The sequence below is a fragment of the Lactuca sativa genome, chromosome 9, assembly GCF_002870075.4.
Source record: "Lactuca sativa cultivar Salinas chromosome 9, Lsat_Salinas_v11, whole genome shotgun sequence".
Lineage (NCBI taxonomy): Eukaryota > Viridiplantae > Streptophyta > Magnoliopsida > Asterales > Asteraceae > Lactuca > Lactuca sativa.
The window spans coordinates 140,717,894-140,789,982 of NC_056631.2; the positions used below are offsets into that span (position 1 = coordinate 140,717,894).

At 38.5% G+C, this 72,089-nt stretch overlaps 1 protein-coding gene and 1 pseudogene across 1 annotated transcript; both read right to left on the reverse strand.

Moving 5' to 3' along the window:
* Positions 1-38,476: 38,476 nt before the first annotated feature.
* Positions 38,477-41,248, reverse strand: LOC128129124 (uncharacterized; annotated as a pseudogene).
* A 25,217-nt stretch (positions 41,249-66,465) lies between these two features.
* On the reverse strand, positions 66,466-68,933 carry LOC111902147 (FRIGIDA-like protein 4a). Its single transcript, XM_052767918.1, has 3 exons — positions 67,897-68,933; positions 67,317-67,492; positions 66,466-67,210 (listed from the first exon to the last, which is right to left on the reverse strand). Exons 1-3 carry the CDS (start codon positions 68,792-68,794, stop codon positions 66,713-66,715), a joined length of 1,572 nt encoding a protein of 523 aa, XP_052623878.1. The 5' UTR covers positions 68,795-68,933; the 3' UTR covers positions 66,466-66,712.
* Positions 68,934-72,089: the final 3,156 nt, after the last annotated feature.

The following is a 72,089-nucleotide window of genomic DNA, read 5'->3' on the forward strand; positions in this document are numbered from 1 at the left end:
CTTAGTCGTAAGGAGTACTCTGGCTGAAGAGTGAAGTCATTAGCCATGTCGATCCATTCGCACCTGTCAGCACAAGTCAAGGAAGCTCAAATAGAGGCCTTGAAACCCGAAAACGTGACAGGTGAGACCCTTAGGGGAATGGACAAGAACTTAGAAATTAAGAGTAACGAAGCACGCTACCTCATGAACCGAATCTGGACACCCAAGTTTGGTGGATTCAGAGAGGTAGTTATGAGCGAGCCACACAAGACTCCATACTCCATACACCCAAGGTCAGACAAGATGTATCTAGATCTCAAGCAAATCTACTGGTGGCGAAACATGAAAGCGGAGATTGCTACCTATGTGAGTAAGTGTTTGACTTGCGCCAAGATAAAAATAGAACACCAGAAACCCTCAGGTCTACTGCAACAACCTGAAATACCTGAGTGGAAATGGGAGCAGATTTCCATGGACTTTATAACGAAATTGCCCAAAACTCAGGGTGGCCAAGATACTATTTGGGTGATCGTCGACAGACTAACCAAGTCCGCTCATTTCTTACCGATCAAGGAAACTGATAAGATGGAAAGACTATCAAGAACCTACATCCAGGAGATCGTACGACTTCATGGAGTGTTGATGTCCATCATCTCAGATAGAGACAGCAGATTCACTTCCAGATTCTGGCAATCATTGCAAAAATCCATGGGAACAAGGTTGGATATGAGTACAGCATACCACCCACAAACTGATGGACAGAGTGAGAGAACAATCCAAACCTTGGAAGACATGTTGCGAGCATGTGTAATCGACTTTGGTAAAGCATGGGATGTTCACTTACCTTTGGTCGAGTTCTCTTATAACAATAATTATCATACTAGTATCAAGACCGCTCCATTTGAAGCCCTTTACGGTCGTAAGTGCAGATCACCTCTGTACTGGACAGAAGTGGGCGACACGCAATTGGCAAAAGGTCTAGTCCCTGATAGCACCCTCACTGGTCCAGAGATCATCAGAGAAACGACTGAAATGATCGTGCAAATACGAGAACGACTGAAATCCTCAAGGGATAGGCAAAAGAGCTATGCCGACAAAAGACGTAAACCCTTGGAATTTCAGATTGGCGACCGTGTACTACTGAAGGTCTCACCCTGGAAGGACATGATACGCTTTGGAAAACGTGGGAAGCTAAATCCTAGGTATATTGGACCCTTCGAAATCATTTCAAGAGTTGGTCCAGTGGACTACAAACTCCGACTTCCAATCGAGCTTAACAAAGTACATCCAGTATTCCACGTATCGAACCTGAAAAAGTGTTTGTCCGACGAAACACTTGTAATTCCACTTGATGAAATCGAACTAAACGAAAATCTTAACTTTGTGGAAGAACCCGTCGAGATCATGGATAGGGAAATTAAACGAACTAAGCAGAGTCGAATACCAATAGTAAAGGTTCGCTGGAACGCTAAGCGAGGACCTGAATTCACATGGGAACGAGAAGATCAGATGCAACAGAAGTATCCGCATCTTTTCCTCAGCCCCTAAAACTTTTCTTTTGTATTTAATTTCAGGACGAAATTCCCTCTAACGGGGGGATGATGTGACAACCCGATATTTCAACTCTATGTAATGACCTAAAAAGTCAATTATTGTAACCGCTTTTGTGATAATGAAATTAACTTCGAAAATAAAACGTCCAAAAAGTTTCTATTTAATTACCTATTGTGATAAATGTCTTTAAACCGTGATCGTACGTAAAAAGAACGCCCAAATCCGACTTCGTATATTGAAGTTATGATTTTTCCAAGTTCGGCTAAGCAGCAGGCAGCTAAAAACTCGAATCGGAGATCGAGCGACTTTTGGCCGGAATGACCTAAACGAAAATTGAAGGTCTCGACAATGGTAATTCAGCGGTAAAATGTCTGGCAAAAACCGACATCAGATAAAGAAGTTATGAATTTCTAAAGAAATTCCTTAAACACGACCTTTTAAAAATAAATAATAAAAATAATTTCAAAATTTGCCGACGGAATCTAAACGAAAGTTGTAGAGCGTAGTTTCACCTACGCGTGGATATAAAGACCATCGAAAACGGAATTCGTATGAAGAAGATATGAATTTTAGAAGTTTATTAATTAAAATAAATATAAATTTAATTATAAACTCTTGGTAATATCCGAAGAGGATTCAGCAGATAGGGCCGAAGTACGCCCTGCGTACCCTCGTACGCCCCGCGTACTCAAATCCAAGGCCCCGGTTCGTCCACGTCGCCCCCTATGCGAGCTACGCCCCGTCCCATCCGAACTCTGGGGCAGTCGAGGACTCGGTCATGCATGATGCATGGGTACACCCCGCGTACTTCCGTACGCCCCGTGTACCGAGGCCTCTCAGCCCCTATAAAAGGGATGCGAGGGTTCCGGGAAAACTTGCTCATTTCCTCTTGTTTTTCTTGCGTTTTGCCTCGTTTTCCGTGCCCGTGCTAACCCGAAGCCCTGGTCATTTTGCCCAAGTCCCGAAGATCGTTTTTACTCCCGAGATTCCCGAGAATCCCGAGGAAAATCCGTTTCCCGAGACGAAATTCTGCCCGGTTTCCATCTCGCTTTCTTCAAACCTTCAGGTGAGTTCATACCCCTACAAACACACTGTAAATACGTTTTAAATGCTTTTTATACTCTTTTAGGGGGGGGGGGGGGGGAATACAAGTAAACATACGGTTATTATCGTGTATTTCATAAAGTTTCACTGTGCTCGTTTTTATCAGATGAATCACTTGTGATTCACTACTACTATGTGAAAACTCTTGTCATACTTTGCATGCACTAGATTTATACAAAGTATTTAGTAATTCCAAAGTATCCTTCGTTGCTAAACCGTTTTAATACATTTTAAAAACTTATGATTTATGCATTGTCAAAACTTTGTGAAAAAGGATAATCTTTGCATACAAAACTATTACTTTAATACAGACTTAGTTGAGAATCCGTGAGACAAGTACATCTTCAAATACTGCATTTTGCTAGAAGGTATCACTACAAGTCCTGTCTATAACCAGAGTCTCCCGTTCGGAGAACGTGTCAAATGTGTATAGATCTATACGGGAAGTCATGATCCCGCGCCCTGACTGTTAGCTACAGTCCGTCCTTTGGGGTGACAGTTTGTCATAACGCTACGACGCCTGAAGAACGTCGCTACAGGCATATTATGTTTAGTATGGTTATAAAACTCATCGGATATACAATTATTATAGTATTTGTGATTGATGAATGAGTAGTTATTAAAACTATTCTTCATCTAACAAACTGAAATCTTCTAATAGGTTTTATTATATAAATCTATGCTTCAACCTTCTAAAGCAAGTCTTTTGCTTTCGGTTTTTAGTCTGGGACATTAGGCTAACTATTACTTCAGGAAAATATGGGATTTTCCATGTATACAAAACAAACAACTAATAGGAAAATAAGGGATTTTCTTGATTCAACTATCTATATTATTCAATACATATATTCTCATGCATTTCACACTTTTATAAGAAAATAAGAGATTTTCTTGGAAAACATACACTCAATTTGGAATGGCATACAAACTTTCTAAACCACTTATGAACTCACCAACTTAATTGTTGATACTTTCTCTTTGAAATAACTTGTATTCTCAGGGAACCGCTAAGTAGGTTTGGAAATCAACTTTTGGGGATTAACGCGCTGGCATTAATTACTTCTTTTGAAAGACGTTTATGCATTTATCTTTTGAGCACGTAATGAATACAATGATGTAAACATTTTTAAAACCTTTATATATGTATGGTGGTGTGTACTTTCCTTTCTATGAACTGTTATGATACTAAATATGACGTCCTGCGCCCCCGAACGTTTCCGCCGTTCTGGTTTGGGGGTGTGACATAATCTCTTTTTCGTTTTTCATGGTGGAGAATTAGTGAATCCTCATTCACTTACCTTCAAATTATTTCCATATTAGATTACGGCATCCCTTTTCTAACATGTAAATAATGTTGTTGGATCCTAGCCCTAATTTCTCATTTGGGTGTTTAATTAGGGATTCACTTCTAATCAAACTTTGTTCTTTTCCTTTTCAGATGTCGAACATGAACAACAACAACAACAACGCTTCGGGATCGAATTCCTCCGGCTCATTCTCAGTCATGAACTTGTGTGGGAGGGTGATATTTGACGGAAACAATTTCAATGATTGGATCTGTAACATAAGAATGGTCACCCGTTACGAGGAAAAAGGGTATGTACTTGACAAGGAGCCGAAGGAGATCGACATGAACACTACCACTCCCGAAGAGATCGTTGCCTTTGAGGCCCACGAGCATGATGCCACGAAAGTCCATTGCATCATGCTAGCGACAATGGTTTCCTAACTCCAAAAGTCCTATAAGGACATGTATCCCTATGAGATGCATCAAGAGTTGTTGGACCGGTACCACCAAAGTGAGAGGCAAGAAAGGTACGAGATCATCACTTCGATGATCACTACCCGAATGGGTAATGGAGAGTCCCTTACCACCCATCTGCAAAAGATGCAGAGATGTGTTGATCGCCTGTTAAGGTTGAATGTTAACTTTGATGAAGAGCTGGTGACTGATATCATCCTTCACTCCTTGCCTCCCTGCTACAACCAGTTTTGCATGACCTACCACATGAATAAGGAAGAGGTCACTTTGAGTAAGATTCAAGGCTTGCTAAGGACTGCTCTGAGCAATCTCAAAGATAAGTCTGTTGCATCAATTCCCGCTCCAACTACTGCCCCTGTTTTGGCTATTGGGCAAGAGAAGGGTAAGAAGAGGAAGGCTCCCTCAAAGAGCCACCACAAGGGAAAGTCCCAAGATGGTACCTCTTATAGTGGAACCAAATTTGGTGATGCTAAGCCCAACTCAAACCCCAAGGAATCAGAGTGCCACCACTGCCACAAGATAGGGCATTAGAAGAGAAGCTGCCTAGAATATCTGCAAGCAATCAAGGATGGGAAGATCAAGCCATCCTACGCAGGTATTTACACAACTAAATCTAATGACTCATCACATTCCATTTCTTGGGTACTTGTTACATGATGTGGTTTTCACATTTGTTTTGATTTGCAGGGCCTAAGAAGAGATAGGAATGTGGAGCATGGTAAGATAAATTTGATCATGGGGAACAGAAGATCGTCGCGTGTCACCAAGATCGGAGTTTACTGTTTAATGCTCAGTAGTGGATTAGGATTAGATTTAAACAATTATAACTATTCGCCAAATATGGCAAGAAACATCATTTCATTTCATGGTTTATATAGACAAGGTATTAGATATTCATTTGATAATAAAAAGGGTTCTCTTAATGCTTATCTTAGTGGTGTCTTTTATTTTGAAGCATTGCCTTGTAATTGAATATATGAAACTGTGATGGTTGTAGATAACTTAGGAAATGATGTGTTCTATATTGATTCATCAAATGGTTTGGATAAAGCATGCTTGTGGCATTGTCGTCTTGGACATGTCAACAAGAAACGCATAGCCCAACTACAAAAGGATGGAGTGTTGGAATCATTCGACCTTAGGGATGATGACGTGTGTGAATTTTGTTTACTTGGAAAGATGACCAAGTCACCCTTTACTGGCACTTGTGAAAGGGGTGAAGATTTATTGGATATCATACACACCGATGTGTGTGGGCCCTTTAGATCTATCGCAAAGGATGCAAGCCGCTTCTACGTGGATTTTACCGATGATTATAGCAGATATGGGTATATATACTTAATCAAGCACAAGTGAGAAACCTTTGAAAAGTTCAAAGAGTTTAAACAAGAAGTGGAGAATCAGTTGGGTAGGAAAATCAAGATGCTTCGATCCGATCAAGGAGGAGAGTACCTAAGTCTTGAATTCCACGACTACCTCAAGGAATGCGGAATCGTTTCGCAATTGATGCCACCTAGGACACCGTAGTTGAACAGTGTGGTTGAGAGGCGTAATCAAACCTTGTTGGACATGGTTCCTTCCATGATGAGCCGTGATTCGCTACCTATCTTATTCTGGGGGTATGCGTTAGAAACTGCCGCCCATATCCTTAACTTAGTCCCTATGAATAAGGTTGCCAAAACACCTCACAAGATGTGGAAAGAGAAAGCTCCCTCGTTGGCACATATCAAGGTTTGGGGTTGCGAGGCTACCGTAAGACCACAGACTCACGACCAGCTCGAACCTTGTAGTGAGCGGTGTATTTTCATTGGCTACCTGTAGAAGTCCTTTGGATATCTCTTTAATAGACCGAGTGACAATGTTGTCTTCGTTGCGAGGAGATGGGTTTTCCGAGAGCGAGAACTCGTAAGCCAAGGGGACAGTGGGAGGCAAATCGATCTTGAAGAGCTTCAAGAGTCGAGCGATGAAGGAACCTCTAACGCTGGCACTCAACCCAAGGAGGAAGCTCCGGTTGAAACGATTGATGAGTCCTTACCTCTTAGATGTTCCGAAAGAGTTAGGGTTGAACCCCAATTTTATGGTTTTCATATCACTACCGAAGGGTATACGTTCATTAGTGATAGTGCACTAGTGAATTTGGATGAACCTAACAGCTATAAGGAAGCCATGGTAGGCCCAAAGTCTACCAAGTGGAAAGAGGCGATGGACAGCGAGATTCAGTCCATGTATGACAATCAAGTTTGGAATTTTGTTGACCATGTACTAGGACGTAAGATGGTCGGGTGCAAGTGGATCGTCAAGAAGAAGACCGACATGGATGGGAATGTGCACACATATAAGGCACGATTGGTTGCGAAGGGTTTCACTCAAACTCCCGGAGTTGACTATGATGAAACCTTCTTACCGGTTACTAAGATAAAATCTATTAGGGTGATGCTAGCCATTGCTGCATTTCATGATTATGAAATATGGCAGATGGATGTCAAAACCGCTTTCCTTAATGGGAAGTTGGCTGAGGATGTTTACATGGCTTAGCCAGAGGGTTTTGTCAATGTGAAGCATCCGAATAGAGTGTGTAAGCTTAAGAATTCCATTTATGGACTGAAACAAGCGTCTTGCAGATGGAATCTTTGTTTCGATGAGAAAGTCAAAGAGTTTGGTTTTCTACGAAGTGAGGATGAACTATGTGTATATGTCAAAGCCAGTGGGAGTATACTTAGCTTCCTCGTATTGTATGTCGATGACATATTACTCATAGGAAACGGCATCCCAACATTGCAAGAGGTTAAGTCCTGGCTCGGGAAGTTCTTTGCTATGAAGGACCTCGGAAAGGCTTCCTATATTTTGGGAATAAGGATAGTAAGAGACATATGTAAGAGAATAATAGGACTTATTCAGAATACTTATTTGGACAAGGTACTAAAACGTTTTAGTATGGAGAATTCAAAGAAGGGGGAGTTACCGATCCAAAGTAAAGCCAAGTTGAGTAAGACTCAAAGCCCGAGTACCGAAGTCGAGATAGCAGAAATGAGTCGAGTACCATACGCTTCCGCAATTGGCTCGATTATGTACGCTATGACTTGTACTCACCCTGATGTGGCCTTCGCTCTGAGCATGGTTAGCAGATATCAAGGGAACCCTGGCAAAGCACATTGGATCGCAGTCAAGAACATTCTTAAGTACCTTCGGAGGACCAAGGAATGGTTTCTAGTCCTCGGTGGGAGTGATGACTTAAAGGTGCGAGGGTACAATGACGCCAGTTTTCAAACCGACAGGGACAACTACCGTTCGCAGTCGGGCTGGGTCTTTACCCTTAATGGAGGAGCAGTGACATGGAAAAGTTCCAAGCAGGAAACCGTAGCTGATTCAACGTGCGAATTGGAGTACATTACAACGAGCGAAGCATCAAAGGAGGCAATATGGTTGCAGAACTTGGAGTTGCAGATCTGCCATGATCCCTCGGTTCCTTGGAGTTGTGCCACGGTCAGGACTGAATTGATGTGTTCAATTAAGTTCTATGTCAAACGAATCAGAGATTGGGAAACAAACTGTTGGACAACAAGTATGACTACGTTCCATGTAATTTTCCGCACGATATCTAGAAGGGAGGACTATACGATCCCTTATCTAAAGGACAGGTTACTGATAAGATTAGAGTTTGACAGCAACTTTGAGAGCTATGATTGCTAATCGGTTTATGCTTACATTTGTAGTTACTAGAATAATCCAAGTGGGAGACTGTTGGATTAGTGTCTACGCCTGTAACTATATTTGGTAAGTACTTGACCCGGTTGTACATGGTCCTTTTGGGTTGCCTTCACCGAAACAACATGATAGGATGATTTATTAAGAAATAGGTTATTATGATTTATTAATATGTTATATGAATAATATATTAATGGAAAAATCATATAATTAAATTAATATTAGACAATAATTAATTAAGAAATTAATTTTGTGGCTAAAAGACATTAATTTAATAAGAGGGACTTAAACTGTCAAATGTGTGATAGTTGAGTATTGGGCTGAGGAGCCTCTTGGACTAGGCATGGACGAAATTAGGATGTGTCCATCCATAATTTTGGCCATAAGGCCCTATTCTAGAATCTTCCTTGTATAGCTTAAGGCCTAAGCTGTCCATTATGGTTTAGACTGAAACCCTAGCAGCTCCAGTATAAATAGGATCCTAAGGCTTACAATTTGCGGCCACTGGAAACCGTAGAAAGATCATAGCCAAAATTGTGCCTCTTGCAACCTCTCTCCAAGATCATTCTTTTGCTATTGGTGTTTCTAAGCCATTAGAGGAGTGACACTTGTGACCCTATGCTTCAAAGACAAGAAGATTCAAGCAAGCAACAAGAGGTAATCATCTAGATCTGATTTGTCACATTAATTTTGAATTATACTTACTAGATCTAGGATTTGAAAGTCTTGGATGAATGCATGTACAATTAGAGAAACCTAGATCCAAGCATTAGGGTTTGTATGAGCACATAAGATGTTCTTTTGGCTCAAACCCATCAGTAGTATAGTTGTCATAGAGAGTGTCAAGTAATCAATGAATATAACTGACTTAGGAACTTGATTCCAACCATATTAAAGGATTTAGTTAATCCAAGCTAAAGGATTATAGCATTAGGATAAATGTAAAGGATAAAGTATTTTCATAAGTATGTTTAGAGACAAATAAGAGGAAACCATTTAAAAAGGACTATGCCCACTAAGGATATGGTAATACCTTAATGTAACTTTAGGCATCATGATAGACTACGTGTTTAATTTTGTTATCCCTTTAGTCAATAAACGTAAGAATTAATAGAGACTTCGGATTGAATCTGAACTTTCATAGGTTGCCATAGGATGAGAGATAGACTCTAGCACCCATACAGTGTAGATTAAGAACCCCTAAATTAGTTATAGTCTCAAAATTTAGAAAACAGAGGTCATTGGTGATAAGTAGATATCAAGTAAGGATGACGACTAGGAGAGTCAGGAAATAGTTGTGAGTCCTTAGGACCACCGAAGGGTTGGTTGTGAGTCTCTAGGTCTGGGGGATGATGACAAGAGCGATCTGGCATCAAAATCTCAGTAGTTGCATAAGCGTCACAACGTATCATGAACGAATTGCTCTAACATTAGTTATACCCCGATGTAGGTAATGTAGTTAGAACCTTGTGAGAGGGCTATTAGGCAACCTAGCATTCATTATAATCTAGTAGATATGAAAGCATTATTATGAGTCTGTCGCTGATATTAGAGTATTGGATCCAGTGTTTTCAAGCCAGTAAACCCGTTATCATAATTATGGTTAAAATCCGGGATGTCAGAACACCTGAACTAGGCAAAAATAAAGTTTGTAGTCTAGATTCGTGTATATTTTAAGGATATTTAGTAATCCTATTAAAGGCATGTTCCTAAAAGTGAATCCCATTAGGATGTCGAAGATAATTTTCCGTAGTTAAGCACTTTATATCGGGTTGACTGTGTCAGCATTTCACGTCTGAAGGAGATCCTTAATCGTAGCATGTAAATTCTGGAAGTCAAAGACGATGAATTCCCAGTTTTGGAAGACTTCGCAAGGATTTTGGCATCTACAATAGAAAATGAATTTCTATGGTCAAATAAGTATAGAGGGACAAAGTTGGTATGGCAATGTTAGTTCTACGGTCAAACACCCCATTTTTTGTCTTACAGTATAATCGACCAGTCATGGAAATAGATGTTTTTTATAGAAGACTATCTAAATAGTCTTGATGAAAGTCATAGTAATAGAAAAATCGACATTGTACATATAGAGAGCGTCCAAATCTAACATAATAAGAGGAAGTGATGATTTTTAGAAGTTTCAGCGCAGTAGTGTACAACACAGAAATCGAAATAGAAATCGGTCGATTGTTATGAAAAACAATCTAAACAAGAGTCAAAGATCTCGTCCATATGATTTCTTCGATATAAAGATAGTCGAGAACAGAGTTCATATGAAAGAGTTATGATTTTTATATGGGCTTTAATAGTTTAATCCTATTAAAAATATAGCTTTAAAATTAAAGTAAGATTTATCCAACGGAGTCTAAACGAAAGTTGTATATCTCGTCGATAGCTACCTGTGGATATAAAGAACATAAAAAATGGGGCTTATATGAGGAAGATATAGAATTTACAAAATTCATGTTTTGCACGGCGCATAAGCACACGGCGTGCACCTTCTAGAAGGTGCAACATGGACCACAGGGATTTTGACATGTGGCAGGCAGCGGATGAACCAATGTTACCCTAGTGTGTGGTATTCACCTATGATGCACGACGCACATCCTTATTATGAATAAATAACTATGACTTCCTTCATGTCTCACCTCCATTATCACATCTCTCTCTCTCTCTCTCTAGAAACCCCCTCCCCGTCGAGTCCGACATTTCTAGGCATTTGGACTGATTTTGCGAAGCCTTGAGGCTGTTAGCCGGGGAAATAGAATTGTTGTAAGTCGGGGAAATAGAATTGCTCAGTATCGAGGTCCTACCGGCGACTTCGGCTTTTCACCTAGGAATCTCTGTAAGCGAAGCTACGTTTACTAGACTTTTAGGGTAACTCATATTCGTAATTATAGTCGTTATTAGGAATCTATAAACACTAGATTCATTAATAATTCCAGTTGTAATGTTGATTGATCCACATATGGGAGAGAATTCTAGAATAGTCATGTTGGTTTAGTTGTTAGATTTCATAAAGGCTATATGTTGAAATGGTCCTGCCTCCCAACTATCTTGCTTGGCTAATCCTTATTTGATAGAACTATTGGTATTCATTGGGATTAGTGAAGGATCTAGTTTTCATTACCAGATCGTCATCAAAATTAATAGATTAAAGTATTATCGGTTAATACTTGTTTGGTGCGTTGTCCGTCAGTTGGATCGTCTGTAGAATCACTCAAATAGTTGTCAATCTTCTGAGTCATTGTCAAGGTGAGTTAATCTCACTATATTATGTATTCTAGTATTTATCCATGTATGTTAGGATATATGAGCCCGTAGAGTAGAGTCCATAGTTTAGATTCTATATGCCTGTATTGGTAGACTTGTTAGGTTGTTTCTTTTAATGTTAATTGTGTATATGATTGGTTAAGGGCTGAGGCATTCCCGCTTCATGAGGAAGGCCAAGATACGGGAGGACTAACTTTATGCTAAAGGCCAAAGGCGAAGTGACGGCAATAGCAACTTAAGCAATTGTGAGCCGGATAAATGCAATAGCAACTTAAGTGATTGTGAGCTGGATAAAGGCAATAGCAACTTAAACAATTGTGGGCCTAGAAACTCGATGTATGCATGTATATGTATTGTGATATATGATATATTGGGGAACTCACTTAGGCCCTGTTTGATATATGTTTGACCGAGTCAGGTCAGACATTTTTGGCCGACTCGGTCAGCTGAAGTTGTTTGATAAACAAAATTTACATAGCTGACTCGGTCAGCAAGATCTGAGTGAGAAAGAGGTCCGAAGTTAGCTGACTGAGAAATAAAGAAAGGCTTTCCAAACTTACCCATGGGCTTTAAAAATCCAACAGTGTAAAAGAGGGTGATGGGAATCGAACCCATCACCTTGCACTCACAAACCAACATATTTACCACCAAACTAGAAGCTTTATTTTGTTATAGTTGCTCAAACATTTTATATATTGTATAACACTGATTATTATTATTATTATTATTATTATTATTATTATTATTATTATTATTATATTAAAGTTATAAAGAAAAGGAATAGTAAACTTGCAATTTTTTTGGCAAAATTGGTCCTTGTACTATTTTACCCATTTTGACGCTTTTAGTCATTGCAATCAATATTTTTACACTTTTTAGGAACCTTTTAATATTTAAAGTTTGGCCACAAAACTTTAACGGTTTGACAACTTTGATCCTTTTTCTAAAAAGTTGCTAATTCATACCCCTTTAATTATTTATCCATTTTGACACTTCTGGTCCTTGCAGTCCAAACTTTTACATTTTTCACTTTTGTTCCTTGCAATCAATATTTTACACTTTTTAGGAACCTTTTAATATTTAAAGTTTGGCCACAAAACTTTACCAGTTTGACAACTTTGATCCCTTTTCTAAAAAGTTGCTAATTCCTACCCCTTTAATTCTTTAGCCATTTTGACACTTTTGCTCCTTGCAGTCAAAACTTTTACAATTTTTTCATGAAAATGAAAAAATGGTCTGGGGCAAAGCCCGGGCTTTTCATTCTTGCACTTTCTACGTCTGTCATTTTATCGATTCGGAAACAACATTGAAATCTTCTGGCCCCCGCGTAGCAGGGGTAACCTTTCTAGTTATTATTATTATTATTATTATTATTATTATTATTATTATTATTATTATTATTATTATTATTATTATTGCATAGAAAGGTATAGAGCATCGTATATAGCATCGGGGTAAAATGGTCATTTTGCATCAGTCAGCATATTCAGTCAGATGTACAATCAAACAACATGGTTTCTTACTCAGTCAGAATTTCTTACTGAGACAGACATTTCTCAGTCAGCACTTTCTCAGTCAGCAACTATCAAACAGGGCCTTAGCCTAGCGCTTATCCAGTTGTTACAAATGTTTTTTAGGCACTCCATTGGTTCATGAGAAGGGCAAGGTTTGACTATACACACACATTGGCAATCATGTTTTCACAAATGTAAATGTACTCTGATATAATTCAATAAATAAAAATGAACAATTTTGGGTTGAAAATCGGGAAATTATAAACATTTGACGAGGATTCAACTTCATTCGGTATAAATTTGTAGATGGTGAAATGAGTATTCACAAAGTTCACACTGATCAAAATTTGGTGGACCCTTTACAAAGCCCTTTCCTCAAGCAAAGTTTGTTGGTCATGCTCGAGGAATTGGAATTTGCTAGTCTAGTGATTGGCTTTGATCTATGTATTAGTATTGAGTATTGGAACGTTATGTAGCATCATCTATTTTAATGACTATGATATATATGGCATATGATATTTTCATTAAATATTTGTTGAGTTCTTTATTAACATGCTTCACCCTTCAGTAAATTTATTCACTCTAAATTCCATAGTCAGTTATTATTATGGGAGCAATAATGAAATAAGACTAATATGAATTGGAATGTTTGACAAAGTGTGGTAACTAGTTTCAATGGTACATGATAGAGAACAAGTATTGGATTGACCCATTCAATATCACTTCATGGATGAATGATACTTGATAAAAAGGTAATATTTGTATATCCTTAATACTTTAAATACATATTGATGGATTTTATATGTTACAAAACTAATTTTTTTGGCGGAAAAACGTAAACCCTAAGTTCACATGCACCCTAAAGAATTTATGTTCTTACTATGATTCCTTCTTGGTCTAGCTTTAAAAAGCAAGCACCAGAAGTCTCGTGCCTCTAATGGCTCACACCAAAACCCTAGAAAATTGGAGGCTAAATAGGAGAGATGAGGAGGAAGGGAATTTTCAAAATTCATAACACAAGGGGATTTATATAGGTGATGAGGAGGCTAAGGATAAGGCATGTTTCCTTAGATAAGCCCTTATCTATTTTCTTGCTCCCTAAGGCATTCCAGGCTTCCTTGGAGCCCAAGAATACCTATAGAAACCCTATAACCATCTAGAATATCTCCCCTCCCCCCTTGGAGGTTCTAGAATTTGTCATTGTTCAACTTTTAAACATTTTCGCCTTTAGTCCTTCCACTTTTACTTAATCCATTTAATCCCAAAATTATTTCCAATTAATTTCTGATTAATTCTTAATTAAATAATACTATTTATAATTAATATATTATTCTCATAATATAATAATACACAATTTATTATGATTTCTAATTAACTTATTAGCTATATAATAAATTAATAAACCAGTCTTTCTCTCCAAAATGCATTCGGGATAATTACTAGGTTTGAGGGCAACCAAAAAGGACTTTGCTAATAATTCAAGATAATACTAATTTAGTTCTTGGCTTAGACACCTAATCCAACAGTCTCCAACTTGGATAAGTCTAAAGTACAAATTTATGCTATGCAATGCTTCGATAAGTCTTCAACTAGACTTCTTAAGCTTATACACCTTTATTGGATAGTATATGTATGAGTTTAAATCCTTACAGAACTTGTAGATATATATCATGAAAGTTCAAACATTTCCTTGCCATTTCTCACAATTCGAAATATGAAGACGAATATCGTAATCATATTATGAATTTGGGAATGAAATAGCCAATATCCATATTGATCTTTATCAGATCTTTAAAATCTACTAGCAAAAGTGATTCCTAATAATCATTTTCATGAATTAGAGCGAATCTTTACCACATAGATTTCAAGGTGCATATGTCCCCATCCATGTGAATCTATCATCTGCAATCTACAATCATAAGATAAGGTTTTGGACAAACCAAATTCAAATTTAGCTTTCCTTCATGGACTAAAGTTTGCAATTCTAAATTTCTTGCCCTCTAGTATCTCAAGGGCCTACCAATACTTCCATGTTGTTAGCAGCTCACCCATATTGATCAATGTACATTCACTGACCAACATGGTTTTTGCTTTAGTAGTTAAATGAAAAAAACATAGAACTCATAAGCATTGCCAATTGAACTAGACGTGCATAGAAATAAGAATGTGTCAACTAAACACAGTAGGTTATCAACCTCAGGTCACCTGCTAGTGATAACTAAAAGGTTTATTGTCGATTGAATCTTGAAACTCTCAAGATCAATATGACTCTCACTGACTTCCTGACATGTGATTTTTTTGTCAAGTAACATTCCTTGACGGGCTAAAACAAATATTCAAAAGTTTGTGTGGATTCCCGACAAGAAAACACTTTATAAAATAGGTCTCAGCTTATCCATTATTTCTCGATTAACGAATAACATCAGAACTCAAATTCTATATGTGCTAGAGTAAAAAAGACATTTTTACTCCACATATTTCAAGGTGTTTTCAACCTTATTAGTTATAAATGAGTTTCAAGATATGATTTGTAGTTGCTAGAGTATGATTCTAAAACATGAATGAAACAAAGTATGACTCATTTATGATCGAACCATTTCCTACAATGTTCGATTCCTCTTCTTAGTCATACAATTATACTAAGATGTTTTTGGAGGATTCAATTGTAGTATAATTTCACAGTTACTAAGATGATCATAAAACATGATACTAAAGCATTCTCCTTTCTTAACAGATTGGAGAATCTTTTATCTTTCTACCGAATAGATTCTTCTTATTCATTTTGCTAATCTTTGAATCTTTTCAAAGTATCAAAATTACGATTCATCTTATAAACACAACCATATTTACTAAAACATCAATAAATCATGACGAATAGAGTTATCGTCCTTTGTGGTGGATCAGAATAGTCCATTTCAACATGTATTAGATCCATTAGTCCTTCACTTGAATCACATAAATGTGTGGTCAATGAATTAGTCATAATTTTCCAATGAATAATATTCACATATACTATACAATACGACTTGTACAAACACCAAGTATCTGTCCAGTTGGTGATCAGATGTCTTTTTCACTTGGTTATTATGTCAATACCACAAGTGATATCATAAGAATTAAATCCACAATTAATATTGCTAATTTCAGAAATGTAACCAACACTTTCATAATTTCATTGCACGGAAATATAAATAAGGCAACTAGATAAATCAAAATTTCACTTTTATTGAAAATAAACGAAAAACTGGAACTTGTCCTTACAATGCATAAAATGAGAAACTATGTTTTTAGACATCTCCTAAGAGTAATAGCAATCTATTAAATTATCCCAACTCCTTAGTAGTAGCTCCAATCTTTTATCTTCGAACCATGTGACTGAAGTCCATTTTCGAAATTCTCTTTGGAATGAGGTGAATTTCGAAATTCATAACCCAAGGGGGGTTTATATAGGTGATGGGGAGGCTAACGATAAGGCATATTTCCTTAGATAAGCCCTTATCCCTTTTGCATTCCAAGCTTCCTTAGACGCCCAAAAATACCTCTAGAAACCTTACAACCATCTAGAATTTTCCCCCCTCCTAGGGAGGTTCTAGAATTGGTCAATGTTCAACTTTTGAACATTGTCACCTTTAGTCCTTCCACTTTTAATTAATCCAATTAATTCCAATTAATTGCAGATTAATTCTTAATTAAACAATACTATTTCTAATTAATATATTATTCTCTTAATATAATAATAAATCATTTATATTGTTTTCTATTTAATTTATTAACCATATAATAACTTAATAAATCAGTCTCTTTCTCTCCAAAAAGCATTCCAATCAATTACTAGGTTTGAGGGCAACCCAAAAGGACTTTGCTAATAATTCAAGATTATACTAATTTAGTTATTGGCTTAGACACCTAATCTAGCAGTCTCCCACTTGGATATGTCTAAAACTAAATTATAGGTATAACTTCTAAATTAAACAGCAAAGGGTGCTTTCCAAAGAAACTGCCAAACACTAATTTGATCAGATATTTTCCCTTTAGATAAGTGATCAAATATTCCTCCTTTCTTCTAGATATCATATGGATATGAGACATGGATTGAAATCAATCTCATTGTCCAAAATTTTGTTTCTTTATTTCCCGATTTATGATGATTGGATTCAGACTACTAATTGAACATATCAATTCAGTCCAGGCTCAGCCAAGCACTTCAGATGTCGACATCAATACATCGAGGGGCCCAGAGATATCGTTTTTCCTGTTAGGGCAAAAGGAATGAATAAATTTTGATTCATATGCTTGTATCTTTTACTCACCAAATCATGCATGACACTACGTTTTATAACATCACGTTACTAATGCATTTACATAACACCATTGCACAACCGACTAGTAAACTACAACTCATATATCTTCGTTTCAAGAATATAAGATATTATCGTCTCAAAATTACTCATGATAAAATCTATGAAGTAATTCTATGAGTGTGGGTTTATCTGATAATCAAAATCTCCATTCTCTAAGTACTCATGAATATTGTAGCAACACAATTGCTATGTCTAAACTCCTTCGACAATCTACAATCCAAATCATGACAGCCTTAATTCACTACATACTTCCAAAAGTATGAGCGACTGTGAAATTTCGAATAATCAAATCATTCAGGAAGTAAAAGATGCAAAGTGAAACCCAATAATAAACTAATTAACTATGGTCTCAAACCTATTGAAAATAAATAATCTTTATTATTTAATCACCATAATAATTACGACTTTACTCATTGTATAATGTTTTGAGTAATCAACTAACCACTTGAATTAAATAACATCAGTCATGCTATGTTTTGAACATGCATACAATGCCTCTCTATGATCATTACTTTGTGAACAGACCAACTGGATACTATTCCAACGATGCTCATTTCATAATTCCAAATTCTTGTCACTGTCTAAAATGTATTGCAATTCCAACCTTACATGCATTGACCTTTATTACTAGAAACAATTCCATGATAATGAACGATATTACAGAATGTTCCATCGGAACTTTATTACTAGAAACAATTCCATGATAATGAACGATATTACAGAATGTTCCATCGGAACTTTATTACTAGAAACAATTCCATGATAATGTAGGTTCAAATTCAAGGTAAACTCCTTCCCATGGATTAAAGTTTCCAACTCACGTGTAGATTTAATAATCTACTCCCAGTATGGAAACATTTCCATATGCCTATATGACCATCAATTCTGATCAAGAATCATCTCAATCCAGAATCATGTCACTATGGTCCATCCAAATTAATACCATATAACTTCCAACTGTCTACAAACAACCAACCTTCAGTAAACCTCAGAATATTCTTGACAGTTGTTTAACAACTATAGTCACATAAAAATTTCTAATCCTTTTCCTCTCAATGCTCAAGGCATTTGGAAAAATTAGAATAAGTGCATATTACAGCATATGTAATTGATCCTATATCTGAAGTATATGAGACTCGATTCATTATATCCGATATCTGTTCAATATCTTGCTATGATATTTTTATATATGGAATTTCCTATGTTAAGCCATTTCAACATGATATTCACATATTTCTATTACTAAGTTCTATTAAACTATACGATCTAATCCTTTAGATTTGAAAAAAAAAGTATGAGTGCCCTCTCCCTTAAGTCTATCACAGAGAAATAATTTCCAAACTTTGAAGTTTGCAAATTAAGAACTTTGTTCCCTATGAATAGTATTGTCAACATGCAATACTAGCATAACAGTTATGCTCCCACTAGCTCTGATATGTACCCAGAAATCAATTGGACTTCTAGAAATCAATACTCTTGACTTTCTTACTAAAGTAGAGATTTATTTTATGCGATGATTTCCATAAGTCCCCAACTAGACTTCTTATGCTTATATACCTTCATTGGATAGCATATGTGTGGGTTCAAACCCTTTCATAAATTATAACTATAAGTCTTGAAATTTCAAACAGTTCCTTGCCATTCCTCAGAACTCAAAATATAAAGAGGGATGTTGTAATCATATTGTGAATTTAAGAATACGCTTAACACAACCAATATCCATATTGATCTTTACCAGACCTTTTAAAATCTACTAGCAAATTTTTTTTCTCATAATCATTCTCATGAATTGGAGCGAAAACTTTTCCACCTATATGTTATAGTGCATGCGTTCCCATCCATGTGAATTTATTCATTTCCAACCTACAATTATAATACAAGGTTTAGGACAAAACCAAATTTAAATTTAGCTTTCCTTTACGGCTAAACTTCGTTATTCTAAATTTCTTTGCCTCTGGTAGCACAAGGGCCTACCAGTGCTTTCGTGTTGTTAGCAGCTCACCAATATTGATCAATGTACTTTCACCGAACAACGTCCTTTTTTCTTTTGTAGTTAAATGAAAACATAGAACTCATTAGCATTGCCAACTCAACTAGAAGTGCATAGAAATAAGAATGTGTTAACCAAACATCATAAGTTATCAACCTCAGGCCGCGTGCTAGTGATAACTAAAAGGTTTTTTGTCGGTTGATACTTGAAACTTTCAAGATCAATACGACTCCCACTGACTTCTTGACATATGAGTTTTCTCTCAAGCAATATTCCTTGACGAGCTAAAACAAATATTTTAAAATTTGTGTGGATTCCCGAAAAGAAAACACTTCATAGAATAGGTATCAGTTTATCATTTGTTTCTCGATTAAAGAAAAACATCACAACTCCAATTTTATATGTGCTAGAGTAAGAAAAACATTTTTACTTCACGTATTTCCAAGTGTTTTTCAACCTTTTTAGTTTAAAATGAGTTTCAAGATACGATTTGTAGTTACTAGATCATGGCTCTACAACTTGATTTGGAATAAAGTATGACTCATCTCTTGATTGAACTATTTTTCAACAAAAAAATGATTCCTCTTCTTTGTCATGCAATTGCAGTAAGATGTTCTTCGAGGATCAATTGTGATATGTTTCATAATCATTAAGATGATCATAAAACATGAAGTTAAAGTACTCTCCTTTCCTTTCACATATTGGAGAAAGTTTTATCTTTCTGCCTAATAGATTCTTCTATTCGTTTTGCTATTCTTTAAAAACCTATTTAATAGTAGTAGAATTATGTTCAATCTTATGAATAAAACATATTTACCGAAACATTAGAAAAACATGACGAATAGAGTTATCGTCCTTTGTGGTGGATCTGAAGAGTCCATATCAACATGTACTAGATCCATTAGTCCTTCACTTGACTCACATAAGATGTGATGAATGAATTAGTCATAATTTTCCAATGAACAATATTCTCATATACTATACAATACGACTTGTACAACACTAGGTATATGTCCAGTTGGTGATAAGATTTCTTTTCACTTGGTCAATTATGACAATACCACAAGTAGTATCATAATAATCAAATCCACAATTAATATTGCTAATATTAGAAATGTAACTAACACTCTCATAAATACCATTGTAAATAAATATATAAAATGAGACAACTAGATAAACCAAGATTTTAAATTTATTGAAAATAAACAAAAAATTGGAACTTGTCCTTACAACACATAAAATGAAAAACTATGTTTCTAGACATCTCCTAAGAGTAATAGAAATCTGTTAAATTATCCCAACTCCTTAGTAGTAGCTCCAAATTCTAGCCATCAGACCATGTGACCAAAGTCCATTTCTCACGATCAGATTTAGATCACCTTGCTTAAGCTTCCTTCTTTCTCTCAGCTCATTTAATACTACTAAAATGTGATCATCACATCGTGTATTAAGAGTCTATGAATAAGAACCTTTAAAACAATGGAGTTAGATAATTGATGTTCCTAAAGTAGAGCCACACGACTTGACTTTACTATCTTTATGATCTTTCATGTATTTTGGGCAACTTTATTTGGGGTCAACACATGGAACGATCCCATAACTAGTCATTTCTCTTTACCGTATAATTAAAGAGTTTGATCTTGGACAACCCCTTTCCATTGGGAAGAGAAATCTTTTCTGGACCACCATTGTCAATGTCCATGGAAACTTTGGAATTAGAACCACTAAGCATCTTTGCTTTAGATGCGCTCTTAAGCATTCTGATTCATAAACAATTAACATTTGGGTCAAATTATGACAACCGTCATTTTCCAGTCAAGCCAAAGTCAACTAAAGTCAACAAGTCAAACCGGTCAACTCAATTAACCCTTGTGTACTAGGGCTTACGTTAGGTAAGTACTATACAACTCCCTATTCTAATGAGAAATCATCAATTGAAAAGTTCGTATATCTAGATTTCCTTAACCTGAAACTGTGTTAAGTAATGAACCAAACTGATAAAACAATGTTGCATACTCATCGGGAGTGAGTAAGATCCTTAAGCATGGCTTAACGGGGTTTACGAACCTTCCATTGCGAAGCCAAACTCTCAAAAAGGGCACAAAACAAGCCTCTCCCAATCCCTTTCACTTTATCTCTCTCTATTGGATATCTCTCCCAAATCTCTCCAAGAATGCGAAATCTCTCCCAAATCTCTCTTTGTATAAGAAATCTCTCCAAGAATTTGAAATCTCTCCCAAATCTCTCACTGTATGAGAAATCTCTCCAAGAATGTGAAAGCTCTCCCAAATCTCTCTCTGTATGAGAAATCTCTCCAAGAATGTGAAATCTCTCCGAAATCTCTCTCAAAACCTCTTTTGATCTATTTTAATCATTTGGGGTATCCCGACCCTTGACTTGGTGAAAAACCATTCGAAACGGGAAGATACATTGGAAAATAGCCTTTTTGGGCCGAAGTCCCTCTATAAGGACCAAACTCTTCTTGGACCGAAGCCCTTTTAAGGAACCACAGCAACTGGACCGGACCGGATCTGCTGAAGACCAAGGCTGATGAAGATCCGCAGCGCTGAACCGCACCCGCAGCTGGAGCACCGCACGTGACCCCGCCTTTAGTCCCTCTTGACGAGCCGCCTGTAGTACCTGCTCGGACCACAGTCCCTTCCCCTTCGGATTCACTTCAGCGACAAAGTCTTCCCTCCATTTCTCAGACTGCTAACATCCGAAACCAGGCCCTGACTTCGGATTTCCCCATTTTTCACCCGGTTTTCGACCACGACTCCGTTTTAAGCCCGTTTTTAATTATTTTAACGAGGGATTTTCATCCAAACTTATATTTTAACATATAAGGTCCCATATATTCATAAATTCAGCATATTTTTAAGGAGATCCTTATTTAAGAATAAAATCTATTAAGTAAGATCTTGTGGTGGAGTGTTGACTTTGCCATAGTGTTTGACACAAGCAACCACCCTCATGCCCACTCCATGACCAACCATTGTCTTTCCACCATACCTGGTCATTCAAGAGTACTTTCCCCACCATTTGACCAGCCACACTCTTCGTCAAAGGCTGAAAACTCTTATGAACTCTCAAAATTTATGGATTCAGTTTTCGACTTCGTATAATTTTTCTATGATTTTTCTAAAACAGTGTTGAAAAGTTAAAAACTAGTTAACAGCTTATAACTTGCATAGCACTTTGTAAAATGTTGAGCAAAGTGTATAACCGTAAGTTCTAAATATCGAATGTATTATCTTGTTAGTTTAACATCATAAACTGAAATTTAATCATTCATGATAAGGTTTACTCATTCATTTCAAACACATATAATAAACTTCAATAAGCATAGTATATGGATTTTACTACATGAAAAAGGTTTTACTCTTAAAACAAATGGGTTTTCATATCCTACGTGATAAATTATAATAGTAATAGTTTATGGATTTCATATCACAAATTTATTCAGAAAAGGTGATTTTACTTCCTCCCCGGAAGAGGTTTTAATATCAAACTATGTGTAAACTACTTAACTTAGGTTGTGAGGCAATTCTCTCCCCGTACGTTCTAGTACGGGATTCCAAATTCCTGTAAGTTATAACCAGAGTCTCTTGTAGGGAGAGCGTGATAATTGTGTACAGATCTATATTGGGTTTGACACCCCACACCTTGCTGCTAGCTACAGTGAGATCGGCAGGTCTACGGGTGACAAGAGTCATAGTATTTTAACGTCTGAAAAACATTGTGTAGGTTATTTCTCGTCATAGTATGGTTATAGCGACTCACATAGGTAGTTAACAATCTTTCAAGTTTACATGGAAACTTTTACCTTGAAAAGGGGTTTACTTCTAAATCAAACGAGTTTATATCGATTTAAACTTACATGAATTACTTTAAGTATGGCAAAAATACTTGTACACTTTCGGTCTTAGGATTAAAGATAACTCCTAACACATAAAGTTTATGGGATTTTTCTCAAGTCAAAAAGGGGTTTATGCCGATTTAAAATCACTTTTATAACTTTAAGTATAGAAAATACTTGTCTACTTTTGGTCTTGGGATTTAAGACTACATAACTTTTATAAGGAAAATATTGGATTTTCTTTGGAACATATTTCTATTAACACTATATCTCATCTAGAATTGTTAGACTTCAACGGTTCATTTAACTCAAATTATATGTAATTTATATACGTTGAGTGATCATAGAAGGAACCTATGGGTTCTTCTGGAGTTCATTATCGCATAACATAGGAGCATTCATTCCACACTTAACTAAGAAAATATTGGATTTTCTGGAAATCATACTCTATCGCTTTTACAAGGAAAACGGTTACTTCCTCAAACAAAACTCTTATGAACTCACCAACTTAATTGTTGACACTTTTTCAAAACTACTTGTAATCTCAGGAAATCAGTGAAATAGGAAAACCAACAGCATTTTGAGGATGGGACGATAAATCGTCAAATAGCACATTTTGTCATCATAATGTAATTGATTTGAATCATGTAAACATATACTTTGGTGTAACTTTTTCAATTATATTTATGATGGTTGTATTTACTTTGAGCACTATTATACTCGTTGTTGTGATACTATACATGAAGTCCTCCACCCTCGGACGTTTCCACCATCCTTGGTTTGGGGGTGTGACCGATTGGTATCAGAGCATTGTTTATAGTGAACTAAGTATATCGAACCACATAAGATATACAAACTATAAATGCATTGGGACTAAGGTCTCTGATTTAACATTTTTCAAATAACTATACTTTTAGAAATAAATAATTATTATTAAAAGTATACACTGATGCATACATACTAAGGTCGGCATCATTCTAGAACAAAACAAAAGTAATGATTGTTGAGTGGCACAAGTAGGCTTGGGGATGTATAGTCAGATTTGAGAAGGACATAGCATGATCAACTATGTCTAACCCAGAGGTGATTAGCATATGCCCAGGAATGGTTGTGGCGTTGCAACAAGTCTAAAAAACTTACCAATTCTATCTACAAACAAACATTGAAAAGCATAAGTCAACCATTAAAATACTATAGGAGTATTTTGTAATACTATAACCAACTTATGTGAAAACTAAAGACCCCTATTAGTAGGTCTTTAACGAAGGAGAGCATACACCAAGGTTATACATAATTATAGATATTATAGACTCAGAATCTATGACTATTGCTCTACTTCCTGTTCCTTGTTTGGTTGTGGACTTAGAGTAGAGTCATTTATTAGAAGGTCTATTCTATCTCGGATTATGTATAACTGGTATGCACCATGTGATTATAGACATGACTGACAAGGATCACCCCCTATAAGTAATTAATTATAGACTTAGACACCTATTAATTATCTCTTCCACTCTTATTCTCGCACGTATAACATAGCAAGATCCTACTTACTAGGCGACCCCTACTTTCCCAACCAGGGAAGTGGTGGATGGTTATGAGAAGAATCAGAAGAGGAACTGGAGGTAATCAACCCTCCATTCATAGCCAGGGTTCCCGCAAACCATTTCGACTACATCGGACCAGTGCCCCGTTAGGCAACCGTGATCGAGGGTTGGAGTCGACAGCAATCACCATGTGGAGACCAACGAGGGTGCTATGACCTCAACCACGGGGGACCAACTGATAGAGCCCTCCCAGCAAAGACCCAACAGATCGCGAACATCGGGGATTAAAACAAGGAGACTGCAAACCGAGTTCGAAAACTGCGCTAATACGGACCCTACCGTCTCACGCACCCGCCACTCGGGTAGAGGCAAAAGAGTAGCAGGGTAGGAACATGGCATTCGAAGAGAGAATGGTTGCAGCCAAACGTCGATTGGCAGAGCTACAAGGTGCATCGACTTTGCCTCAGGCATCGCAAGGGACGGATCATCATGAGTAAAGTTAATACCGCTCACAAGACCTTGTACATTAGGTTCACGAGTATGTGTTGGTTCTACTCTATTCTAGGTGTAAGCATGACACTGCGATTTAAGCGGTTATACTAATTGAGAGATCTAGTTGCTATCAAAACTTTTCCTTGCATGGATGCGAGGTAGACCTGCATCGAGGTCAAAATTTTCTCTGAAACCATAATTACTAGAATCACATTAACAAGATAGGCTTAGGACATACCTAACAGACTCAAAGGTCTAATTAGTCTTAATTATATAACTAAGCATACATCAATTGGTCGTAAGAAGGACCTAGCTTGGATCAAATTACAAAGTTTCAGTTGGATACAGAACTACTAAAATACATGAGTTTATCATATATAGACTCTCGTTATGAACTGTTTTCAGAACACCATAAACAACCGAAATACGTTACAAATTGAACTAAGATAAACTTAGTTAGAAAACTCGCGACTTCTAGCCATTTTAAAAACTCATTATCGTCTCACCTTTAAACATTTTGGTGGAAAGGTGCCTTCTTCGTAGACCTATAGCGTGCGATCATATGAGCACTCATACACCGGATCCCATCAAAACTCTTCAGCTAAGTATGTTTGGACAAACATGATCCTAAGATGAGTAAAGCTTAACGCCTGTACGAAACCTACTTCTACCCACTACCATAACTCCGTCTCAGGAACGTTAGCAGAAACACTAAGAATAGTACAACAATGTGAAAAAAATTTATATATGTGGATATGAATTGTAAGAATGCACTTGAGATAATTATCCCCACTCACGAAGTCGTTTTTCATCATGAAACAGAGCTATGTCCTCACCAAGAGGCAAACAACCAACTAGCAAGGCGCCAACCCTGCAGATAGACTCTGCTACTTTTCAAGCTGTAGTCACGGCCGTCATGGCACAGCTCAATGCTAACCATGTCAGCAGGTGCGGAGATGGTGTCAGAAATACTAACTGCAATAACAATCAAGAACACCAGCAGGCGTCGACCAACGAAAATGCCTCAGGCCACAAACCTACGAACAAGAAGAGAAAGTTTTGGAACAAAAAGGAGCGCAACCAATCTCAAAGATTCGCTAAAAGACAACAACCCATGGCCACCCCTACAATTACGACAGCAATCACAACACATGCCTCGACATCAGCCACAATATCTATCGCTCAAGCACCAGATAGGCAATATATGGGAACACTTCCGAAGTGTAACAAGTGTAACTACCATCACACAGGAGCTTGCCGGATTCCATGTTGTATCAACTGCAACAAGAAAGGGCATATTGTCCACTTCTGCAGGACCCCGACCCAGCACATCGCTTCAACCACCAATACTGGTGTAAGTGCAGTATGCTCCCTATGTGGTGAAACGGGACACTTCAAGATAGACTGTCCAACCGAGAAGAATGACGGAGGATCAGGAGGAGTGTGACAACTGAACCAGCGGAAGCCTATTTGGACTTTTGTAAGGTTTCCAACGACAAAAACGTTGTACCATATGTTTGTAATGAATTTGGTATGATTTCTAAAATTATCGTCTTTCTAAAAGTAGTTAAAATACTCTCTCATTCGAATCAAATCAAAAACATTCATATATGACCTTAGGATCATTAACTGTAAGATGTGATGACTTTGTGCATACATCGGGGTTAATTATAATCAAAATACTAAAGACTTAAGTCAAATAATTCCATCTTGACTCCTATTCCATGTCTAGTAGTGGGATTTGAGTGGAGCCACCCAATCAACGATTTCACCAATATCAAATTCCGTACGATGTACATATACCGCTCGATCATAGAGTAACCTGTCAGGGATCATGATATCAAGTATCATTGCTAGCAATCAGAACCCACTCACTACCAGTGCTAGTTGTTGTAGTATGAACCATCTGCGATAATAATAACATCGAGGAAAACGGAACACACTGAAAAGAAAAACAAGATACTTTATCCCTCTAATGAGCACTTCTTACGAATACGGCTTAACACATGTTTTACCTAAAAAGATATTTTTGTTGTCATTTAATTTCAATTGATATAGTCCTCACTTTCCTGATTAAACGGCTACGAAAAGACCTTTCACCTAATCTCAAAAAAAAACCTTCGTCTCTCATAAACACAAATCCAATACGGACCTCTGGGCCATCTCTCGTTGCGAAACCCCAAAAACACTCATCAGAGGAGTATTATACCCTCCGAAACCTTACTACAAGTAATTCCAGAAGACCTTCCCAGAATGTCAAGCATGCAACAGATAAGGCTCAAGCACAGAAGCTTGGGACGTATACGGTTAGTCTACCACTACTATGTGTATATGTGAGGATAATATATAATTAAGATTCTACGGGCATTGGATGTGTGCTTCCGCCCTATTTCCTTTTTCTTGTCTGGTTGTGGATTTGGGGCAGAGTCACCCATCCAACTGTCTTGCCAACCTTACATACATACGACCTATATGCGCAAGTTAATGATAGATGGATCGGGTACGAGTCCTGCCAGGAACTTCAGGACTAGGCTACCCAAGAGGGTGAGTGAATGTCCTATCATCCGGATAAGTCTAGTCATGTAACCCGAACCCATATGTTCCTTACCGATCTAATCAAACGAGAAACACTAAAGCAGACCCATGCAGCGCTCCAAGGAGAAGCTATCACTTATGACTTAGTACAAATTCGAGAAAGGCTGGAAGCATCTCAAGATCACAGCAAAACCCGAATAAGTCTTATCATCTACAAAAAAAACGTAGGGTTTTTACTAGTGAATCTATGATGGCTAGTGTAAACATTATGGTCGTGTATCATTAAGTTTCTATGGACATTAGAATGTGTGATTCCGCCTCATTCCCTGTTCCTTGTTTGGTTGTGGGCTTAAGGCGGAGTCACTCATTCGGATACCCTTGTAATTTTAATGATATACATCTAGTTTATACCAAGAGATTATAAAAGATCTTGTAGGACTTATAATGCAAATTTCATCATAATTTGTTGAAGCATTTGTAATACTTGTACTCACAAATTACATTATAAAATATTCATAGTGGTAATACCAAGTATAAAGCGGAGAGCATAAAAGCACGCGTAGAATACACTATCATTCCAAAACAATAACTCCTTTAAATCGACTCAACTCAGGTTATAATAAGAAATTCCAAGGTCGTCATTTAACATCAGGCGGGTTGTTCCCCACCATATCAATTTCTTATACTACGAAACGTTCCCCCATTTTTCCTCCAAATTCTTGACGTCCCAGTCGAAACACTAATTTCAGGACGAAATTCCCTCTAACGGGGGGATGATGTGACAACCGTCAATTTCCAGTCAACTAAAGTCAACAAGTCAAATCGGTCAACTCAATTAACCCTTGTGTACTAGGGCTTACGTTAGGTAAGTACTATACAACTCTCTATTCTAACGAGAAATCATCAATTGAAAAGTTTGTATATCTAGATTTCCTTAACCTAAAACTGTGGTAAGTAATGAACCAAACCGATAAAACAATGTTGCATGGAGTGTGTAAGATCCTTAAACATGGCTTAACGGGGTTTACGAACCTTGCGTTGTGAAGCCAAACTATCAAAAAGGGCATAAAAGAAGCCTCTCCCAATCTCTTTCACTCTATCTCTCTCTATTGGAAATCTCTCCCAAAGAATGTAAAATCTCTCCCAAATCTCTCTCTGTATGAGAAATCTCTCCAAGAATTTGAAATCTCTCCCAAATCTCTCCAAGATTGTGAAATCTCTCTCTGTATGAGAAATCTCTCCCAAATCTCTCTCTATATGAGAAATCTGTCCAAGAATGTAAAATCTCTCCCAAATCTCTCTCAAAACCTCATTTGATTTATTTTAATCATTTGGGGCATCTGTCACACCCCGAAACCCAGGGCGGAAACGTTCCGGGGTGGAGGTGACTTCATGTTGAGTATCACAACCAATGTACATAGTAAGCGAAGTAAACAAACATTACATTACATATTAGAATTTACATTTGTTTGAAAACCAAGTGTTACAGTTGTTATACATATGTATATAAAAAAAAAGTAAAGACGAATCTTCTACGCACTCCGTCATCACCAAAAAGGATCACTGGGTACCTGTCTAATGTGGACCTGAGAATACAAGCAGTTTGAAAATCAGCATAAAGCTGGTGAGGTCATAAGTAGTTTTGTTTTCTGAAAATGTACAAGTTTCCTTTCGTTTTCTGAAAAAGTTACACACCCAAGAAAATCCCATATTTTCTTAATTGTAAAGTTTAGTCATCTGGTTTATTTCACGATTCTGGTTATGTACAACTGATATCCCAGGAAAATCCCATATTTTCCTAAAAGTTGGTTACCGAGCTGAGATGTAATGTAAAAGATGTATACTGAAAACCTAGTTATCCTCGTGAAATGTATTAGTTTTATCATATATATAAAACTAATAAGTGTAAAGTAAACTTGTTACTAACCCATTATTACTAATAAGTAAATCTCTGTTATCCAAATTGCGAGTTCCATAACCATACAATAGACTAGATATGGCAATAAGAAGTCCACATCACTTTATGACTTTCATCACCCTTGAACCTTTCGGTTCGGCTGTAGCTAGCAGCCAGGTGTGGGGTAGTCAGCCCCGTAAAGATCTATACACTCAAGTCACGCTCTCCCTCCAGGAGATTCTGGTTACGGGGGCGGTCCTCCACTCGCGTATCTCTGTGGAGTGTTTCCGAGGGCGTGTCTCCAATTTATAGGATTAACAAATTTACTAGTAATAATACAGAAACATACTGTTACAAACGATGATCCTCCACTCGCGTATCTCTATGGAGTGTTACCGAGGACAAAACAATGTACTAGATTTCATGCTCAAAGTTCAAAGGTTATGCTTTTAACTGTTATAATGTGGAAAACCATTTGTGAAAATATAAAATACAACATTTTATAATGTTTTTCACAAATAATACTATAATGTGTTCTGCAAGTTCAAACTGTTATCTGTCATGATTATCAATGTTAATATCATATGTAATATGGAACACAACACATGTAAAACAAGTTTTGAGTACAAGTATTCCTTGTACTTTGCTTGTATTCCCCCTGAAAACAGTGAAAAATACATTGAAAAAGAGTAGGGGTATGAACTCACCTCTTAATGTAGGGTTCGAGTGTCAACGGATGCCTTGAACGCCAATGGCCCCTATTATTCATGTGATGACACATAAATGAGTTAGAACTAAGGTGTTTCATGACTAAACTTGATGGGAAAATATCCTTAGGGCTTGGAATTACTAGTAATAAGTGTCTTATGATCCAAACTTAATGATTTATGCAAGTTTAGGGCCAAATATGGGCATTAGAGTGGGTGTATGGTCTTAAAAATGAGTGTGCAGTTGGGGAGTGCGGCCAGGAGTGTGTGTGAGGCTGCACACAAGAGTGTGCGGCCGTACAGAGGGTGTGTGCGGCCGTACACTCCTCATTTGAGTCCATATGATGATTTTTGAAGTGTTTGCTCTTCATACTTGGGAGTTTTGAACGTGTGCTGCCCCCATATGAAGGTGTGCGGCCGTACACCTTCAAGGGACGATGAATATGATGAACATGATGAGTTTTAAGCTTGGGATTCAAGTGTTTACCACTATAATCAGCTTGAAGATGGAGTAGATCACGAATATGAAGCCTTCAAAGTGTTCTTGGTTGATGATATAGAGAGAGAAATTAGAGAGATGGAAGAGAAACATCTAAATGAATGAATGAAGGGGTATCCATCCATATATTGAGTTGGGTGTGAGGTTGAGGGTGTTTGCGGTTGGGTGTGAGGTCGCACACACCTTACTTGGTGAGTTTGGCCCGATTTTGTGATGCTAAACACTCTCCAACCTTTCCTAAGACTCATATCTAGATTATACTAAGTCTAGAGCACCCATATGGAACCACAAGATTTAACAAAATATAATTAATTCAAGTTTTAGTGCTGATACGTGGATCAATTACATAGGTTAGAAGTTCCGGGTTGTCACATTATCCCCCCGTTAGAGAGAATTTCGTCCCGAAATACAGAATTAAGATACAAATCATGGATTTAGAAAGAGATGTGGATACTTCTGTCTCATCAAGTCTTTGCGCTCCCATGTAAATTTCGGTCCCCGCTTGGCATTCCAGCGAACCTTCACTATTGGGATGCGACTTTGTTTCATACGTTTGATCTCTCGATCCATGATTTCGATTGGTTCTTCCACGAAGTTCAGGTTTTCGTTGATCTCGATTTCATCAAGAGGGATTACAAGGGTTTCATCGGATAAACACTTCTTTAGATTAGAGACGTGGAAAACAGGGTGGATGTTACTAAGCTCATGGGGTAATCGGAGTTTATAGGCTACCGGACCGATCCTGGCGAGGATCTCAAAGGGTCCAATGTACCTCGGATTAAGTTTCCCATGCTTTCCAAAGCATACCATGCCTTTCCAGGGCGAGACCTTCAACAGGACACGGTCTCCAACCTGGAACTCCAGAGGTTTCCGTCGGTTATCAGCGTAACTCTTTTGGCGATCTCGTGAAGATTTCAATCGTTCCTGGATTTGGATGATCTTTTCGGTGGTTTCGCGAATGATTTCAGGACTAGTGAGAGCACTGTCGGGGAATCGACTCTTGGCTAGCTGTGTATCCCCTACCTCAGCCCAGCACAGAGGGGATCTGCACTTGCGACCGTAGAGGGCTTCGAATGGGGCAGCCTTGATGTTGGTATGGTGACTGTTATTATACGAGAACTCGATCAAGGGTAGATGAGTGTCCCACAACTTTCCGAAATCAATGACACACGCTCTCAGCATGTCTTCCAGAGTTTGGATAGTTCTCTCACTCTGTCCATCTGTCTGAGGATGGTAAGTCGTGCTCATGTCTAGTTTAGTTCCAAGAGCCTTCTGGAGAGATTGCCAAAATCTCGATGTAAACCTGCTATCTCGATCGGAGATAATGGACGCAGTTACACCGTGCAATTGAATTACCTCCTGGATGTAGATTCGCGTAAGTCTTTCCATCTTGAATGATTCTTTGATCGGAATGAAGTGAGCGGATTTTGTCAAACGATCAACAATTACCCAAATGGTATCGTACCCACTCGGAGATTTGGGTAACTTGATGATGAAATCCATGGTAATCATCTCCCATTTCCACTCGGGTATTTCGGGCTGCTGGAGCAGACCTGAGGGTTTCTGGTACTCAACTTTTACCTTGGCGCAAGTCAAGCACTTTCCCACAAAAGTTGCGATATCGTCTTTCATGTTTGGCCACCAGTATTGTTTCTTGAGATCCAGGTACATCTTATCCGAACCTGGGTGAACAGAGTATCTAGTCTTGTGTGCTTCCTCCATGACAACATCCCTGAATCCTCTGAACTTTGGAATCCAGATTCGGTCCATGAAACAGTAGACTCCGTCAGGTTTAAGGGCTTCTAATTGGGCTTCTCGGATTTGCATGGATAATTGGGAATGGATAGTCATCGTCAGCGTCTTCGCCTTGCGACTCGAATTTTCCTTTCGGCTAAGGGCATCTGCCACTACATTTGCCTTGCCGGGATGGTAGCGAATCTCGCACTCACAGTCACTGAGTAGCTCTACCTATCGTCGTTGCCTCATGTTTAAATCTTTCTGATCGAAGATGTGTTGCGGGCTCTTATGGTCAGTGAAGATCGTACACTTGGTTCCATAAAGATAATGTCTCCAAATCTTCAGTGCAAAGACTACGGCTCCTAACTCTAGGTCATGAGTGGTATAGTTTACTTCGTGTGCCTTCAGCTGTCTCGAGGCATATGCAATCACTTTTCCCCTTTGCATAAGTACACAGCCTAATCCCTGGGTATCACAGTAAACCACGAAGTCCTCTGTTCCTTCGGGCAAGGACAGGACCGGTGCATTACACAAGGCTCCCTTTAACGTTTGGAATGCATTTTCTTGATTTTCACTCCAACAAAAGGGTACACCTTTCTGTGTCAGAGTGGTTAGAGGTTTGGCAATTTTGGAAAAATTTTGGATAAATCTCCGATAATAGCCGGCGAGACCCAAGAATTGACGAATTTCTGTGGGTGTCTTCGGTGCCGACCAATTCTCTATCGTTTTTATCTTGGATGGATCCACGTGAATAGCCTCTTCGTTTACCACGTGACCGAGGAAAGTTACCTTCCGAATCCAGAATTCACACTTGGAAAATTTAGCGTTCAGCTTTTCGAATCTAAGGGTTTCCAATACTGACTTCAAGTGTTGCTTGTGATCTTCTTCACTTTTGGAGTAGACAAGTATGTCGTCAATGAACACAATGACGAACTTGTCTAAGAAGGGATGATACACCTGGTTCATCAAGTCCATGAACACAGCCGGTGCATTGGTTAGACCGAAGGGCATCACTACGAACTCGTAGTGTCCATATCGAGTCCTGAAAGCTGTTTTGGAAACATCACTTTCATGAACTCGTAGCTGATGGTACCCTGACCTAAGTTCTATCTTTGAGAAGTAGCTAGCTCCCTGAAGTTGGTCGAAGAGGTCATCGATTCGAGGAAGAGGATATCGGTTTTTGACGGTTAACTTGTTCATTTCACGGTAGTCGATACACATCCGGAAGGATCCATATTTCTTCTTCACAAACAAAACCGGAGCTCCCCAGGGTGAGGAACTCGGTCTGATGAACCCTTTGCTGAGTAACTCGTTGAGTTGGCTGGATAACTCCTGCATTTCCGCTGGGGCTAAGCGATATGGAGACTTGGCTATGGGGGTAGCTCCAGGAATTAGGTCAATGCGAAACTCAACTTGACATTCGGGAGGAATTCCTGGAAGCTCTGCGGGAAAGACATCAGGAAAGTTACAGACTTCGGGGATGCTCGCGAGGTCTTTAACTTCCTGTTTCTCGTTAATGACATGGGCTAGGAATGCTTGGCACTCTTTTCGCAGAAGCTTTTGAGCTTTGATGCAGGAAATGATACGAAGATTGGAGCTCAGCTTATCTCCATAGATCATGAGAGTCTGACCAGAGGGAAGGTTGAGACGGATGGATTTTTCGTAACAAAGGATATCAGCATGATTGGGACTCAACCAATCCATGCCAATGATGACGTCAAAGCTCTTTATGGAAACTGGCATAAGATTAATGGAAAAAAGAATGGTCGTTCAGCGTAAGGGTACAACCTATGAAGATATCGCTAGCGTTTTCTTTCTCACCGTTAGCCATTTCGACGGTAAATGTTTCGGTTAATGGTTGGGGATTATGTTTAAGGTTATGCTTGAACGAATGACTAACAAAGCTTCTTTCGGCACCCGAATCGAAAAGAATACTAGCATAAGATTTATCAAGAAGGAACGTACCCGAGAAAACGGTGGGATCAGCGACTGCCTCCTCTCGTCCCATGGCTAGGACTCTCCCGGTATTATCAGTTGTCGCCTTCTAGGGGCAGTTTCTCTTGAAGTTCTAAACTTCTCCAGAATTATAGTAGGCTTGACCAACACCTACTCCAGAAGATTGATTGGCTGATTGGGCTGGTACTTTACAGAATCGGATTGTATGCCCCTTTTTACCATAGTTGGTGCATGAAAGTTCACGGCAGGGGCTAGGGTTATGGTGGTATTTACACTTGTCGCATTGGGGAAAGTTACCAGTATACCTACTAATAGGTGCTTGAGTTGTGGATCCCACAACAGAAGCAGCAACAACAGGGGTAGTAGTAGCATGAACTGCTACTGTCTGCTATTTCTTTGAGGACCCTTGAGAAGATTGGCCCTTCTTCTTCTTCCAAAACATCCTTTTCTCACCACTACTCTTGGTCGGTTCAGGGTTGGCGGTTGTTTCCTCAACATCATCACTGTGTTCGATCAAGGTTTGGGCTAGGTTTTTGGCGTTGTCATATGTATCCGGCCTCGCAGCTAAGACATTTCTATTTGTCGGTTGAGTCAGCCCCCAAGTAAATCTCTCTATCTTCTTATTCTCCGGGGTAACCAATCCCGGACAGAGTAGCGCCAGGTCATCAAATCTTGAAGTGTATGCGGCAACATCAGAACTCTTCATCTTCAGGTTCCAGAGCTCGTGCTCTAACTTTTGTATTTCGCCCCGAGGGCAGTACTCAGCTAGAAGGAGTTCTTTCATGGCTCCCCAACCCATAGCATTGGCTACAGGTAGAGTTAGGGATTTGACTCGGCCATTCCACCAAGTCAGGGCTTTATCGATAAAGGTACAAGCTGCGAACTTTACTTTGTCAGATTCTGAACAGGCACAAATCTCAAAGATAGATTTGATTTTATCGAACCATCGGGTGAGGGAAATGACACCTCCAGTGCCATCAAAGTACGTGGGTTTCGCGTTCATGAAATCTTTATAGGAACCCTCTTCTCGGTGTCCCTGGCTATCTTCTTGGTTTTGGGGCTGGGGACCACCTACTGAACCACCGGGGTTCATTTGAGACATGGCGGCTGCTACTGCGGCAGTAACAGCTGCCTGGAACATCACAGGGTCAAATTGAGGAGGAGGTGGTGGCGGAGGAGGATTGTTGTTCTTTGAGCTGGGTCTCTTTCTTGGTGGCATCTTGATCTATAAAGATCAGGAAAGAGAGGATGGTAAGTCCTCTGAATTGAATCAAGAGATATGACAGATATATATTCCGAATAAGCGATAAAGCAGGAAAGAGTTATCAAAGCAGACAAATTATCGCTAAATGAATGTTCAAGGAGCAATGCTTGAATGAGGATTTCTACAAAGGATTGGCTCGAGAAATACTCCCATAGTATTTCATGATTCGCTACGACCATGGTTCGATGTTTGAGGTATTAGGGTAAGTTTTAGGCATGCCGAACACTACAGTCACTCCCAAGCACATGTTGGTCGTGTCTCGAATGAATATAGTTGGCCAGGCTATATTGATCCTAGACACGACTACATAACTGCTCAGGTTTAACCGCAGCGTACAACACCCATTTACTTATGTTTTGTTCTACTTGTAGTTACGGATTTCGACGGTTAGGTATACTTATATACTTTTTGAAAATACTTATATTTTAAAGTATACTTTTAGTTCAGAGCACTTAGGCCCCTTTAGTGTTTATAGTCTTATACCATGTAAGGTTTGGTATACTTAGTTAACTATAAACATGGGCTCTGATACCAATCTGTCACACCCCGAAACCCAGGGCGGAAATGTTCCGGGGTGGAGGTGACTTCATGTTGAGTATCAAAACCAATGTACATAGTAAGCGAAGTAAACAAACATTACATTACATATTAGAATTTACATTTGTTTGAAAACCAAGTGTTACAATTGTTATACATATGTATATAAAAACAAAAGTAAAGACGCATCTTCTACGCACTCCGTCTTCACCAGAAAAGATCACTGGGTACCTGTCTAATGTGGACCTGAGAATACAAGCAGTTTGAAAATTAGCATAAAGCTGGTGAGTTCATAAGTAGTTTTGTTTTCTGAAAATGTACAAGTTTCCTTTCGTTTTCTGAAAAAGTTACACACCCAAGAAAATCCCATATTTTCTTAATTGTAAAGTTTAGTCATCTGGTTTATTTCACGATTCTGGTTATGTACAACTGATATCCCAGGAAAATCCCATATTTTCCTAAAAGTTGGTTACCGAGCTGAGATGTAATGTAAAAGATGTATACTGAAAACCTAGTTATCCTCGTGAAATGTATTAGTTTTATCATATATATAAAACTAATAAGTGTAAAGTAAACTTGTTACTAACCCATTATTACTAATAAGTAAATCTCTGTTATCCAAATTGCGAGTTCCATAACCATACAATAGACTAGATATGGCAATAAGAAGTCCACATCACTTTATGACTTTCATCACCCTTGAACCTTTCGGTTCGGCTGTAGCTAGCAGCCAGGTGTGAGGTAGTCAGCCCCGTAAAGATCTATACACTCAAGTCACGCTCTCCCTCCAGGAGATTCTGGTTACGGGGGCGGTCCTCCACTCGCGTATCTCTGTGGAGTGTTTCCGAGGGCGTGTCTCCAATTTATAGGATTAACAAATTTACTAGTAATAATACAGAAACATACTGTTACAAACGATGATCCTCCACTCGCGTATCTCTATGGAGTGTTACCGAGGACAAAACAATGTACTAGATTTCATGCTCAAAGTTCAAAGGTTATGCTTTTAACTGTTATAATGTGGAAAACCATTTGTGAAAATATAAAATACAACATTTTATAATGTTTTTCACAAATAATACTATAATGTGTTCTGCAAGTTCAAACTGTTATCTGTCATGATTATCAATGTTAAAATCATATGTAATATGGAACACAACACATGTAAAACAAGTTTTGAGTACAAGTATTCCTTGTACTTTGCTTGTATTCCCCCTGAAAACAGTGAAAAATACATTGAAAAAGAGTAGGGGTATGAACTCACCTCTTAATGTAGGGTTCGAGTGTCAACGGATGCCTTGAACGCCAATGGCCCCTATTATTCATGTGATGACACATAAATGAGTTAGAACTAAGGTGTTTCATGACTAAACTTGATGGGAAAATATCCTTAGGGCTTGGAATTACTAGTAATAAGTGTCTTATGATCCAAACTTAATGATTTATGCAAGTTTAGGGCCAAATATGGGCATTAGAGTGGGTGTATGGTCTTAAAAATGAGTGTGCAGTTGGGGAGTGCGGCCAGGAGTGTGTGTGAGGCTGCACACAAGAGTGTGCGGCCGTACAGAGGGTGTGTGCGGCCGTACACTCCTCATTTGAGTCCATATGATGATTTTTGAAGTGTTTGCTCTTCATACTTGGGAGTTTTGAACGTGTGCTGCCCCCATATGAAGGTGTGCGGCCGTACACCTTCAAGGGACGATGAATATGATGAACATGATGAGTTTTAAGCTTGGGATTCAAGTGTTTACCACTATAATCAGCTTGAAGATGGAGTAGATCACGAATATGAAGCCTTCAAATTGTTCTTGGTTGATGATATAGAGAGAGAAATTAGAGAGATGGAAGAGAAACATCTAAATGAATGAATGAAGGGGTATCCATCCATATATTGAGTTGGGTGTGAGGTTGAGGGTGTTTGCGGTTGGGTGTGAGGTCGCACACACCTTACTTGGTGAGTTTGGCCCGATTTTGTGATGCTAAACACTCTCTAACCTTTCCTAAGACTCATATCTAGATTATACTAAGTCTAGAGCACCCATATGGAACCACAAGATTTAACAAAATATAATTAATTCAAGTTTTAGTGCTGATACGTGGATCAATTACATAGGTTAGAAGTTCCGGGTTGTCACATTATCCCCCCGTTAGAGAGAATTTCGTCCCGAAATTCAGAATTAAGATACAAATCATGGATTTAGAAAGAGATGTGGATACTTCTGTCTCATCAAGTCTTTGCGCTCCCATGTAAATTTCGGTCCCCGCTTGGCATTCCAGCGAACCTTCACTATTGGGATGCGACTTTGTTTCATACGTTTGATCTCTCGATCCATGATTTCGATTGGTTCTTCCACGAAGTTCAGGTTTTCGTTGATCTCGATTTCATCAAGAGGGATTACAAGGGTTTCATCGGATAAACACTTCTTTAGATTAGAGACGTGGAAAACAGGGTGGATGTTACTAAGCTCATGGGGTAATCGGAGTTTATAGGCTACCGGACCGATCCTGGCGAGGATCTCAAAGGGTCCAATGTACCTCGGATTAAGTTTCCCATGCTTTCCAAAGCATACCATGCCTTTCCAGGGCGAGACCTTCAACAGGACACGGTCTCCAACCTGGAACTCCAGAGGTTTCCGTCGGTTATCAGCGTAACTCTTTTGGCGATCTCGTGAAGATTTCAATCGTTCCTGGATTTGGATGATCTTTTCGGTGGTTTCGCGAATGATTTCAGGACTAGTGAGAGCACTGTCGGGGAATCGACTCTTGGCTAGCTGTGTATCCCCTACCTCAGCCCAGCACAGAGGGGATCTGCACTTGCGACCGTAGAGGGCTTCGAATAGGGCAGCCTTGATGTTGGTATGGTGACTGTTATTATACGAGAACTCGATCAAGGGTAGATGAGTGTCCCACAACTTTCCGAAATCAATGACACACGCTCTCAGCATGTCTTCCAGAGTTTGGATAGTTCTCTCACTCTGTCCATCTGTCTGAGGATGGTAAGTCGTGCTCATGTCTAGTTTAGTTCCAAGAGCCTTCTGGAGAGATTGCCAAAATCTCGATGTAAACCTGCTATCTCGATCGGAGATAATGGACGCAGTTACACCGTGCAATTGAATTACCTCCTGGATGTAGATTCGCGTAAGTCTTTCCATCTTGAATGATTCTTTGATCGGAATGAAGTGAGCGGATTTTGTCAAACGATCAACAATTACCCAAATGGTATCGTACCCACTCGGAGATTTGGGTAACTTGATGATGAAATCCATGGTAATCATCTCCCATTTCCACTCGGGTATTTCGGGCTGCTGGAGCAGACCTGAGGGTTTCTGGTACTCAACTTTTACCTTGGCGCAAGTCAAGCACTTTCCCACAAAAGTTGCGATATCGTCTTTCATGTTTGGCCACCAGTATTGTTTCTTGAGATCCAGGTACATCTTATCCGAACCTGGGTGAACAGAGTATCTAGTCTTGTGTGCTTCCTCCATGACAACATCCCTGAATCCTCTGAACTTTGGAATCCAGATTCGGTCCATGAAACAGTAGACTCCGTCAGGTTTAAGGGCTTCTAATTGGGCTTCTCGGATTTGCATGGATAATTGGGAATGGATAGTCATCGTCAGCGTCTTCGCCTTGCGACTCGAATTTTCCTTTCGGCTAAGGGCATCTGCCACTACATTTGCCTTGCCGGGATGGTAGCGAATCTCGCACTCACAGTCACTGAGTAGCTCTACCTATCGTCGTTGCCTCATGTTTAAATCTTTCTGATCGAAGATGTGTTGCGGGCTCTTATGGTCAGTGAAGATCGTACACTTGGTTCCATAAAGATAATGTCTCCAAATCTTCAGTGCAAAGACTACGGCTCCTAACTCTAGGTCATGAGTGGTATAGTTTACTTCGTGTGCCTTCAGCTGTCTCGAGGCATATGCAATCACTTTTCCCCTTTGCATAAGTACACAGCCTAATCCCTGGGTATCACAGTAAACCACGAAGTCCTCTGTTCCTTCGGGCAAGGACAGGACCGGTGCATTACACAAGGCTCCCTTTAACGTTTGGAATGCATTTTCTTGATTTTCACTCCAACAAAAGGGTACACCTTTCTGTGTCAGAGTGGTTAGAGGTTTGGCAATTTTGGAAAAATTTTGGATAAATCTCCGATAATAGCCGGCGAGACCCAAGAATTGACGAATTTCTGTGGGTGTCTTCGGTGCCGACCAATTCTCTATCGTTTTTATCTTGGATGGATCCACGTGAATAGCCTCTTCGTTTACCACGTGACCGAGGAAAGTTACCTTCCGAATCCAGAATTCACACTTGGAAAATTTAGCGTTCAGCTTTTCGAATCTAAGGGTTTCCAATACTGACTTCAAGTGTTGCTTGTGATCTTCTTCACTTTTGGAGTAGACAAGTATGTCGTCAATGAACACAATGACGAACTTGTCTAAGAAGGGATGATACACCTGGTTCATCAAGTCCATGAACACAGCCGGTGCATTGGTTAGACCGAAGGGCATCACTACGAACTCGTAGTGTCCATATCGAGTCCTGAAAGCTGTTTTGGAAACATCACTTTCATGAACTCGTAGCTGATGGTACCCTGACCTAAGTTCTATCTTTGAGAAGTAGCTAGCTCCCTGAAGTTGGTCGAAGAGGTCATCGATTCGAGGAAGAGGATATCGGTTTTTGACGGTTAACTTGTTCATTTCACGGTAGTCGATACACATCCGGAAGGATCCATATTTCTTCTTCACAAACAAAACCGGAGCTCCCCAGGGTGAGGAACTCGGTCTGATGAACCCTTTGCTGAGTAACTCGTTGAGTTGGCTGGATAACTCCTGCATTTCCGCTGGGGCTAAGCGATATGGAGACTTGGCTATGGGGGTAGCTCCAGGAATTAGGTCAATGCGAAACTCAACTTGACATTCGGGAGGAATTCCTGGAAGCTCTGCGGGAAAGACATCAGGAAAGTTACAGACTTCGGGGATGCTCGCGAGGTCTTTAACTTCCTGTTTCTCGTTAATGACATGGGCTAGGAATGCTTGGCACTCTTTTCGCAGAAGCTTTTGAGCTTTGATGCAGGAAATGATACGAAGATTGGAGCTCAGCTTATCTCCATAGATCATGAGAGTCTGACCAGAGGGAAGGTTGAGACGGATGGATTTTTCGTAACAAAGGATATCAGCATGATTGGGACTCAACCAATCCATGCCAATGATGACGTCAAAGCTCTTTATGGAAACTGGCATAAGATTAATGGAAAAAAGAATGGTCGTTCAGCGTAAGGGTACAACCTATGAAGATATCGCTAGCGTTTTCTTTCTCACCGTTAGCCATTTCGACGGTAAATGTTTCGGTTAATGGTTGGGGATTATGTTTAAGGTTATGCTTGAACGAATGACTAACAAAGCTTCTTTCGGCACCCGAATCGAAAAGAATACTAGCATAAGATTTATCAAGAAGGAACGTACCCGAGAAAACGGTGGGATCAGCGACTGCCTCCTCTCGTCCCATGGCTAGGACTCTCCCGGTATTATCAGTTGTCGCCTTCTAGGGGCAGTTTCTCTTGAAGTTCTAAACTTCTCCAGAATTATAGTAGGCTTGACCAACACCTACTCCAGAAGATTGATTGGCTGATTGGGCTGGTACTTTACAGAATCGGATTGTATGCCCCTTTTTACCATAGTTGGTGCATGAAAGTTCACGGCAGGGGCTAGGGTTATGGTGGTATTTACACTTGTCGCATTGGGGAAAGTTACCAGTATACCTACTAATAGGTGCTTGAGTTGTGGATCCCACAACAGAAGCAGCAACAACAGGGGTAGTAGTAGCATGAACTGCTACTGTCTGCTATTTCTTTGAGGACCCTTGAGAAGATTGGCCCTTCTTCTTCTTCCAAAACATCCTTTTCTCACCACTACTCTTGGTCGGTTCAGGGTTGGCGGTTGTTTCCTCAACATCATCACTGTGTTCGATCAAGGTTTGGGCTAGGTTTTTGGCGTTGTCATATGTATCCGGCCTCGCAGCTAAGACATTTCTATTTGTCGGTTGAGTCAGCCCCCAAGTAAATCTCTCTATCTTCTTATTCTCCGGGGTAACCAATCCCGGACAGAGTAGCGCCAGGTCATCAAATCTTGAAGTGTATGCGGCAACATCAGAACTCTTCATCTTCAGGTTCCAGAGCTCGTGCTCTAACTTTTGTATTTCGCCCCGAGGGCAGTACTCAGCTAGAAGGAGTTCTTTCATGGCTCCCCAACCCATAGCATTGGCTACAGGTAGAGTTAGGGATTTGACTCGGCCATTCCACCAAGTCAGGGCTTTATCGATAAAGGTACAAGCTGCGAACTTTACTTTGTCAGATTCTGAACAGGCACAAATCTCAAAGATAGATTTGATTTTATCGAACCATCGGGTGAGGGAAATGACACCTCCAGTGCCATCAAAGTACGTGGGTTTCGCGTTCATGAAATCTTTATAGGAACCCTCTTCTCGGTGTCCCTGGCTATCTTCTTGGTTTTGGGGCTGGGGACCACCTACTGAACCACCGGGGTTCATTTGAGACATGGCGGCTGCTACTGCGGCAGTAACAGCTGCCTGGAACATCACAGGGTCAAATTGAGGAGGAGGTGGTGGCGGAGGAGGATTGTTGTTCTTTGAGCTGGGTCTCTTTCTTGGTGGCATCTTGATCTATAAAGATCAGGAAAGAGAGGATGGTAAGTCCTCTGAATTGAATCAAGAGATATGACAGATATATATTCCGAATAAGCGATAAAGCAGGAAAGAGTTATCAAAGCAGACAAATTATCGCTAAATGAATGTTCAAGGAGCAACGCTTGAATGAGGATTTCTACAAAGGATTGGCTCGAGAAATACTCCCATAGTATTTCATGATTCGCTACGACCATGGTTCGATGTTTGAGGTATTAGGGTAAGTTTTAGGCATGCCGAACACTACAGTCACTCCCAAGCACATGTTGGTCGTGTCTCGAATGAATATAGTTGGCCAGGCTATATTGATCCTAGACACGACTACATAACTGCTCAGGTTTAACCGCAGCGTACAACACCCATTTACTTATGTTTTGTTCTACTTGTAGTTACGGATTTCGACGGTTAGGTATACTTATATACTTTTTGAAAATACTTATATTTTAAAGTATACTTTTAGTTCAGAGCACTTAGGCCCCTTTAGTGTTTATAGTCTTATACCATGTAAGGTTTGGTATACTTAGTTAACTATAAACATGGGCTCTGATACCAATCTGTCACACCCCGAAACCCAGGGCGGAAATGTTCCGGGGTGGAGGTGACTTCATGTTGAGTATCAAAACCAATGTACATAGTAAGCGAAGTAAACAAACATTACATTACATATTAGAATTTACATTTGTTTGAAAACCAAGTGTTACAATTGTTATACATATGTATATAAAAACAAAAGTAAAGACGCATCTTCTACGCACTCCGTCTTCACCAGAAAAGATCACTGGGTACCTGTCTAATGTGGACCTGAGAATACAAGCAGTTTGAAAATTAGCATAAAGCTGGTGAGTTCATAAGTAGTTTTGTTTTCTGAAAATGTACAAGTTTCCTTTCGTTTTCTGAAAAAGTTACACACCCAAGAAAATCCCATATTTTCTTAATTGTAAAGTTTAGTCATCTGGTTTATTTCACGATTCTGGTTATGTACAACTGATATCCCAGGAAAATCCCATATTTTCCTAAAAGTTGGTTACCGAGCTGAGATGTAATGTAAAAGATGTATACTGAAAACCTAGTTATCCTCGTGAAATGTATTAGTTTTATCATGTATATAAAACTAATAAGTGTAAAGTAAACTTGTTACTAACCCATTATTACTAATAAGTAAATCTCTGTTATCCAAATTGCGAGTTCCATAACCATACGATAGACTAGATATGGCAATAAGAAGTCCACATCACTTTATGAATTTCATCACCCTTGAACCTTTCGGTTCGGCTGTAGCTAGCAGCCAGGTGTGGGGTAGTCAGCCCTGTAAATATCTATGCACTCAAGTCACGCTCTCCCTCCAGGAGATTCTGGTTACGGGGGCGGTCCTCCACTCGCGTATCTCTGTGGAGTGTTTCCGAGGACGTGTCTCCAATTTATAGGATTAACAAATTTACTAGTAATAATACATAAACATACTGTTACAAACGATGATCCTCCACTCGCGTATCTCTATGGAGTGTTACCGAGGACAAAACAATGTACTAGATTTCATGCTCAAAGTTCAAAGGTTATGCATTTAACTGTTATAATGTGGAAAACCATTTGTGAAAATATAAAATACAACATTTTATAATGTTTTTCACAAATAATACTATAATGTGTTCTGCAAGTTCAAACTGTTATCTGTCATGATTATCAATGTTAAAATCATATGTAATATGGAACACAACACATGTAAAACAAGTTTTGAGTACAAGTATTCCTTGTCCTTTGCTTGTATTCCCCCCTGAAAACAGTGAAAAAAACATTAAAAAAGAGTAGGGGTATGAACTCACCTCTTAATGTAGGGTTCGAGTGTCAACGGATGCCCTGAACGCCAATGGCCCCTATTATTCATGTGATGACACATAAATGAGTTAGACCTAAGGTGTTTCATGACTAAACTTGATGGGAAAATATCCTTAGGGCTTGGAATTACTAATAATAAGTGTCTTATGATCCAAACTTAATGATTTATGCAAGTTTAGGGCCAAATATGGGCATTAGAGTGGGTGTATGGTCTTGAAAATGAGTGTGCGGTTGGGGAGTGCGGCCAGGAGTGTGTGTGAGGCTGCACACAAAAGTGTGCGGCCGTACAGAGGGTGTGTGCGGCCGTACACAGGAGTGTGCGGCCGTACACTCCTCATTTGAGTCCATATGATGATTTTTGAAGTGTTTTCTCTTCATACTTGGGAGTTTTGAATGTGTGCTGCCCCCATATGAAGGTGTGCGGTCGTACACCTTCAAGGGACGATGAATATGATGAACATGATGAGTTTTAAGCTTGGGATTCAAGTGTTTACCACTATAATCAGCTTAAAGATGGAGTAGATCACGAATATGAAGCCTTCAAAGTGTTCTTGGTTGATGATATAGAGAGAGAAAGTAGAGAGAGGGAAGAGAAACATCTAAATGAATGAATGAAGGGGTATCCATCCATATATTGAGTTGGATGTGAGGTTGAGGGTGTTTGCGGTTGGGTGTGTGGCCGCACACACCTTACTTGGTAAGTTTGGCCCGATTTTGTGATGCTAAACACTCTCCAACCCTTCCTAAGACTCATATCTAGATTATACTAAGTCTAGAGCACCCATATGGAACCACAAGATTTAACAAAAGATAATGAACTCAAGTTTTAGTGCTGATACGTGGATCAATTACATAGGTTAGAAGTTCCGGGTTGTCACAGCATCCGACACTTGACTTGGTGAAAACCCATTTGAAATAGGAAGATACATTGGAAAATAGTCTTTTAGGGCCGAAGTCCCTCTATAAGGACCAAACTCTTCTAGGACCGAAGCCCCTTAAGGAACCGCAGCCATTGGACCAGACAGGATCTGCTGAAGACCGAGGTTGATGAAGATCCGCAGCGCTGAACCGCACTCGGAGCTGGAGCACCGCACGTGACCCCACCTTCATTACCTCTTGACGAGCCGCCTAAAGTACCTGCTCGGACCGTAGTCCCTTCCCCTTCGGATTCACTTCAGCGACCAAGTCTTCCCTCCGGTTCTAAGGCTGCTAAGATCCGAAACCAGGCCCTCACTTTGGATTTCCCCATTTTTCAGCCGATTTTCAACCACGACTCCGTTTTAAGCCCGTTTTTAATTATTTTAACAAGGGATTTTCACCTAAACTTATATTTTCACATATAAGGTCCCATATATTCATAAATTCAGCATATTTTTAAGGAGATCATTATTTAAGAATAAAATCTATTAAGTAAGATCTTGTGGTGGAGTGTTGACTTTGCCATAGTGTTTGACACAAGCAACCACCCTCATGCCCACTCCATGACCAGCCATTGTCCTTCCACCATACCTGGTCATTCAAGAGTACTTTCCCCACCATTTGACCAACCAGACTCCTGGTCAAAGGCTGAAAACTCTTATCTCTCCTCACCTTTCTCTCATTTCTCTCATTTCCACCCAAAGAACAAACACATTTCTCTCTCACTTCTCCCTCCCTCAAATTCGAGATTCATGGGCTGATCATCAAGTTTTCTCTCATTTGTGATAAGTTATATTATCCTCCTTATGATTATTTCACTTCATTCTACCCAAATCATAGATTACTTACACAAATTCCATCATATTTGTGTTAGATCTTCGAACCTTCAAGGCATCTTCTAAGTGTTCTTGAGTTGAACACTACCTTTTCTTCAAAATCCATCCACTAAGAACACACAAGGTGAGTTCATACCCCTATAATTTCATGTTTTTCTTAAGTTTTAGGTGGTTGGGGGGAATACAAGTTAAAACATTAAGAACATAACTAAACTCATTTAACAGCCTTCATCAGAAACGTTTAACTCCATTCACGGACTTTTTTGGTCAACTTAAACATTTAATTTTCAAAAATTTATTAGGTTCACATAGTTCAGGTTCATACCTTTAAAATGACTACTTGCACATCTCGATACGATTTTTCTACAATTTATGTTGATTTTTACAAAACAGCCTATCATTTCATAAACGAATTCGGACCAGTCTGTCAATATGAACATTTTACCACAAGTTAAAGACTTCCAAAAATCATAATAAAACTTATGAATAAACTAGACCCATTTTATGAACTCTCAGAATTTACGGATTCAGTTTTCGACTTCGTATGATTTTTCTATGATTTTTCTAAAACAGTGCTGAAAGGTTAAAAACTAGTTAACAACTTACAACTTGCATAACACTTTGTAAAATGTTGAGCAAAGTGTATAACCATAAGTTCTAAATATTAAATGTATTATCTTGTTAGTTTAACATCATAAACTGAAATTTAGTCATTCATGATAAGGTTTACTCATTCATTTCGAACACATATAATAAACTTCAATAAGCATAGTTTATGGATTTTACTACATGAAAAAGGTTTTACTCTAAAAAAAAATGGGTTTTCATATCCTACGTGATAAATTATAATAGTAATAGTTTAAGGATTTCATATCACAAATTTATTCAGAAAAAGTGATTTTACTTCCTCCCCGAAAGAGGTTTTAATATCAAACTATGTGTAAACTAGTTAACTTAGGTTGTGAGGCAATTCTCTCCCCGTACGTTCGAGTACGGGATTCCAAATTCCTGTAAGTTATAACCAGAGTCTCTTGTAGGGAGAGCGTGATAATTGTATATAGATCTATATTGGGTTTGACATCCCACACCTTGCTGCTAGCTACAGTGGGACCGGTAGGTCTACGGGTGACAAGAGTCATAGTATCTTAACGTCTGAAAAACATTGTGCAGGTTATTTCTCATCATAGTATGGTTATAGCAACTCACACAGGTAGTTAACAATCTTTCAAGTTTACATGGAAACTTTTTCCTTGAAAAGGGGTTTACTTCTAAATCAAACGAGTTTATTTCGATTTAAACTTACTTGAATTACTTTAAGTATGGTAAAATACTTGTACACTTTCGGTCTTAGGATTAAAGATAACTCCTAACACATAAAGTTTATGGGATTTTTCTCAAGTCAAAAAGGGATTTATGCCGATTTAAAATCACTTTTATAACTTTAAGTATGGAAAATACTTGTCTACTTTCGGTCTTGGGATTTAGGACTACATAATTTTTATAAAGAAAATATTGGATTTTCTTTGGAACATATTTCTATTAACACTATATCTCGTCTAGAATTGTTAGACTTCAACGGTTCATTTAACTCAAATTATATGTAATTTATATATGCTGAGTGATCATAGAAGGAACCTATGGGTTCTTCTGGAGTTCATTATCGCATAACATGGGAGCATTCATTCCACACTTAACTAAGAAAATATTGGATTTTCTGGAAATCATACTCTATCGCTTTTACAAGGAAAACGGTTACTTCCTCAAACAAAACTCTTATGAACTCACCAACTTAATTGTTGACACTTTTCAAAACTACTTGTATTCTCAGGAAATCAGTGAAACAGGAAAACCAACAGCATTTTGAGGATGGGACGATAAATCGTCAAACAGTACATTTTGTCATCATAATGTAATTGATTTGAATCATGTAAACATATACTTTGGTGTAACTTTTTCAATTATATTTATGATGGTTATATTTACTTTGAGCACTATTATACTCGTTGTTATGATACTATACATGAAGTCCTCCACCCCCGGACGTTTCCGCCATCCTTGGTTTGGGGGTGTGACACAAATCAATTAGGGTCACGTCGATATCTTCATATAAAAGTTCTCAATGAACTGATCATATGAACTTGGAAGCGAGTGAAGAACCAAATCAATGGCTTGCTCACTTGGGAAAATGACACCCATTCCTCAAACTTGTATGATTTCTTTTCAGAATATGCATACACACAAAGTTTTCATTTTGTTGTCTACATGCCAATAGGGATTAAGTAGTCTCGTATCTTTCAACTTGAGGAAAACGTGACACTGGGAGAGTCACATAAGGAGGAGGTTTGAAGAGATATGACGTCTAGTTCCATCATTTCCTAAGGAAGGGATAACAATTTCACCTTGACTTGACATTGAAAGACCATCTCTAGAAGACTGAGGAAAACTATTTCCTTAAGAATGAGGAAGACCATTTCTATCTTCATAAGATAATTTAAAATAGTAGAAAAAGAGAATTCAAGTTTGTTGATTTTAATCCTTAATTATTAATCTATAATTTAAATTATGGCTAGGATCCATATTTTCAATTCGAACTTTGAAGAGGGATGTCGTAATCAAATTCAAATATATTTTAGGTAGGTAAGGCTTTTACCAATTACAATCTTATGAAATTCCTAGATCTTTTGAGATTCAATGATTCTTATCAATAACATGTTTAATCTTAGATTATGGTCTCACTTTTGTGACTGGGATGCCTAAGATCACAAACGAGATGTGAATAACCATGCAAACTCACTTGGTAACCTCGATGCCATTTATCATCTCACATTGATGTGTCGGTTAACCACACACGCTCCATCAACAACGATAATTCTCGAGATTCCTATCATATCTCTTTATAGTTCCTATTAATGTGTCGGTTAACCACACACGCTCCACTAACGACATATAAAGAATGATGTGTGTTTTCATGGATTAGCATACTTTTCCTTTTTCCTAAAGTAACGAAGAGTGATTTTAAAAATAGGTTAGTTAGTTTATACTATTTTACTTATTAATGAGATTATGTCCTATCAAATATGTTCATATAACGACCCTCCACTACACACAAGAGCGGTGGGTGAGAGTGGACACCCATTCAACGACCATTTTATAGGCCGCTTCAATATACCCTCTTTATAGCATGGTTTCGTGAATGAGGCGTACTAGAGATTTGACTGGCTTTTTTATACATATAATATATTAAATCTTTAATTGTATATATATATATATATATATATATATATATATATATATATATATATATATATATATATATAAGGTGTATTTTAAAAACTTTTCAAAATACAAGGTTCAAATATTAATTATCTAAATTGATTCTTTTAATTAATTAATATTAAACCAGTTATAATTTATCTTTATCTTTTAATTAACCAATTAATTAAATTAATTAAATCATTTATGGATTAAATAATTATTTACCAATAACCAATTAAAAAATAATTCAAGTTTAATCCTAATCCTGACCCTTCTAATTTTAGGCTAGGGTATATCATATTTTAATTGTTCAAATTTTAAGGCTTTTAAAATAACAAATAAGGAAACAAAGTAAACCATAAAAAGTATCCTTAAATTTTCAAAATTAGCAAGGGGGCTAGGGTTTAAAACCCTTGCAAATTTCAAAAATACCAGGGTGGAGGCTAGGGTTTCAAAAATCCTATGGAGATTTTGACGTTTCTCCTTAGGATTAAATAATTATATAAGCCGTAATTTTAATATATTCAACTTTGTGCAAGATCAATGAGAACAATGGCTTTGACACCACTAATGGGTTTTATATGTTACAAAACAAATTTTTGGGCGAAAAAACATAAAGCCTATGTTCACATGCACCCTAAAGGATCTATGTTCTCACTATGAATTGCAAATAACTATTGAATATCAAGAACCCTAAAAATACATTGCTATTTTGCAAAAATCACTAAAGGGTTATTAGAAAATACATACCTTATGTTTATTGTAGTTAATAAACAATGATTCCTTATTGTTCTAGCTTTAGAAATCAAGCACCAAAAGTCTCATGCCTCTAATAGCTCACACTCAAACCCTAGCAAATTAGAAGCTAAAGATGAGAGAGGAGGAGGAAGAGAATTTTCGAAATTCTCTTTGGAATGAGGTGAATTTTGAAATTCATAACCCAATGGGTTTATATAGGTGATAGGGAGGCTAAGGATAAGGCCGATTTCCTTAGATAAGCCCTTATCCATTTTCTTGTTCCCTAAGTCATTCCAAGCTTCCTTAGAGCCAAAGAATACCTCTAGAAACCCTATAATCATCTAGAATTTCATCCCCCTCCTAGGGAGGTTCTAGAATTGGTCAATACTCAACTTTTGAACATTATCACCTTTAGTCATTCCACTTTTAATTAACCCAATGAATCCCAAAATTAATTTCAATTAATTCATAATTAAAGAATACTATTTATAATTAATATATTATTATTCTCATGATATATTAATAAATCATCTATTATGATTTCTAATTAATTTATTAACCATATAATAAATTAATAAACCAGTATTTCTCTAAAAAAAACATTCCAGTCAATTACTAGGTTTGAGGGCAACCCAAAAAGACTTTGCTAATAATTTAAGATTATACTAATTTAGTTATTGGCTTAGACACCTAATCCAACACATATATGGGTCTTGATCATGGGGAGTGTTATGAATTGATGTAGTCAAATGTTGTTCTTTAAACAGGCAATTATAAAAGCTATAATCAGGTATAATATAAACCATGCAAGAGGCATATGCTATCAAAATGAATTGTGTTCCTCTTATTCGTTCAGAGTTAGACATCTAACGTCTGATGTAAAGTTGAACACTTATATAAGATTGAATGTGATCTATATCTCATGTTCAACATGATGTATGTAGCAAAGGGGTGGTTGATAAACTCACCTTATACACCAATTGTAGCCTTGGGCTTCTGAGGAATTGGACATGGATAGAATGGCACAAAATCGTATGTTGATGGGGGCAATGAAATGTTGGTAGACGTTCACCACTATCTATATCAATCTAATATGAGTTTTTCACAAGTGGGATATTGAAATATCTAATATGCTTAATAGTCATATTAGCATGATATTACTGAGTAACATATGATCCTAAGAGTCACACTAACAACAACTTGATACAATTGATTATTTATTAGTAACTGATTTTAAGAAATATTAATAAACTCTTATAATAAATTGGGAAAATATTTATTTCATGGAAATTCTTATTTTACAATATCAAGTAACATATTATTTCATATTGGATGGATTAATAAGTCATGTACATTATTCTAGACTAGAAAGACTCTTTTGTATTTTTGCTAAAAGTTAAAGTTTATATCTTATAAAAAATTATAAGAATTTTATACACTTCTCTTCTATTTTTATACCAAAAAAATGAGCTAGTTTCTAGGAATTAAGACAAGATCTTTTGAATATAATAAGGAAAAGTAAGAGTGGTTTAAAAGGCATGGGAGACATGTAGGCTTTAGGGTTTGGAGTGCTTTAAGTTTTAAGAGCTCTTGGATAATGATTTGGCTTTATGAAGGCTTTCATCTCTTCATTTTTTGATAGAAAAACTATAGCTTTTCCTCTCTCATTCTCTCATTGTTTTTCCAAAGTGTTAGAAGAAGTTACTTTCTCTCTTTAAGTCAAATTTTGGTTTGGCTTAAAGCTTAAGAGTTGTGACTAGCATCTCTTCAAGTTGGTTCATTGTTGGTGTCTCAAATGTTCCACATTATTCATCAACTCCCAAGCCTCCCCTTGAGGATCCAAAGACACCAAATGTTGTTTATTCTTTAACTCGTCTATGGTTGGTGTTTTCTTTCCATTACTTGCAAGATGATCCTTGGTGGGTTGTAACTCGTTTATAATTATTCAAAACTTCAAGTTTTCCATTGCTAAAATATCATGTTTTTGAAAATATTTTTGAATAAAAACTCAACACAACCTAACTATACTACATCCATGACATTTGTTTTTGAAGTTCCGCTGATACGATTGTACATGACGACTTTGAACTTTTTATTACTTAGATTTTTTGATATGATGTGATATGTCTTGAAGAAATGAATGTTTTATTATACTTTTGGGGAATGGTTTTGGTTGAAAATTCTTATTTTAAAAAGGAAAAATTTTGGTTGCAAAAATTTGGACGTTACACAAACTAATTAAGTTAAGTCATACCAAGTTTCATAATTTGATAATTTTAGTTTGAAATGTCCTATTTCTTTTTACAATGGTTTTTATACATATTTTCAACTTAGTAACTCTATTCTAAGTGTTCTTTATTCTTTATTTTTATTTGACAAAATTGCAAAAATGGTCCCTGTGGTATGCAAATTTTTGGAGTTTTGGTCCAACCTCGAGTTTTTTGGATTCATTGTCCTTTTGGAGTGGTTTGTATGTGGAATTGGTCCCCAGACTTAACTTCCGTTAAGTTGTTGCTGTTAACCCCCTCATGTACCTACCACATGAGGGTATATTTGTCTTTTCACTTCTAAGGACCATTTTTGCACTTGAAAAAATATATCTCCTTTTTAAAAAAAAAATACCTATTTATTTTATTTATTTTAATAATTAAAAAATAAAAGAGGTCTCTCTCTCTCTCTCTCTCAAATAAAACCTGCAACATCCCCTATCTTCATTCTTGTAAACCTAGGAGACAAATGGCAAACATAGCATATCAAAAACCCCAAAAATGAAGCCTATGAGAAAACCCAACTAATTAATAGCAACTTTAACCCATGGAAGATGAAGTCGGTGGCTATTTCGATTTTGAACGTATTATGATTTTGGAACCTGATATGATTTTGTAAAAACCCAACAAATCGAAAATCAAATGTAGCAAATCGAACTTTCATCTCCACTCACAGTTTCGTCAACCAGAAGCCCGAAACGAAACAGTAGGAGTCTGTCGGAGCCGTCATCGCCACCCACAGCCACTACCCGATGCTACCTTGTTGTTGTTTCTCCCCCGGCTCCTACAGTGAGGTAGCCATCTCCGCTCCCTCCTTTCTCTACAACAACAAACACCTTGAACCCAAGTGGGTAGCAGTGGCAGGTGGCTTCGCCACCTCCTCCTCTTCTGATGGGTTCGTCCGGCATCGATCGTCAAGGAAAGAAGGAAGGCGGTCAAAGCAGTGGGTCACGACAGGGAGATGGCGGAGTGGGCTGAGAACGACAGTGGCAGTCGGTGGTGCTCGATCTGGCAACTCCCTGATGCTTCTATTTATTTCTTCCAGTGTCACACCCCCGAACCGGACAGCGGAAACGTCTGAGCGCTCTTGTGACTCAAATTGAATACCATCACAATGAATATACATGAATCATAACATAATTCATCACCATGCATTGGAATATTACAAATGATATTGTTTACATTCAGTACAATGTTTTAGACATTACAAATCCATAACATAACTGTCTGATAGATAATTTAAGCAAAACACCATGACATTTCTTGATACGTATTCTTCGGCTTACCTGTTACCTGAGAATACAAGTTATTTTGGAAAACGTCAACATATGAAATGTTGGTGAGTTCATAAGCAATGTTATGGTAAAATGATTTGGTGAAGTTTGAAAAACCCAGAAAATCCGATATTTTCCGAAAAAAAATGTTTGTTTATAAAAAAAGTGTGAAGATCCGTAAATATGCTTGTTGATTTTCAAAGCACGTTTAATTGTTGAACTTTGTATACGTCACACAAGTGTAAATGTTGAACTTCCCGGGAAAACCCGATGTTTTCCCCAATACGTAAATTACATGACTTGTTTATTGTTATACCGATACGACGAATGTTTTGATTTCCCAGGTGACATTGGATTAATTAGGGTTTGTGAGTCGTTACAATCATGCATTTAAACAAATGACTAGTATATAACTACAGATTACGAACAATCCTTAGGGCGTCGTCCGCACTACTCACTTAATCCAACCACCCTAATTTCTCCTGATTAACGCCATGAATCTGTTTACCTGATTAACGCAAGTAAGGCATTTGCTGACATAGGTGGCAATTTCTTCCTTCATGTTAGGCCACCAATAATGTTGTTTAATATCCAAGTACATTTTTTCCGTACCCGGATGGATGGAGTATCGCGTCTTGTGAGCTTCATTCATGACTACCTCCCTAAATCCTCCAAGTTTAGGGAACCAAATACAGTTCATGAAATAGTATACTCCGACCTCTTTCACCTTGAGATTCTTCTCCATTCCGCACAATGCTTTGCTCGTTCTGTCTTCCGCCTTCATAGCCTCTGACTGGGCTGCCCTGATCTGAGTGGTTAGGTGGGATTCGATGGTTATTGAGAGAGTTTTCACACGACGATTAGAGTGCTCTTTCCAGCTCAAGGCATCAGCTACCACATTGGCCTTGCCTGGGTGGTACTTGATTTCACACTCATAATCGTTTAATAGTTCAACCCATCTTCGTTGCCTCATATTCAGCTCTTTTTTATTCAAGATGTGTTGGAGACTCTTGTGGTCTGTGAAGATGGTGCACTTCGTACCATAAAGGTAATGCCTCCAAATCTTTAGGGCGAAGACCACTGCTCCTAACTCTAGATCGTGGGTTGTGTAATTCACTTCGTGTGTCTTGAGTTGTCGGGACGCGTAAGCTATCACCTTTCCATGCTGCATGAGAAAGAAACCTAAACCCTGATTTGAAGCATCACACTAGACTACGAAATCTTCCGTTCCTTCTGGTAGTGATAGTACCAGGGCACTGCAGAGTGCTCACTTTAGAGTTCGGAATGCAACTTCTTGTTTGTCCGTCCATTTGAATGGTACACCCTTTTGTGTAAGCGAGGTGAGTGGCTTGGCGATCTTAGAGAAGTTTTGAATGAACCTCCTGTAGTAACCTACTAGTCCCTAAGAATTGGCGAATTTATGTGGGTATTGTCAGGACTGCCCATCCTTCAATGGCTTTGACCTTAGAAGGATCCACATGTATTCCTTCCTGACTAACAACATGACCCAAAAAGTTCACGCTACGGAGCCAAAACTCACACTTGGAGAGTTTTGCATATAGCTTCTCAGTTCGCAGGGTTTCCAGGATTTGTCGGAGATGTTGGCCATGCTCTTCTTTGCTTCGGGAATAGACTAGAATGTAGTCAATGAAAACAATAACAAAGTTGTCGAGGAATGGTCGGGAGATTCGATTCATTAGGTCTATGAATGCGGTAGGGGCATTCGTTAGACCGAAGGGCATTACGACAAATTCATAATGTCCGTAACAAGTTCGGAAAGCGGTTTTGGGAATATCCACTTCTCGGACCTTGAGTTGATGGTACCCAGGTCGTAGATCTATCTTAGAGAAGTAACTGGCTCCTTGGAGCTGGTCAAATAGATCGTCGATTCATGGGAGTGGATAGCGATTTTTGACAGTGAGCTTGTTTAGTTCCTTGTAATCAATGCACATCCTAAAAGATCCGTCCTTCTTCTTGACAAAGAGGACTGGAGCTCCCCATGGCGAGAAGCTAGGTCGGATGAATCCTTTGCCCAGGAGTTCACGGATTTGACTGGACAATTCCTGCATCTCAGAAGGAGCTAATCGGTAAGGCGATTTAGCGATGGGAGTAGCTCCTGGAACAAGATCAATTCGGACTTCAACTTGTCTCTCTGGGGGTACTCCAGGAAGATCTTCAGGAAATATGTCTGGGAATTCATGTGCTACAGGAATGTCTCGGATGTTAACCTCTTCCTTGGTTTTATCCATAATATGCGCCAGGAACGTCAAATCGTTCTTTCGCAGATGCTTCTGTGCCTGGACGCACGAGATGAGACGAAGGATCGTGCTAGGTTTGTCTCCGTAAATAACTAGGTTTTCATGATTTGGAAGGTGAAGGTGAATAGCCTTCTCGTGACACATAATTTCAGCATGGTGGGGGCTTAACCAGTCCATGCCAATAATCACATCAAAACTCCTGATGGAAACAGGCATTAAGTCTATTTGGAAGACGTGTTGATTTAGAGTTAGGGTACATCCGATGCAGATTTCCCCAGTGGATTCAGTTTTCCCATTGGCCATTTCCACCGTAAAGGTTTCATTTAGCTTCTGGGGTCGTTGTTTTAAAAAATGTTTAAACTTATTGCTCACAAAACATCGTTCTGCTCCGGTATCAAATAGGATGCATGCATAAGTGTGGTTTAGGAGGAATGTATCGGTAACAACAGCAGGGTCCTGAATCGCTTCTCCCTGAACCATGGTCAGCACCCTTCCTGTTCCTCCATTTCCAGGATTGTTGTTGTTGGGGCAATTTCGACGGAAATGCCCAGTCCATCCACATCCATAGCAGGTGTGAGTTGGTCCTGCATTGTTGTCTCCATTGTCGGTGTTGTTGTTGTTGCGGTTATTGTTTTTGTTGTTTCCCTATTGTTGGTTCTGAGGAGGGTAAGTCCTGCAGTACTTTGCCGTGTGCCCCTTCCGATTGCAACTGGTGCACTGCATCTCTCTGCATTCTCCATTGTGATGGAGACCGCACTTGTTGCACTTGGGAAGGTTACCGGAATAAGGTCTAGGAGCACTTGGATCAGCTGAGGTTGGAGCATGTGGTGTGGATAGAACTTGTGTGGTTGCAGCATTAACTGCCACCCTTTGCTGTTTCTTGGATGATTCGGAGCCTTGACGTCCTTTCCTCTTACCGTTCTTTCCCTTTTTGTTGTCACTTTCCTTCTTAACTTCAGTCTCCACTGGCGTCTCACTCTTCTTGTTGTTGTGGTCATACAGCTTCTTGGCTAATCTCTTGGCATTGTTGAAAGTTTTAGGATTTGCAGTTATCACGTTTCCTTGGATCGGGGAGGTTAGTCCCCAGATGAATCGCTCGATCTTCTTACCTTCTGAGGTGATCACGCTAGGGCACAGCAGAGACAGTTCACTAAACCTTTATATGTATGCATCTATATCCGCGTTGCGGACGGTGAGATTCCACAACTCTTGTTCCATTTTCTGAATTTCGCCACGAGGGCAGTATTCGGCCATCAGCATTTCCTTCATCTCTGCCCATGGCATGGAATTGGCTACGGGGAGTGTCATGGCTTCCACGTGTCCGTTCCACCAAGTGAGCGCTTGGTCAACAAGAGTGCATGCGGCAAATTTTAACTTCATCTCCTAAGGGCATTCACATACCTCGAACACCGATTCCACCTTCTCGATCCATTGTTTCAGGGTAATCATTCCTCCAGTGTCGTTGAAGGTTCGTAGTTTGGCGTTGGTGAAGTCCTTGTAAGAGCATGTCTTGGTAGGCCCTTGATTCATCCCGTTGTTTGAACTTCCAGCCCCTGGTCCGTTGACTCCTCCATTGTTCCCTTAGTGAATTTGGGCCATAGCCGCGGTGACTGCAGCCGATACCGCTGCCTGAAAAGCAATAGAGTTGAACTCGGGTGGGTTTGGCTCGGGGTTTCTGCGGGTTGGTCGTCGGGGCATCTTTCTGCCATGGAACAGAAAGATGTTGAGTATCTGTGCTTTTTGTGAGAGTGTGATCCTATGAGCTAGGTGTGAGGCATGAACATAGGTACTTTCACAAATTGGTACACAATCATGGATATGTAACACATAGCAGATTACAACATCAGAGTAAAACATATAAAATTTTTCACTAATATTATCCGCATTTTAATACATGAAAATTGTGCTCAAAAGAGCATACATAGGTGGTACTAGTTTGACAGCATAACGGCTCTTTGAGTAGTGTAGTCACTTAAACATAGAGTCGGGGTACATAGCATAGATCCTAATGACATAGTAAGATAAGTCTATCCCTAACACTCTATGGAGTGTCCTAAGACAGTGGCAAGATCATATGCCGAAGTGTTGAGCCAACAACTGAGCCATCTCAGTCATGTCTCCAATGACCTCATCCCTCTCATGCTTAGCTCGCACTGCACATGCTTCCATGGCAAACAGCTGTTGTCGCAGGGCGGCAATCTCAGCTTCGGGGGAGCGATTCTCCCTTGCATGATTCACTGGCGGGGCGGGGTGGTCCTATTACGCCTCACTGATAAATGACGTGGTGTGATCTTTGCCCGAGTCTTGTTCTTCCTCCATGTCATCATCGGCCTCCTCGAACTCGTAGTCGGTGTCCGTGTACTCGTCAGGCCCAACGTCGTGTGCTACCCCTTGATTTCCTTCAGGTTCATCTTCAAGCATCCCATGAGCCACCAAGACTTGATGAAACTGAATGCCCTGCTACTCCCCTTCCATGAAGACTGGGAGGAGGTATACGAATAAACTATCATTACTCCTATGACTCTACAACTATTGCATAGATCGAGTTGAGGTTTCCTTCTTGGGGATAAAGGGGTATGTTTTTAGGTTCCCTAGCTATCACGATTTCCTCAGGACATGTGATAGTTGTACCTTGGAGGAAATGTAGTTGATCAGGCTACATCCACTCCTTGATACGACTAAGAATAGTCTTGGCTTAACCGAGATACTAGCATTATCTTGTTTGGTTCGGTATTATGTTCTTTTTCCTAATACAAGCAAGGGTGTTTTTATTGTTATGTTTTACTCGTTTTGTTCAGAGTTGTTTTAGTCCCTCTTTTTGGTTTATAGTTGCATATCAATGTGTGGTTAGATATGCTAGTTCACTATAAACAGAGCTCTGATACCAACCTGTCACACCCCCAAACCAGACGGCGGAAACGTCCGAGGGCTCTTGTGACTCAAATTGAATACCATCACAATGAATATACATGAATCATAACATAATTCATCACCATGCATTGGAATATTACAACTGATATTGTTTACATTCAATACAATGTTTTAGACATTACAAATCCATAACATAACTATTTGATAGATAATTTAAGCAAAACACCATGACATTTCTTGATACTTATTCTTCGGCTTACCTGTTACCTGAGAATACAAGTTATTTTGGAAAACGTCAACATATGAAATGTTGGTGAGTTCATAAGCAATGTTATGGTAAAATGATTTGGTGAAGTTTGTAAAACCCAGAAAATCCGATATTTTTCGAAAAAAAAAATGTTTGTTTATAAAAAAAGTGTGAAGATCCGTAAATATGCTTGTTGATTTTCAAAGCACGTTTAATTGTTGAACTTTGTATACGTCACACAAGTGTAAATGTTGAACTTCCCGGGAAAACCCGATGTTTTCCCTAATACGTAAATTACATGACTTGTTTATTGTTATACTGATACGACGAATGTTTTGATTTCCCAGGTGACATTGGATTAATTAGGGTTTGTGAGTCGTTACAATCACGTATTTAAAGAAATGACTAGTTTATAACTACAGATTACGAACGATCCTTAGGGCATCGTCCACACTACTCACTTAATCCAACCACCCTGATTTCTCCTGATTAACGCCATGAATCTGTTTACTTGATTTCTCATAAGCCCAACAATTGAGGAAAAAGGAGGGTACGAAGCCCCCATTTATTTCCAGGAGTTATTCAAGGGTATCGGGAATGCGAAAGACACTTGGCCCAACTCGCATTTGACTTCTCGACCTCACTAGCAGTACTAATGGGCCATTAGGGCCCAATAACACATTAGAGCTATTGAAAGTCCTTTTACGTGGAATTGGGTCATAGAAGGCCCACTATCACGTAAGCATAATCCCTTTGGGACCAAAGATCATGTTGATGGGCTAGCAAGGCCCAACAAGCATGATTTGAAACTTTCAAGCCCAAAGTTTGTATGTTGACTCATCGTAGTTATCGTGTGTTTAACGAATTACTTTGGTTTAACGATTTTGTGTTGTTATTGATTCGAGACCGAATCGATTCGTTTTGTAACGATATGTGTTATTGAGAGTGTATTTGTTTTCCATTTCGTCGGTAGTTGTGGATCTTGTATCTTGATTTGATTTGTTTATAAGTAGAGTTTGACCCCTTTTCCTTACTCTTCCATTTATAAAAATAACACTTTTGGTCCTTTTATATAAAAGAATTTCATTTTTAGTCCTTAAAACACTTTTCTTGACACTTTTGTATAACTTATTTGATGAAAACACTATTTTAACCCAAAGTTTATTTAGTTGACAACTTCATCCCCTCTAGAATAGTGATTCTCGGTTAAGGGCCCATTTTTCACAACTTTTACAGTTTTGGCACAAAATCTAAAAAGTTTGCATTTTTAGTCCTTTTTGAAAATGAAAAGCATTTTTGAACCTTATAAACATTTTATTATGCTAATTACTCCCTGTTTTACAAAAAAATTCATTTCCAGCCCCTCAACTTGTAAAATTTCGCATTTTGAGGCTTATTGGGCCGAAAAGCCCAAAATTAGCCCATTAGGTTAAAATTTTACATTTTAAGTCCTTAGAAATTTCTAAAAATCAGGAAAATGTTTGTGGAAACTTTTTTGGTCCTTTTTAACCTTCAAGAAACCGTGACTTGTTGATTTTTACCCCTAGTTTGTATTTTTGACAATTTAAGCCCAAAAATGGGTCTCATGTTCAAGTATGTTCATCCTAACCTTATAAACTGTTTTTCTTGAATTGATTAGTGTATAATAGCTTAAATTATGTTTATTTCCTTTCTCATGTCTTAGATCTCGATTTTTACACACTTTTTGATAACATATTCATCCCAAAACACATGATAACACACACATACATGCATCAAATCACACATAGCATACATACACACATAGATCTACACATTTTCTTGTATTCTCCCCCATAAAACTTATGAAAACCGAAAATAAAGGGGGTATGAAGCTCACCTTGAGTGTGGTTTCGGTATTTGATGGAGAAGATGAAGAAAATTCGATCCTAGCAACCTTTCTTGGAGGATCTCGAACTTAGATGCTTCTAAGGTGCAAGATCATGAGTTTGAATGAATTAAGAGATGATTTTTGAATGAAATGAAGTAGCTAGATTATGAATTTAACATCAACTTACCTTAGATGATGTGTTTGGGGGTTAAATCTCCTTGGAAACTTCCTTAATCTCGAAAATATGGAGAGGAATGGAGAGAGTTTTCTTGAGAGAATTATGAGTGAAATGTGTGTGTGTGCTTGGGTTCGGCCGAGAGCAAGAGAGAGGAGAAAAGAAAGAGAGTGATTGCATGGAAATATGGGAAATGCATGGATGTATGAGTCATTTTTGCATGGAAATCCTTTAGGCAATTGTGAGGTGGCATCCAAGAGTCAACTCATCTTTTTGGGTTGGGCTTGGGCCGAGACTTGGAGAGGGAAAAAGAAAAGGATTGGGCCTTGTATGCTTAAGCTCATTTCATGGTTATGTTGAGTGATGTTTGGCCCAAATAAATATAAATATGATTTTTATGGCCTATTAGGGCTAAATTAGGTTAATTATGGCCCAATACGTTCCATTTAAATATTTTGTTTCATTCTAGGCCCAATATAGTCCAAAATATTAAAATAAATGAAAGTGGGTCCAATTAGACCCCATTCAAGAGTTCTAAGCCAAAGATAGTCCAATTGGAAGCTTATTGGTCCATTGGTCCCAATAAGGAAATCCTAGTCCAAAATGGACTTAAACAAGGATTTCTAAGGTTTCCAATTGTTTGTTGACTATTTGCAGTGCATGTATGAATTGTTTGATTGAAATTTTGTTGTTAATGAATAAGCATCTTACATGTTTTCCCATTGTTGGTTTACATTTGTTATCATTGTTCAATGTTTACAAGGCTTCAAATTCCTAGTTGTGACATCCAGTGAGGTCGACACATGAGAGACGAGGGGAGGAGGGAGTAAGGGTTGGAGATGTTTGGGGTTGTCGAGTAGCTTCAATGGTGGTCACACACACACACACACAGAGAGACCTCTTTTATTTTTTTAATTATTAAAATAAATAAATATATATTATTTTTTTAAAAAATGGGGATATATTTTTTTCAATGCAAAAATGGTCCCTTAGAAGTGAAAAGACAAATATACCCTCATATGGGAGGCACATGAGGAGGTTAACAGCAACAACTTAACGGAAGTTAAGTCCGGGGACCAATTCCACATACAAACCACTCCAAAAGGACCATGAATCCAAAAAACTCGAAGTTTGGACTAAAACCCCAAAAATTTGTATACCACAGGGACCATTTTTGCCATTTTGTGTTTTTATTTCACTAACTTGACAAGTTTCCTCAACTTGTCCCCGTAAGCCCTTTGGTACTAACATCTTTATTTCCCACAATGGATATTTCAAATATATTAAATTTGAAATCCTCCAACTAGCACTTCGCTAACACCTTTCTATAGATTTTATATTTGTTTAACCATGCTTTATTTACTTATCAATTTAAAATAAAAAATTTTAATTTTTTCAAAAATTCAAGCCCTAAAACCGGATGTTACATAAATCCAAACACTAATAAAGAAATCAAATTAATATATATGCACACTAACGATTCTTCAACAGCATATGTCAACTTCCACGTCCAAAACTTTGGCCATTCTTACCCACTTGAACTCCGATAACCGGTGACGAACACCAAATCAAAATTGAACTCACCCAAAATCGAACCTATATTAAGTATTAACCCATACTCAAAACAAAATCTAAAGACAAAATTGTAAAAATGGTCCCTGTGGTATGTATTTTTTTGGGGTTTGGACCTCAAAACAAAATCTAAAGACAAAATTGTAAAAATGGTCCCTGTGGTATGCATTTTTTTGGGGTTTTAGTCCAAACCCCGATTTTTTTGGATTGGTGGTCCTTTTGAACTAGTTTGCTTGCAGTTTTGGTCCCTGTCCAAACTAAAATAATGAATTTATTTTTTATTTTTCTTTTCATTTTTTAATATTATTATTATTATTAAATATAAAAATAGACCCACTTATCCACCCCATCTCTCTCTCTCTCTCTCTCTCTATCTCTCACACACACACACATTACAGAAGAACCACCGATTACACTCACAAGGAGATACCCAAGAGAAAGAAACCTGGTTCTTCAATTTCATTAACCACCTTCAAGAACCTAAAACATAAAGCCTTTGTTTTTTCATCTTTTTACCAAACCTATTATTTGACTATTACAGCAGCTAGTTCTCTACACAGATTGGGATTTTCAGGAAGGATTGATTCAAACCCAAATTGGGATTTTCAAGAAGATGTTAGAGTACTCTTCAGTTGCAGATTCATAATGTGGTGACCTAGGTTTATAGTGACCAGTTTCATCGTCAAATCATAGGCAAATGACGAAGAGGGTGATTGCAGACACCGGAATCGATTCCCCTCATCCCAACCACCACAGTTTTGATTGAAATCCGACCATTGTTATCGTGTGGTCAATTCTGATTGCTTCGATTTTCTCCGGATTGCACTCGACTTCAACATCAAGGGGAACACGATGGCGGTGTTTGATTTGAAATCCGACAATCGGAATCGGGGTTTATACCACTTTCGTTTTCTCTAAAACCTCACCTACAATCTCAAACCATTGTTCTTCATGTTTTTGCTTTACAATCCGGAATCGATTTCAAAGGAAGATTAAGGTTAGGCATAGAGGGAGATGGATTGTTTCAATTCATCAAAAATTGTAGACGGTGGTGAATATGTGACTGGTTACAGGGGAGGCTGTTGAACAGTAAAATGAATCGATCTTCATGTTCATGTCCTAAGATACATCTATGATCTTTGGTTTTTACTCTGGAAAATCATGTGCGAATGGACCCAAATTATTTCATATGTGGGTGTATGTATTCTAAGAACTGAAGAAATCCCTTTCATCTACAATCCTCAAAAGCAATGTTTCACGGTTTCGATTTCAATGACTTCTGTTACCAAATCATTCAGTGTTACCTGAATATGTAACTGATTGAAATCATACAAACATGTAGTTAAAAAACTAGAAAATCGAAAGAAATCATGCAAGAAGTGTGTGAACCAAAAACTAATTCTTGATATGGGTTTCTGCAGAGAGAGAGAGAGAGAGAGAGAGAGAGAGAGAGAGAGAGAGAGAGAGAGAGAGAGAGAGGATAAGTGGGCCCATTTTTATATTTAATAATAATAATAATATTAAAAGTGAAAGAAAAATAAAAAATAAATTCATTAAGGGTATAATAGTCTTTTTAGTTTGGACAGGGACCAAAACTGTAAGCAAACTAGTTCAAAAGGACCACCAATCCAAAAAAGTCAGGGTTTGGACTAAAACCCCAAAAAAATACATACCACAGGGACCATTTTTGCAATTTTGTCAAATCTAAAACTTGATCATAAATGTCATACCCATATACATTCTAGAGAGGCCACAACATATCATTTTCATCATTTTCCTTTAAAAATTACCACATGTTCTTGGAAATGAAGGTAGACACACTAAAATTGTAAACAATATCTTCTTCTCCATCGTTTTATAAAGTAAGAAAAAAAGTAGATGTAGTTGTTGAACGAAGAGTTCATGATGCTTCATGTCTATGTAATATTATTGATTATGCTCACAGATATTCATTTTATAAAGTAAGAATAACATAAAAATATTACTATTTGGATGTACACATGACTTACCAAAAAATAAGATTTATTTGCATCCGAACAAAGTCTAACCAACCTTCTCATTTGTCACAATGGCATGTGTGAAAGATTTTGTCGTTTTAGACCATTTTCGTGGTCTAGAAAAATGAATGGACCTTTTAAAACCATACATGAAAGTTAGTTGGATTATAATGACATAAAATTCAGACTTTATCATTTTGTAGCGGCTTTATAACCTATTAAACCTATTATCACATAATTTAATCAAAAACCCTAGTTGAATCCCTTTCCAAATAGAAAGAATTATAACAAATGAATAGAGAAATTTAAGACACTTTAACATAAAACAACGTAAACATTTTTCTTTAGGATTATCGTCCATTAAAACGATTCAAACGTGTTCTGAATCATGCACGAGAAAGTTCACCTCTTTTGCTTAATGATGTCACACAAACCATGTTACCAACGAGGTTCAAACTTATGATGATGGAAGTTCTTGCTATCAATCGGATCAAAGTTTGTCAAAATCCCAAAAATTTTGATATTGACAACAAAGGCACCTGTCCACATCCCAAGACGTATCGTATGTTGGATATATTATGTACTCAACAACCCTCTAGACCATGAAATCGACTATTTGGTATTTAACAGTATGTCGCATATATTATGTACTCAACAACCTTCTAGACCATGAAATCGACTATTTGGTATTTAACAATGAACTCATCTAAAAGGAGTAAAACTAACAACCACATAACATCCATATGCTCAAAGCTCGACTTAAACCCATCAGCAATACTCTCACTGCTCGACTTAAACCCAAGTATCTTATTTGTCGAACCCCAAAGATGTCACCACGAAATATACATTTTGGATCCTAAAAAGGACATCTTTCATGCCACTGTTTTGTTACAACAGCATCAATAGTTTGGATCCTAAAAGGAACCACTTTGATGCCCTTGGCTTTGTTTACAAGGACCACTTGTGTTAAAACTTAAAACTGGCCTATGAAGGACCAAATTGGAGTATAGCAAGAATCTAGGGACCAAGAATGTTTTTCACGAAAAAAGCAAAAAGCAAAAGATGATAGAAGATGGGTTTTCTGACATTTTGATATTTTTGTCGCTTTGATTTGTCCTCAAAAGGAATGCACCATGTGTGCTCCTGCAGATGCCAACTGCAACACACTCAACCCACCCACAAAAAAAAATCTCATAATTCAAGATGGTATCTTAACTTCACAGAAAACAGAGAATTCAACTTTTTTTTTATTAATTTATTATGATTATGGTGTTCTACAAACATAACAAGTCAGCTATTGCATCTTCCATCTTTAACAGATTATTGTGTCACTTAATAGGCTAAAACCAACTCTATGTCTGATTTATACCTTGTGAAATTTTTTCTATTTATTTGAATCAAATATAGCTAGGGAAACGCATTAGAGACTAATACTAATCAACATCAGAAATACAACCATAAGTTTACGTCAGAATAAGGATTAACACACACATCAGCTACCAATAAAAGGTTAGTGATTACAAACCATATTAGAAAATAAAAAGAAAAACCATATTCTTGAAGATTAGGGAGGGAGTCATCATCATCATCATCATCATCATCATCATCATATGAGTCAACATTATCCACCACCAGTCAACCAGTGTCACCTCTATCGATAGTAAGTATGTTGGTAGGCCGGAGCCATACCATTTCCATACCCACCATAAGCCGGATAGTTCATCGGAGGAGTACCTGGGTACGACAGCGGTGGAGACAGCGGTGCTGCCTCCGGCGAGTAGGCGGCGTAAGGCGGACTCCTGGTTCCGTGCACATACATTGGCGGTGGGACAGAGTATGATGGGACTCCGGTGGGGTATTGGGTGTGTGACGGGGACCTCACAAAGGTGGGCGGTGCCGGAAAAGATGAGACGTAGGCGGTGGTGATACGGCCGGCCTTGGCGGGTGGCATGGGGCCCACGTTGCTGGCTCGGGTTCTTTTGTTGGCGGGACCTACGGCGGCTGGCCTCTTTTTCTCGACCTTGACCTTTTCCAGCTGCTCGAGTCGTTTCTTTAGGTTCTCGGGAGGGAACTCGGCCTCGAGTTTGTATTCTTCAATGCATTTGATGACTGCTTTGAGTGCAGATTGCTCTTTTCGTGCAGCTAAATGCTGAGTAAAAACAAAACAGGACAAGGATCATCAACTAAATAATTAGAAATATTACTTACATACATATAAAGAGGGTTAATTTGGTTAAGAAAATGAAACAAGATACCACAGCACGGCTGGAATTGTTGGGATCTTCAAGAATAGATGTTGCGGCCTTTTTAGCATCCTTTAGAAAAGCTTTTAGCAAACAAACAGGGGGAAACCTGTCTACAAGACCAACTTCGTGAGTGAAATGCACAGCATCAACCTGTTGTCCCTTGCTGATTAGTTCTTCAATCATATCTGCATCACAATAATTGCGTAAAGATTTAAACCCACAAAACTAACGTATTGTACTGGGATTCAATAAATCAAGAAAAAGAAACCCCTTAACAAAAGATTTAATAATTCGTTAATTACTGATAAATTCTAAAGTTTTAAAGGCCGACATTGAATTTCAGGTAAATTCTATACTATAAAGCTCTAAAGTTCAAATATCAAAAAACTGGAACAAGGTACAGATGCTAGCTCATAATAATTGTGAATTGTGATCATTCATTACAGATGCTAGCAGAACATTTAAAGATGCATTATGGATGGTAGCATATAACTGTGATAATTCATAATCTTTCCAACGACCAAAATTAATGAGAAAAACATAGAAATTGAGTGCAAAACGCAGGGAAATGAAGAATATATATATATACCAGGCATTTTATCAGCAAGGCCAAGGGAAACAGCGAGCTTAGGCATCTGCTTACGCCATGCTGAACCAACAACAAGCTTCCTATACAAATCAAGATCCTCATTTTTCACAATTCCAAAAGTCACCAGATGCTGGAAGAAGGTATGGACATCAGGAGCCTTAACGTTCTCGATGCCACCGCGCTGGTCTAAACTCTCCTTCCACTTCTCAGCAATCTCTTTGGCGCTCTTCTTCACACTCGGCGTCACCAAAACCCTCGACTTCCCCAGAATCGGATCAACCATCACCGGAATCAAACTCTCAAGTATCAAAACACAAGCCCAACTTAAATCATTCACGCACAAAGCCCTCTTGTCCACCGGAAAAACCTCCGAAATTGCCTCCAACACAAACCTAGCTGGATCTGCGCACTCCGCTAAAGCCGACGGAATTTGAGCCCGCATCAACTCCATTTCCTTCTTCTTACTAGCTACAAACCCCCAAAACCCTAACGAATCCATCTTCACACAATACGATTTCAACCTCAAAAGCAAACCCTCGGAATCGTCAACTTCTGGATTATCTTCGCCATCATCGCATTTACTGGTTCCGACTGCAGCCGCTGCGGCTTGCACGGCAGCTTCAACTTTTCGTAGAGCGATGGAGACGGAGTTTTCGATCGTAGTTTCGCGCTCCTCCAGAGAACTCAGAGACGCTTTCGTTTCGGTGTCTAGGGTCTTGATCTTGTCCTTAATTGCATCTGATTTCTTTAGGAGGCTTTGCTCGAGCGACGTGAAGTGATCTGAGAGCTCTTTCCAGAGAAGAGTGCAGCTGGTCATAAGTGATGTCTGTCGTTGGAATTCATCGAAGCTTGGTGCCTGAGTTGATTCACCGGGATCGGGTATCGAAATTGAACCCATATCTCGAATCTGGTATCAAAGATTACTACGGCATGGAGGAGGAGAAGAACAGAAGAAGGAGAAAGAAGAAAGAAGCCCTAGAATTCTAGAGAGAGAGAGAATGATAAAGGCAGATTGACGGAAGATGACGTGGCGGCTGAGGTAGTGGGACCAAAAAAGGTAAAGGTTGTGATGGGGGTGCGTAGGATAAGGAAACCGTAGTGAACCGACCGTACGTGTTGAAACAGTCGGTTCAATTATTGTAGTGACCGCGTGATGTCTTTCCCTTTAAAGTTCCAAAGGCTCGCTGCTCGCACATGATCATCATCTTTACGCTACTTATCCATACATTATTACATTTGGAGTTTGGATTTTTATCATAAAAATCTAAACTTGTGAACAAATATTCAATTTAGTCCCTAATATTTTATAAACAAAATAACTTAGGAAACCGGATAAATTAAACATATCGGTCCTTCTCATCCAGTCACCCACGTTTAGCCGGTTGCGTATGTTGATGTGTCTAGGCATTGATGAGGTGGTTGTTGACTCATTAAATGAGGTTGGAATTAAAAAGGAGATCCTTTTATAGATCGCAACCCTCTTCATTCTTGCCCTAAAACTCATTGATGTCGTGTACATCATATGTGTCAAGCCAAAGAGCAAACCAATTGAGAACTAGGTGTTATTGTGGTGATCATGTAGGAAGATGGGCATCTTTGACTCCCTTAAACATAGGAAGAAGGTTCATCGGTTGCCTCAAATTCCAAGATGAACTCAAATACTGCAAGTATTTTCGTTAGGTCGATCCTCATCTACCTTGCTAAGGGTATGCAACCCTCATCTACAATGTTCATGTGGAGAACCTTATAATATTTGAAAACTTTTCAGAACAACCAGTGGAGAACCTGTTTGGAAACTTGATGGAACAACCTCCACAACTACAAGTGGAAGAATTGGCCATTCAACAAGGGAATCAAGGTGGAAGATGGAAATCCATGACTTTTTATGTCTTTTTGGTTTGCTATTGTGTTTGGCTTGGTTGTATTGAAATATTGACAGCATGCCTTTGTCAAGGTGGTAGTAATGTGCTTTGGTTAGGACTAAGGATGTTAAGGGTAGTGTCATTGTGGTTGTTTTTAGCTTGCTTATTTTGATGTATGAATCCTATGTAATGTATCATCTTATTATGAAATGAAGTTAGAAGTTTATGTAATTAAAGTGGAGTTGTGTCATCTTATTATAAAATAAACAATGACCGGAATCAATTACAAATGGAATGAACATTGAGTGGAATCAATAAAGATATGGAATCAAGATTTGTTGGAATCATCAAATATTGACTGAAATCAATAACAAATGGAATGAACAATGACAAGAATCATGTAATATTGGAATCAACCATTACTATAATGAACAATGCTTCAAATCAATAAAGATTGGGATCAAGAATTGTTGGGATCATCAAAAATTTGATTGGAATCAATAACAAATGGAATGAACAATGAAAAGAATCATGTAACAGTGAAATCAACCATGACATGAATCACCTATGACTGGCATCAACCATGATATAAATCAACCATGATTGGAATCATCCATTAACATGTACTAACCTAAGCAATATAAGCAACATCACTCAACAAATTTACCATGACTAATATAAGCATAATTAACCATCAACATGTACTAATATAAACCAAATTGTATGTAAGTTATACCCTAAGCCAAAGTTTGTACAAGATGGGCTATACACAAAAGGGGCTAACAACATCTACCCTTGGTTAAAGATTGTACATGTTTTAACAAAAGAAGGGTTTAACAACACCCTAATCTAGATTGACTGGCTTGTTTAAAGACATCCTTTTTCCCATCCTTGGTAACCACACACTTCTTTAACTTTATTTATGTTATCCTTTATAAAGGCTTCCTCTTTCTCACTCCATTCTCATATTGTGACCAATGTATGCCTTCATCATCATGTGATTTAAGGACTACTACATCATTAGGGAGTGCTTCATCATGGACTACATTTTCATGGACTGCCTCTTTTGCATCTTCATGGCCTACATCTTTAGGGAGTGCTTCTTTAGGGCCTGCATCTTCTGGGTCTGCATCTTTAGGGAGTGCTTCTTTAGGGCCTGCATCTTCAGGGAGTGCTTCATCATTTACTTCATCTTCAATAATAACATTCTTAAGTGTAAATTCTTGAGTATCAACACTAACATCCCCATCCTATAACAACAACAATACATAAATTAAATGTCAAGAGAAGTATGTTACTATATATGATAGAAAAACAAATCTGAGACTTGTCAATCTCCACAGATTCTTGTCTCACCCATTCATACTCAGTCAAATCCTCTTCAGTTAAACCAAGTCATCCCATGATTTCTTTAGTATTGTAAATTGAGGCTCTGAGATTGTAGATTCTCCACTTTAAATTAGTTATTTCATCCTTAGATTATGCATTCTCCTCAGAATTTGCATTCTCCACATTAGCATGAGAATCTGCATGCTCCACATTAGCATTAGGTTCTTCATTCTCCATATTAGCATGAGAATCTACATTCTCCACAACAGCATCACATTGTTCATTCTCCGTATTTGGGACTTTATTTGGGAGTATCTCATGAGGGACTCCATCTCCCCTACCAGCAACCCTACAAACCCTGCTACCACCAAATCTACCACCCCTACCAACTCTACGACCCCTGTCACTACCATTCCTACCACCCCTTCCACCACCATTTCTACCACCTCTTGTAGTTCCTGACCAATTCAATAAATCAAGTTACAACCTAGGCCTCCTAATTTTCTTTTTAGGTTGAGTTTTAGGCACCACAATAGGATTCTTGCAGGATTTTTTTATTGTGTCCCCTTTGTAGACAGTTTTGAAACTGGACTATTCTACCTTTGATTGAGACCTAAGAGTACTTTTCCTCATATTGAGATGTAACATCCGGATTCCCAGGTATTATTTTATTCCTTTTATTTTTGGGTGTTGTGAGGAGACTCGGTGATTTGGGGTCTAAACTCGCCGAGTAGGATCGCGGATGTTCACACGGGTTCGCGTCTGGACTCGGCGAGTCCAAGGGTGGACTCGGCGAGTCCATGCTGTTTAATGAAACCCTAATTTCCAGGGTTTGGGACATATTTAAAGGCCCTTATGGCCGTCATTTGCGGCCATCAACCCCCAGAGAGAAACCCTAAGAGATCTAGAGCATTTGTGAGGAAAGAGAGGCCATTCTTGATCATTTTGTGGGTGTTTTTGCAAGAAGGGAAGTGGTCAAGGCAAGAGGGGGCTGAAGGAGGT

Coding starts and splice junctions, on each gene's coding strand:
- LOC111902147 (XM_052767918.1), bottom strand. CDS start 68,794: ATGGGTTCAATTTCGATACCCGATCCCGGTGAATCAACTCAGGCACCA. Junction 67,493..67,896: donor CCTTGCTGATAAAATGCCTG/GTATATATATAT, acceptor ATTGTGATGCAG/ATATGATTGAAGAACTAATC. Junction 67,211..67,316: donor ACAATTCCAGCCGTGCTGTG/GTATCTTGTTTC, acceptor GTTTTTACTCAG/CATTTAGCTGCACGAAAAGA.